The sequence below is a fragment of the Mesocricetus auratus genome, unplaced genomic scaffold (assembly GCF_017639785.1).
Source record: "Mesocricetus auratus isolate SY011 unplaced genomic scaffold, BCM_Maur_2.0 Super-Scaffold_6730, whole genome shotgun sequence".
NCBI lineage: Eukaryota > Metazoa > Chordata > Mammalia > Rodentia > Cricetidae > Mesocricetus > Mesocricetus auratus.
This window is the reverse complement of record NW_024429184.1, coordinates 100,698,365-100,770,453: the sequence shown is the minus strand read 5'-3', so window position 1 is coordinate 100,770,453 and position 72,089 is coordinate 100,698,365. Positions and strand designations below refer to the sequence as shown.

At 41.9% G+C, this 72,089-nt stretch overlaps 1 long non-coding RNA gene and 1 pseudogene across 1 annotated transcript; one reads left to right on the top strand and one right to left on the bottom strand.

Annotated features, from left to right (window-relative positions):
• Nucleotides 1–23,957: 23,957 nt before the first annotated feature.
• On the bottom strand, nucleotides 23,958–24,235 carry LOC101823892 (annotated as a pseudogene).
• A 5,589-nt stretch (nucleotides 24,236–29,824) lies between these two features.
• LOC121138994 lies at nucleotides 29,825–42,883 on the top strand. Its single transcript, XR_005875867.1, has 2 exons — nucleotides 29,825–29,984; nucleotides 41,993–42,883. It is a non-coding gene; the product is annotated as an uncharacterized LOC121138994 (long non-coding RNA).
• The last annotated feature ends 29,206 nt before the right edge of the window (nucleotides 42,884–72,089 follow it).

Below are 72,089 nucleotides of genomic sequence, written 5' to 3'. Positions count from 1 at the left end.
AACAATAACAACTATATGCTTGGGCTGGGGAGATGTTCAGTTGATAGAGTCTATGGACACTTAGGCTCCACTGCACAATCTAAGAGAAAACCCCAGTTGAGACAGTTTATACCTGCAATCCCAGGCAAGTAGACACAGGAGGATCCTTGGTGTTTGTGGCCCAGCCATTCTAGTTGATTCAGTGGGCTCAAAGCTAGTAAGTGACAGTGTCAAAGAGTAAAGAGTAATGGAGGAGGACACCTAATATAGACCTGGGGGTCTCAACATAAATTACACATATGAAAAGATACACGTAGACAGGAAAAACAAAACCATATCCTTTGCTCTAGTGTTTCTTGCTTTTAATTATTCCAGTTTTCTTGGAATCATGGGTATGTTGTCCCTACTGCATCTTCTCCTGTGAAAGGAGGCATGCTGTTCCCTCCACAGGATGATGCACACACACACACACACACACACACACACACACACACACACACACACACTCTTTGGTCTAACCCAGACATCAGGCTCTGCACAGTGTCTTGATAATTCTGTTATTGTCAATCAAGCATCTGAGCAGACACGCATTTTCTTCAGGGGGTAAAATACACTGCTCATTCCAATTTTTCTTCTCTTTTCCTTTTCACATATCACACAGTTGGAGTGGTTCATGTGAAATTGTGCAAGTTATTAAAAAGAACAAGAAGTCAGGAAAATCAGGCAGAAGCAAGATTTCTCCATCACCTCCATCTTGGCTGCCATTATCCACTCTTACTTTCCTTTGAAAGATGAATGTTCCTTATAATAAAAATGAAATGTAACTCTCTTACCTTCGCTTTTTAAGAAATGATCTCTGGCTAGGACTAAAGATTTTGCACATAACCACCAAATAGCAGCAGCTTAGAAGGTTTAAAAGGGGGAAGGGTAAATGGCAACACTTTCTAGTACAAGGTGCCACTACCCCAACCATAAACGCCCACCTACAGGCGCAGTTATCTTCAGTGTACAGACGTGAAACTGTTTCCAACGCTGTTGCATCAGCAAGGATCTCAGGCTTCTCAGCACGTAGAGTTTTCATATTTTACATTTGCTTTTAATTTTTATGGTGATGATTTTTATTATGACCACCCTAGCATTTTGTTGTTGTTGTTTTGTTTTGTTTTATTGTTTCCAGGTGGAAACCTTTGAAGTGAAGTGAGGCTGTAGTCATCAAACACCCCTTTAATCTTTTTCTTTTCTCTCTTGCTCACTCGACCGACTCACCGGCTGGCTTCCTTTTTCTTTCCATCACGCCCAAAGCTAGATAACACTTTCCTGCTGAGAAAATTTTCAAGTCACCACCCAGCTCTAGCAAATGAGGGCTGTCATGGTTTGGAGATGAGAAAATCTCTACTGCAGCTCTCACAGATCTGGAGTTGATAGTGGGTAATTGACAGCCGGAAGGACTTGGTCTCCTGGCAGAGTCAGAAGGAGGGTGAGCCCTGTGGGCTTCATTTGGGTGGAGATAAAACAGGTTTTCATTTGGTACTCACAGAGAGAGCATAATTAACCTTTTAGAAGTTTAAGGATGATCAAATTGTTATTCATTTTGCAAATGAGAAGAGAGAGCTTCCCTTCCTGCCAACAAAATGCCAGTGCAGATTTCAAGGTCACTGGATGAGTTCTTTGAGGAAAAGAAAGACACACACACACACACACACACACACACACACACACAGAGGATGTCACCATTAAAACATTCAGGATGAAAAGGAGCAAGTGTTCTTTTTTGCTTTTCTCCATGTTAAAAACCAATACTAATGTTTAGCACATAATCCACTGGGCATCTTAGAAGACAATAGCACTAGATTGTCTGCAAACAGAATACACATCTCTACCTGGTACTGGCAATGTGTCAGTATGTCTTGATGTCTGTTAGAGGTTAGAAGGAAGGCCGATTTGAGATGTAAATACATTTAATGATAGCCGGTGTAACATTGCTACCATGTGAGAACACTTCCCTGTCAGTGACAAACACTAGTGCTTTAACTACTGTTCTGTTTTGCTTTAAGTGTTTCACCAAGTCAGCACTGGGAAGGACGGGACTTTCACTAGCCATGGTGCTAGTGGTGTAGGTGGTTGCTGTGAGTGATATTCTTTTGTAGCTGTGTGCTGCGTCATATACACTTTATCTGCTGGTGTAGATTAGGGAAGGAACATCCTGGCTGTGTCTATTAAACCCCCCCCTTTCACTCTCACTCTCTGTCTCTCTCTCTCACACACACAAATTTATGATAATTTCAAAGGTAAAGAAAACTGCAGAGAACTTTTAATTCACAAAATTTCATTAGTTTTTTAAACACTTTGACTCATTTGTTTACTATTCGATGCATTCCTCTATCAATTTATCCATCCACCCACACATTCATGTATCCATCTATTCTTCATTTGTATCAGCATTTCCTCTGGTGCCCAGTGATCATGGGGTAAACACATATCTATGTTCCTATTATACAACATTATTTATACCGTTATGCATTTATTAAGCTATTAAGAATACAATGTGGGCACATTTTTTCCTAACTCCTGCATGTGTGTGTCCTAAGATACTGACACTCACTCATGACAAATAATACTATGTTAAAATGAAAAGGCTGAAATTTTCAAGCAATTCACAATCCATGCTGCAGACCATCATTCATATATTGCCAATGGTCCAAAATAATGTCCTTTAGAGTAAGACTTCTACAGTTTAGAGAGAATCTGAAAATTCTTTTAATTTTCTGTCTCCTTAGGAAAACTAAAGGTTAAGATTCAAAACCTTAATCTTTGTCTTTGGTGATGCTGTGTCCAAGAGTATATGCTATTTGTTCTGTAAGGTATTTCTCAGTTTGTGCTTATCTGACATTTCAAGATGCATGTTTCCCTCTCAAGGTAAGTAGCTTCTGTGTCTGTGTCACTGCGTGGCATCAGAGGTCTTGGGTTGGGGAGGGTAGAGATCTACATGGATAGTTACTAGCTGCTTCTTCATATTTAGTGAGTGCATTTCAGAGGGCTCTTGTATTATTTTATTTTCCACCTAAGGTCAGCATTTAGAAGCCTGGAAGGGAATTGTCAGAAGCTAGGAAACACTAAAGACTCTCCTTTGCTATTTTGTTTTGTTATTTTTTTTCCGTTCAATGCTGGGCATTGAGTTGAGGGTTCCACACATTCTAGGCAAATGCTCTACCCCTGAGCAATATTTTCATGCTCAAGATTCCTTAAATAGAACAAAGAAAGAAAGAAAGAAAGGAGGAAGAAAAGAAAGAAAAAAAAACTTGACTAAACATAGCTGAGTTACAGTTATTCCATACTATGTATTGTTCACTCCTGGGCAGAATCAAAGAGGCTTTTCCTTCTAACATCCTGTCCAAAGTCAAATTATTCATTGACCAGAGAAGCAAGGAATAGTCCACACACACGCGCACACACACACACACACACACACACACACGTGTGCGCACACACACACACACACGTGCGCGCACACACCACACACATGATTGTAAGAGAAGATGACAGGCAAGCAAAGGAACATTAAAGGGGTAGGGAATGAACTAATAGTGAGAACATGTGACTAGAAAGAACACCATATGACAGTCTACAGGATTTCAGTCTGTTAGGTTTGGATTTAAGTTTTCAACCTATATCGGGTCTCCAGGAGAGCATTAGTCTCCCCCCCCCCAGGTATTTCCTACCTCTGCCTAGTGGGAACAGTGGTATTTTCCTGCAGGAAACACGCTTAATTAAATTGAGATCGAGTTTATTATCTGTTTCCTTAAATTGTCTAGTTATGTCATGACTGAGAACTCGTTAAGAAGTCAATGTTAGTATGGAGATGCTGAGAGAAGACAAAAGAAGGTAAAACCGAGAGCTCCCTAGGCAGCTAGCAGAGGCTGGGCCTAGATATATGATTCATCCGTAAAATGAACTCCGGGCTCAGGGAAAACAGAATTCTCCTTGGCACTGAGTCAGGAGAGACGTTCTCCAGCACAGAAAAGGCTCTTTGCAACGAAGCAAATAGCATTCTTGACTACATCCTTACAGGAAAGCAGCAAATGTATTACATGGTTGACTCTTTGTCACCATGGCCCATTGCCTCACACCAAAGCATGGGGGGCTGAAAAAAGCCAGCCAGTTAGTGACAAATGCTTTTGAATGTCCTGTTTATTCTAAGATTGATTTGGAGAATACCAAAGGCGTTATTTTTAGATGTGCTTCTTTCTAATCTCCTCCAGCCACGTCTTCAGGTCTGTCAGATGGGAAGGACACAGCTTCCTCCCTGGTGTCAGGCAGGGTTGAATGAGGCGAACCCATGGAAACCACACACACAGCAGCACTGCAAGAAGAGCAGAGCAGGTGGGAGCTCTTGTCTTTTCATTTTCAGGGGAAATTATAATTGGATGTTTAGTCAAAGCTCCAAATAGATCATGTTCACAATAATTTACTCTGGAAACATTTTAAGCAGTTTTGCTAGGCTGCTACCAAGCATCACCTTGAAATGCCTGGCTTTGGAGAATTCTTGTGTGTGTGTGTGTGTGTGTGTGTGTGTGTGTGTGTGTGTGTGTGTGTTTTCTTTCTACTAAACTAGGCAAAGGAAGATGTGAAATGCACACCTGGGGATCTTAATGAGTTTCCCTTTTAAGGTTAGCTCTAACCCAGTTAATTGTTGGCATTGGTGATAGGGAACAGACCTCCTCAGAGACTGCCGAAGACTGGGCAATGAAGGCTCAGTACCATCTGGGAACTTGCTAGAAATACAAACCCTTGGTTCTACCCTAGACCAGTTGAGTGAAGAAGTCAGTCATCAGTGACTGCCCCTCTCAGTAGAAATATCCAGTGCTCATGGAGAGAAAGGAGGCACCACTATCCACTAGGTCATACTATTAAGTTATACATTAAGGAGAAATAAGATCAGCCTATCTTCATTCCTAATGTGTCTTAATTCCAACATTAGATTTGGCCAGTAGTCCCTAATCTGCCTCTATTATCAGTTTGGTGTAATATTGGCTTCAGTTGTACAGGGTTAAAGAAAGCTACAAATGATTCCATGAAACACCCTCCCTCTCTATTCAGCCACAGTGCTCAACCCCTCCTCTTTTCTGCTTCCCAGGGTCAAACATAGAAATTCTGGATGATTCATAAAGTGTATTTAAAAACTTCTTCATTTTTGAGAACTTTAATCATATGACACATAACATTTTCTATACCTATTTTCTACTTTCAACTCTCCCCATGTTCTCTCAACATATCAAATGCATGCCTACATATGATATATATTCTACTATAATACATAAATCTACAGTAGCACACACACACACACACACACACTCCATTAAATGCAAGTTAATGACGTCTATATGTGCATGGATGTAGGGCCATCCACTGTAGCAAAGGAAACATGCCAGTGTCTACCTCTTCAATAATGAATAATTCTCCCATCCCCAGCAGTTATCCACAGCCAATAGCTCTTCAGTGTTGGGTAGGGCCTGGACATCATCTACAACATCTGTACTGGGGTTTGCTCTGGCTTGATTTTGTATAGATATGGTGCAGGTAACCATAGGTGCTATGAGTTCATGGTTGCATTAGCCATGGCCTGTCCAGAGGACAGCATTTCACAGTACTCCTGCTCATCTTTAGGCTCTTATATTCTCTCTGCCTTTTCTTCTGCAGTATTTCCTGAGATTTGGTGGTGTAAAGGTTAATATAGATCTCCGATTAAGATGAACACTCAGTCTCAGTCTCGTTTTTTTTTTTTTTTTTTTTTTTTTTTGGTTTTACGAGACAGCGTTTCTCTGTATTGTTTCGGAGGCTGTCGGTCCAGCCTGGCCTCGAACTCACAGAGATCCGCCTGCCTCTGCCTCCTGAGTGCTGGGATTAAAGGCGTGTGCCACCATTGCCCGGCTAACACTCAGTCTCTTATTCTTGGACCATTAACTAGTTCATCAGGTATGGTTTTTTGTTTGTTTGTTTTTTGATACTTTTTTGCATTTTTTTTTTTTGGTTTTTTGAGACAGGGTTTCTCTGCGGCTTTGGAGACTGTCCTGGAACTAGCTCTTGTAGACCAGGCTGGTCTCAAACTCACCGAGATCACTTTATTGCTTGTAATTTGTTACATTTACATTTTCTTTTTTTTAAAAATTTAAATTAGAAACAAGCTTGCTTCACATGTCAATCCCAGCTCCTGCTCCCTCCCAGTCTCCCCCGCCCCCAGGTACATTTTTAAAAAGATGGATATTGACTCATAATCTTGTGTGAAGTGGTAAGGAGCAGAGAATTGTGGGGAGTGATGAGTACTGACTGATCTGGGCAAAGCCGTGTCAAGCACTCCAATGCTTCAGACCCATGGGCATGACAAGGTCTTACCTGGGTGAAGCTCAGATGAAACTGGCAAAGTCTTCCTCTAGTCTGAGTGTGAATGCTGACAGTGTGTGCAAACACCAGCAACTACAGCCTCCTCCTTGTAGATGGCTGCAACCTGAGCCTATTGCTCTACAACTGTGGTTCTCAGCCTTCCTAATGTTATGACCCTTTGAACCAGTTCCTTAAGTTGTGGTGATTTCCCCCCCCCCATCTCATTGCTACTTCATATCTGTAATTTTGTTACTGCCGTGAATTATAATGTAGATACCTAATTTATAGGATATCTGATCTACAACCTCTGTGGAAGGGTCTTTTGACCAGACAAAGTAGTTGCAACCCACAGGTTGAGAACCACTGCTCTACAGACATCTTCTGCCAACACTGTGAACTCCTTCCCCCCCTTCTGTATAAATTAAATGTGAGAAGGGTCTGGGTTATGACGTAGTCAGTACGGCTCCAGCAGAGAGGGTGCAGCCCACCTGACCTCAGCTTTTCCCTATGTGTTTCAGGCCTGCACAATCCCAATAAGGTTTCCAGGATCAAACCTAGCTGGAAAAGACAAAGAAAATACAGTTTCTTCTTGGTTAAGCATCTATATTCCATAGTAAATTTTTGGAAAAACAGATTCCTTTTAGTTTTAAATTTGCCTCATTTAGTCAAATGTCATATCCATTTCAAGAAGGAAGGATGAATGCACTGGTATCTTCCCGCCTGCAGCAAGCTTTTAAGTTTTTCCATTTTGAAAAACTTAGTTTTTACAATATGAAAATTATAGAGAGAGTGACATTTAAACCTTTGCTTTTCATAGCATTTCACACTTACACCATTTTAAAAGACAGCTATTAACATTTACAAAAATCTTTCAGAAACCAAATGTTCTAACATGCAGAATTCCAATTATACTGTGTAAGAGGGTTATCAACCATTCTTCTACAAGAATACTTTGAAGTGTCTGGTATTAAACCAAGAGCTAAAATGTCAGTTGCACATAGACAATAAATTAGGGTTTATAAAATCTTGTAAGATTTATTTAATATTACAATTTTGACCTTTAGTCCGCCTTCGCCATAGCTTACTTCTGTCTCCCTCCCAACCACCACCCTCTCTCTCTTCCCCTCTCTCTCCTCCCCACCCTCCTGTTTCTTTCTCATCTTGTGTGCACACTACACAAAATTATGTGACCTATTCATCCTGCCAGAATGCTGCCCCACTCTCTCACTCCTCCTATTTAGAGTAGCCAAGCCCTGGGATACGGTGGCCGTTTCTGTGCAGAGCACACTAGTGAAGTAATCGGCAAAATGTCACCCTTGGTAGCCTGTTTCTGGAGCGGGAAGCATCCTTCGGGAAGGCTCTTGAGGACAAACTACAGGCTATGCTGATGCCTTCTCAGAATCCGTAGCAAAGAAGATGGAGAAAGAGGCATCTCAAACTTATCGTCATTGCAATGTCAAATGAGATTGACTAGAAGCAAAAAAAAAAAAAAAAAAAAAAAAAAAGATATCAGACAAATTTCATTATCCTCATTGAGGAAAACAAAAGCCAGGAAATTTGCCTTAAAAAAATGGGTACCAATGAGGATGCCATTTCCCCCACATCTTGTAGGAGATGCCTGCAAACAATGCGTGTTCATTACTAGGAACTTTTCCAAGAAGGGTAATGATGTGGAAGGGAGAGAAGAGATACTGGAATGGAAGGGTAGGTAGCTGATTGTCTAGGTCTTTTCCGTTTGTTGACAACTGGGGATTGTGCTCTGCCTCCCACATATTGGAAAGTAGCTGGGGCCTGAGTAGTGTGTAAGAATGCTGTTAGTTCAACCAAATTATCTCATCTCTTCTCTCCTTCCTTTCTTGCTTCCTTCCCTCTCTTCCTCCCTTCCTCCCTCTCCCTCCCTTCCTTCCCCTCCCTCCCTTCCTCCCTCTTCCTCCCTTCCTCCCTCTTCCTCCCTTCCTCCCTCTCCCTCCCTTCCTTCCCCTCCCTCCCCTCCTCCCTCCCTCCCTCCCTTCCTTCTTTTCCTTTTCTTTCATGGAGATAAGCTCTCACACAGTCCAGGCCTCACACTTACCATGTGCCCAAGGCTGAGGCTGGTCTTGAACTCTTGATCGCTGCACCTTCACCTCCTGTGTGCCAGAGTGCCAATCTTATGACGTGAAGCACTATGTTCAGATTTGTTTTTCCTTATTTGTTTGCTTTGTTTTTAATTGTGTGTCCATGTCTATGTGTGGTATGTGCATGTGAGTGCTGATATCTGCAGAACTCCTGCTATATAGACCAGACTTCATTTTAAACATTCTATGTATCCACTACTCAGGAAGACCATGATTTACTGGTAACTAATATATGGGAAGGCCTATGGAATTTGCTTACAGTCAAACAGTGTGAAACTACAGAGTAATAATTTGTAGTGCAGCAGTGCGGCTTTGCGATCCTTGTATTATTAGTGTTTTCCTTCTGAGAGACACCCCAGTCAGGTAGATTGAGGAAACTAAGCAATTCTATTAACTTTGCAAAATGTTTTTTTTTAAAGAAACAGAAATCTGATGTTTACAAATGACCTGAAATAAGGCCTAACACTTGAACTTTTAGAGTGATCATTTTGTCACCTGCTTTTGAAGGCAGTTACGTGCTGGAGCCAAATCTAATAGTGAGGAATTGCTTCACTAAGTGCTTTTCTTCAGCCAACTGCCGAGTCAGAGCTTGTGAGTAACACACAGCTGGCTGATGCATTCATGACGCTTCTCATTTGTGGTAGATAGGACATTTTTTCTATAATTTTCTTAAACAACACATTGTGATGTGTGGTAAGAGCACATTTTTGGGTGTTAGTTTGTTATCGTCTAAGATAAATCTATACATATGTGACCTCAGTATTCATGAGCCCAAAGGAGGATGGCTTGGGCTCTTTAGAATATCGCTACAATTTTTTGTTTGTTTTGTTTTTTGAGGCAGAATTTCTCTGAGGTTTTGGAGGTTGTCCTGGAACTAGCTCTTGTAGACAGGCTGGTCTTCAACATACAGAGATCAGCCTGCTTTTGCCTCCCGAGTGCTGGGATTAAGGGTGTGTGCCACCACCTCCCAGCTAGAATATTGCTACAATTTTGGTACAAATTCATTTCTGTTTTGTAAAGAGAAGCCTTCCCGCTAGCCTGTTTCCAGAGCAGCATCAGTCCCAAATAAACACACAAGATGCTGTATTAATTATGAAGCTGTTGGCCTTGCTTGTTTCTTACTGGCTAGCTCTGACTTGAGTATTTATTCCATAATTGTTAATCTAAGTATTTCTCTTACAGGAGAAGTTTCCGGGCTTCTTATCCCTATGGCGGTTACATCTTGACTCCCTGTGTTTCTCTTTCCCAGAATACTCCTGGATTCCTAGTCCCACCTATCTTGGTTCCCTTTTGGCCAACAGTGCTTTATTGACATATACACAGGACTTCCCCTATCATCTCCTCTTTTCTGTCTAAACAAAAAGAAAGGTCTTAACTTTTTTTTTTTTTTTTTTTTTTTGGTTTTTCGAGACAGGGTTTCTCTGTGGCTTTGGAGGCTGTCCTGGAACTAGCTCTTGTATTCCAGGCTGGCCTCGAACTCACAGAGATCCGCCTGCCTCTGCCTCCCAAGTGCTGGGATTAAAGGCGTGTGCCACCAACGCCCGGCCAAAAGGTCTTAACTTTAACATAGTCAAATTATATATAACAGAACAGTTATCAAGTAAGAATACAGTTACAACATTTTGTCTATCAACATTTAGCAAGATTTAAAGAAAATATCATCTATCCCATCCTTGTGAGTCCAAAGTTCTATATGTAGCTTATCTTTTATCATAACTAAGTAAAACTATAATTATAACTGTGTTCAACTCCATCAAAGACCACAGAAGGATAATACATAAACACTAGTATTGACAGAGACATCTTACTGCCTGGACAGTCACCCGAAGTTCCTCTGTAATGTCGGGGCACTGTTTCACTGGAACAACTGCAATATAGAAAGACTTCTTACTTTCAGTGGGCAGCCACCTTACTTTACGCAACATCCCATATGCTCAGAATCAAGTATAACTAAAGAATCAGGCCGTGTTCTTGCAGTTCATCAGAGAACACTTGGCATGCCACCTTAAGATGTGCATAACACACATAGTTGCCATCCGTCTGTTGTACTCACTGAGATCTACACAGAAGATCTGCTGTCACTGTGGTCTCATGGACCCTTCCACCTGGGTCCCCTATACATTTCACACACTGGCAACAAATACTTCATGCATGAATGGGCCAGCTTTGTGAAAGCCTCCCATTGTATGTTGTCATGGTAGCTGAAGGGGATCAGATGTACTACTCTAAGATATGTCTCTTTAAACAAAGATTCTTTTCAACGAAAGACACTTAATAAATTGAAGCAAATGCAGGAATTCTTGGTGTGCATAAAAGCATTACATAGATTCCCCTTTTATTGCAGGAAGTCTGATTTGTGCAAGGAATGTTCATTTCTGAAAGCATCCTCCATGCTACAAGGGAAGACTGACTGGGAGGTAACTCATCACTTAAGAGGATGCGATTCTATGTCACAAGGCTTATTAAGCAACTTGTTTACCACATGTGTCCTTGTCACCATCCTACAACCTAGTCCTCACAGAAGCCCAGCCCCCTTTCCCTTCCTTTGTCTTTCCCCCACGTGTTATTGCTCTGTGTTAGCATAGTTGAGAGCCTCTTTGGGGTTCTCCACTTTGGCCTCACACTGCTTATGAAACCAACCTTTTCTTAGCTAATCTGACACTTGTCAATTTAATTCACAATCTTCAGTCACTGAATAGAAGAAGATGGAAGAGAGTTTTGCTTCTCTGAAGTCCCTTTAAGGGTAAATTCCATCATGTTTGGGAGATTTACTTTTACAGCCAACTACCATCCATCCTGTGATTGTAGGAACAGCAGTTAGCCATTGTATTCTGGAACTTTTCCCTTAAGAAGCCATTTACAAAGAAACAAAGATGAAATGTAAGTATATATGTATATATATTTATTTTACCATAAATATAAATATTAGTAAAAGTTAAATGAGTTAATTCCTTAATGAGAAAACTGGAGTGATGTTTCAACTGGTTTGAAGGAGATTCTTTTAAAAGCTTTGTGTATATTTTAGAAACACTGAAATGAATGAGAAAATGGCAGCAAAGGTGGTCTTTTTCACAATGGGAGACAGTCATGGAGCCTCTCTCTGCTCTACTGAGCCACACGCCAAACAGACAGATCCGTTTTCTACTGTTACCACTTCCCTGGCCTGTTCAGAGCTATACAAAGACAATGAGAAATGAGAATCGGATATCCCAGAGAGCTATTTCTGTCTAACTCCCACCTTAGGAGTTACCAATCCCCTGCCTCCACCCCACTTTTATATTACTTTCTCCTGTGCTGGTACAAATGCTGCCTCCCTGGTCTGCCTGCTTCTGGAACCATCTTACTCCAGTTGAAGCTCCACACCTTTCCCAGTTTAATCTTTGTTCAGTTCTGAGATTGGCACAATCCCTTTAAAAACCACTAATGGCTTCCTGATGCCTGTGAATAATATTTGAAAGCTCTAATCTGGTCCACTAGGATTTATCCACAGACTGTCAGGGTTTTCAGCTGCAAATCCAAAACTCAAAACAAAACAGATAATATCAACAACAATGAAACCTCTTGTTGATTTAAAGGAAAAATGGACTTGAGAAAATAATAATATATGAATCACAGATTTGCCAGGAGGGCAGCAGAAGCAGGTTTAGGAGCTTGTCAATAGAGCTGGTACTCAAAACCAGGCCACTCAACTGGTTAGACAAGGACTGTGCTGCTCCCACTGCTCCTGCCACAGATGGATTAGCAATTGCCATGGCTACAGTCTTCTGCTGCAGGTGTGGTGGTGCTCAGTTCTCAACTGCTGCCGGTACCACAGTTCAGGGGATGCTTTCTGGCCTAGCTTCTTGCATCAGAGGCTTCCTATTAAAAATCAAGGGAATGTTGGGAAAGTAGTTGGCGTTCCCTTTAATGGTTTAACTTGATATTTTCACGCATCCATCATTTCACTTGTTCTTACTTGACCCCCTCACTACCCTCCTTTATCCCCCCATCCCCTGTTGCCAGTACTTTTCCTCCCACACAAGTACTCCCCCTTCTCCTTTCACAACTCTTAACTTTACTTTCTCTTGTTCCTCCCTGACTCAACAGCGAAAGGAACCTGAGAATTCCTCAAAGGAAAAGGGAAGACATTGGAAATGCAGGATACGTGATAAATATTCATGAGTCTTCCCAACTTAATGTTCTGCTGCTTACAGTCCTCTACCACACATACCAAAAAAAAAAAGCCATTTAGTCTTTGTCTAATTTAGCAAATGTGTAACAGCACCCATATGCTAAGTAATATACTAAGTAATAAAAACAAAGCAAGAATTGGTATTTGTATGGGATTTTTGTCTGGGCAAAAGACATATGCAAGACAGCAGGAGTCCCAAAGCCTGTGTTACAGCAGTGTAAACCTGGTTAGCTTTGGGAATGCCCACAAAGGATGCGAACGTGGTGATGTTGATGATTCTGCCATCATAAAGGAGCAGGTTCCAGTTCTGGCTGTATTTTCCATTCTGCTCATCCACAAAGCCACGCTGTGCATGCTTTCTATCCCCACTGCAGTATGTACACCCTTTACTATCATGTTCACTGGCTACCCTGCTCGTACTGATTAGCTAAAGCTACCTCTAGACTTTGCCTGGATCTTTCTTTGCGGCTTTGTACAAGTGAGTGTTCGCTTCCTGGAAACCATCTCTGCTGCCAAGACGTCTGTTGACTTACTGCTCTACCATAGCCCTGACTGGTACCAAGGCAGCTGCCTGCACTCCCTAGCCTCATCTCCGACGTGCAGCACAAGCTACCTGTAGAGTGGCATTGACCTGTCCCTGTCTTCTACACACCAGCTGACCTTTCTGCTTGCTTCCTGCAGGTTTTGGTAGTTTTATTTGACTGGATCAGTGTATCAATGGATGACTTTCAGTGATTCCAGTTACATCTTAACTATGGTTTTTTCTGGACACAAGTGCCTGTGTGTGTGTGTGTGTGTGTGTGTGTGTGTGTGTGTGTGTGTGTGCACGCACAGCATTTCAAGATCTTAAAGCATGATATGTGTGACACCTAAACTACACATACTGTCATGGACCAGCAGAGCATCTAAGTGCAGGCCCGGTAATAGATTTTTCTTTCCCTGTCTACCTCTGAACTTTGCTGCCAACGGGGAACCCAGAAAGCATGGATGTTTGAGCTGTGAAGTTGTGGAATTGGTGCTGCATGACACAGGGTATGCTAGCCTTTGTGTCTTTCTTTCCTGTAGCCTGTGGGTCCCCAGAGGCAAGTAAGTGTCTCTGATTCATTATGGAATGACTCAAAATCTCCATCAAACTGTCTCCAATTCGAAAAACAGATGTCGAATACATAAATAATTGAAATAAATGGTCTTCTTACTAAAAAAGCAGTTGGCAGCCTGGGTTTCACAGGATGACTTGACCCACTTAATATTTTCAAATGACATGCATTGTCTCAACAGCCATCTGACTGGCTTCCAAGAGCGGAAGTAGGTGGCAGGTGTGGGGTCTGGCTGGTTTAGTTTGCTGGATCTTTGACTTTCTAGCAGGTGAGGGCAAAGAGTGTTGGTGTTGAGAGAATGGAGTCAAAAGAATGTGCTGTATTCCATACTTTATGTCTGTGACTTCCATGAAGCCAGACATCAGGAATAAACCTATGACTTCATAATGGCTGGTTCTGGAAACAGTGTCCTTATTGCCTCAATTCATAGAAAGATGGCACCTTTGACCAACTGCTTAACTATTAAATATTTAATACTTTTCACAGACTCATGGTCTTAGAGTAAGCCTGTTAGTTGTAGTAGAGAACTGATTTATCTGGTCACCCTCAGTATCTGTAAGGGATTTGTTCCAAGAACCCATGCTGATAACTGAAATCAGAGAATATCTTAAGGCCTTGTAGAAAATGGTGTTATATTTATATGAACTTATACATGCCTTTTGTAAACCATCTGCAACCACTTAAATATGATATGCAATGTAAATGCTAACTGGTGGTGTTTGTACAGTATTGTCTGAGGAATGATGAGCAAGAAAATACTATGCTTGCTAAGTAAAATAATTATCAGGTACCCAATATTTTCAGTCTGCATGTGGTGGAAGTAGAAACCAGAGACAGACCTAGAAAATGGGGCAGAAGTGGTGGGGACTTGACTTACTAGCAACTACAGCAATGGTGGGGCGCAAGCGTTCATGCTTGAACAAATTGAACTTTCCTGTCTCAACAGAGCCCTGCTGGCCTTGTCTCTCCTTTGCCTAGTGCGGTGGTTTGAATTGGAAGAGCCCTCAGAGGCCAATGTCTTTGAATACTTGGTCCCCAGTTGGTGGCCCCATTTAGGAAGGGATTAGGAGGTGTTGCCTTGTTGGAGGAGGTGTGTCACCTGGGGCTGGCTTTGAGGTTTCCAAAGGCTGGCATCATTCCCTGTGTGCTCTGTGCCTCCTGCCTGAGGGTAGAAGTGTGAGCTCTTGGCTACAGCTCAGCTGCCCAGCTCCAGCCACCCGCTGCCTGCTATTTTTGCCTCACCATCATGGACTCTGACCCTCTGGAACTGTAAGTCAAATTAAGTGCTTTCTTTTAAAACTTGCCTTGGTTTTGGTGTTTTATCACAGCAATAGAAGAGGAACTAACACACTTATAGTATCAGTTTCCTGCCTCATTCTGCATGGAACTTTCTGCCTTAAACATGTATCTAAGACTGCTATTAGCTTGACTGCTAGAATCTTTCATTGGTCCTTAGTCTTTGACACCAACATTGCCTAGGTCATAGGAAGTATTCAATAAACTGTCACTGAATCAGTCAAATTAAAAAAAAAAGAACAATATGTTGGTGTCACAATACAACCAGGAAGCCAAATGTCCCCGCAGTTCTGCTCTTTAACCCCCTTTCCTTGATGACCCTAGCTGTTTTCTTCTTCATTTCTACATAGAAGATGTCTGGAGTGTGTAATTTTTTTATTCTGACACAGGGTCTCACGTTGTGGCCCAGGGTGGTCTCAGACTCACAGTCTTCCAGCGTTAACCCCCCAAGACCAGGGTTACAGACACGCACCAGCACAACCAGAATCAAACTCCTCCCCCAACAGCTCCTTCACAAATCGGCTCCCTTTTACATTAGGAAGCCTTCACAAACCAGCTCCCTTTTACGTTAGGAAGCCTTTTTGCTTTGCTTCCCTTTCTCTCATCTTTACACACGTGAGCCTGTCTCCCACATGAGATTCCAAGCCCATTTCTTATCTGGGAGAGACATTGCCGCTTACACTGTCCCTTCTGCTGTATCTGCAGCTTCCAGCAGGCCCGCATCCTCTCCATCTACAGCACCTTCTGTTTCCTTCCTCTCATTGCCGCGTTTGTTGATGAATGTCTGCCCTCTCTTGCCTTGTGCTGGTTTGCAACTTTTTATGCTAGGGACTGCATCTGTTCTTGCCAATGCCGCATCACAGTTAAACCTTGCAGACATCTCAAGCTTATCTTAATTCCATTTTCTGACACATTTCAGCCTGTGTGTAACTCAGGCTTAAGTCTTTGGTTCTCAGCACCGATGTCTCTGCTATCCTGTCACTTTTCTAGTCTCTCCAAATCTCTGCCTTTGTCTCATTATTTTTTCTCTAACTGCACACCAGTTAATATCTTTCATCTTTCTGCTCCTCTCCTGTTTTCCCCATAACATTCACTGCCTGGAAAATCACATCCTCACTGATGAGCTCCGCACCTCTGAGCAAAATGTCTGTGTTTCCCAAGCTCTCACAGTGCATCTTACCTCTCTTTCCTGATTCAGTCCAAGAACCTTCTCTCCATGCTATAGCCCAGCTGCCAAAATGACAACTCACCCTTAGGTTTCCAGTCCTGTTTTTTTTCTGCTCCCCAAGAGCATATTTCTTACTGCCTTCAGCATCAACTTCCATTAACTTCCCTTTACCCCAAATGAAAGCTTTTGTGGTTCTTATGCCTAATCGCTGGCCAAGTGTCTGATACAGAGGCGGTACTACAGTGCTGTTGAAAGAAGGGACCTATAGATCGCTACTTGAGCCAGTCTGGAGCTGGGTAGTAGGTTCTGATGAGCCAGCTTTTGTGCTGTTTTGAGCTTCTGAGTCTTCTCTTTCATCCCACCAGCTCTGTTCTGCTAGCTCAGGCTGTCCTAGCTCTCAAGAACACTGATGCTGACTTTCATAGCTGCTCGCCCTGACGCATCTTCTTCCGGCCCTTCATCAAACACAGGTACAAATGCCACTAACTATATCTTGTGAGGCATAAGACTTTCTTTACTTATGTCTGTACTCTGTTGCTCAAAGACCAGATGCAATTATAACATGAACCACATACTCAGAGATGCATGGATCTCAATGTGAACACATCTAACGTGACAGTTGTTATGCTTAGACACAGAGATGGCTTATATGTCCCCAACTCTCTTGTATGTCTCCACATTGTAAGAGGATTGATATCTGTAACCAGAATAGGGTAGAAGCAATGATTTGCTGCTGCCAGCGCCACATCATGAAGACAAGACAGATTTTCTTTCTCTCTCTCCGTATCCCGACCTCAGCTGTACTAAAGTCATCGGCCATGGAGAGACCCACGGGGAAGTGAACTGAGGTCTTTGACTGTCAGTCCTTTGAGTTTAGAAGTGGATACTCAGCCACAGACACATCTCAGACCCTCGCAGACAAGACTCAGGAAACCTTCATTACAACCTTATGGGAAACCTGAAGGCCAACAGAAGTGTATCAGGATGGCTGACCCTCAGAGACTACTGTGGAAAGTTGGTTGTTGTCTGAAGCTGTGAGGCTGTGGGTGATTTTTTTTATACAACAGTAGGCAGCATATACTGTTGGTCTTGGTGCTCAGAGCCTGCATGCTTATCCACATTCCCTCACATCCTGCTATATGTCCTGCTAATTGGTCCTCACACAACACCAGAGCACACAGACATTGACACCCCCATTTTCCCTCAGGCTGTCCTCCCATCCTGACTACCCTTTCTGCCTATGGTCACACCTACTAGTTGAGGCGGGCTCTGCCCTCCAAAGAAGAACAACTACAACTACTTTGCTCTTGTCCTGCATGTAACCGCTCTTGTCTATGATGTCTCCATTTGAACATTTTTTTCTTGCTTTATGAACTGTTTTGCCCTGTGTAGAGCACGTATAAATGTCTGTTGAAAGAGAACATTATTCTTAGAACCTGAAATACAAATTCCTAGCAGGTTGGCTTTAGTCATTTCCATTTACACAGTGTCCTCTGGATCATGCTGAACAAGTGATTTCGCCACCCGTGCCTACTCTTTGGCCTTTTCATCTGCTTCAGGGACCCGTCTTCACTGGTGAGGCTTTCAAAGACAACATTATTTCCCAGACAGTAGTGGTTTCCATAGTTCTTTGATTTCCTCGAACACCCCGAAGAAGCGGAAGACCTCGTATTTGTGTGTGTCTCAGCATTTCTGCCGACACACCTGGCAAGCAGAGCATCCCACCGGGCCTCCAACTCAGGCTTTAACTTTTCAAGCCATTTGAAAGTCTAAATAAATTTCCTCCTGGGAGCTTCCTTTTCATCAACTTCCATGACTCACTTCTTAGCACATAAGATGCTAATACTCGAAAATGATTATCCGAATGAGCAAATGAATTCGCTTTGCTGTTGGCACCAGCACTGTATTTGATGTGAAAGCAACTGCATCCAATTCTTTTTCCACCTCGGTTGTGAAATTAAGGTGCACATTTTATTTTATAGTTCTGCAGGGAATGGAGAAACTGCTGGAGCAAATGGGAAACAGGATCAGGAATAGGACATTAAAAAAGAGCATATACATTGGGAGAAAGTAAGGAGATTTCTTTAGTGTTTCTATCAAGCATTCAAGGTTCAAAGGGTGGCATATAACAGGGCTATTTTTCAAGAGAAATCTAGTTACCCAGACTTGTACAGGGGTGAGTGTAAAATCACTCTCAATACTTTGAAGGAGTTAAATTTGATGTACCAGATGGTAGCAGGGACTCATATGGTTTCAATTAATATGTAGAGGATAAAGTACATTTTACTGCAAAATATTTAAATTCTCCAATTTGTATGTCATGTCAGTGAACTAATACTTCAAGCTTAAAAAAGTGAGGAGGTACAAAGAGAAAGAGAAGAAGAAACATAGATTGAGACGTCATGTTTTCAAAAGACAAATCCGATAAATGACATCACAATCTCACTTATAATCACTAACCTATCAAGACTGCTTAGAATTCAACAACAAGAAAACAAAACACAACACATACAGCAAAATTGGCAATAGATCTGAACATAGGGCATCCCATAATTCATGTATTGAGAGTGTGTATATGAAATGGACATCCACTGTCAAGTATACAGAAGAATTACCATTTAAACCAACAATAAGATATTAATATATATCCATGAGAGTGGTCAAAACCCAAACTCCTGAGAGTACCAAAAAAGGAGACCATGGAGTTACAGGAGCTCTCATGCTGATGGAAAGGAAAATTGGTACATCCCTTTGAGAATACAGTACTTGGAGGGTAGCTTGGTCATTTTTTCCAAGCTAGGCATGCTTTAGTTGTACCAGTCAGCAATCATGATCTTTGCTATTTAATGAAATGGATTAAAAACTCTGAGTCTATTAACAAGCTTGCCCACAAGTATTACAGCAGCTCATAACTGTCAAAACTTGGAAGAAACTAAAAGGCCCTTCGGTAGGTAAATAAGTGGTTGTATCTTCAAATTATGAGATATTTTTGGCATGAAAGGGAAAGATTTAGTTAACAGAAGGTAAGAGTATTAGCCTCTCCTAGGGATGAGCTGTCTTATTGGTTATTCAGGGCAGACCACATACAAAATGGACTCCACTGGTTGTATTCAGATATTTTTATGCACACACATGCACGTATACATTTGTATAGCAACAGTAATCAAAGAAAAAGAGGCTATCAACTTGAGAGTAGATGGACGTAGGAGGGGCTCAAGGGATGGTAGCTGGGACAGGAGGGGCAGGGGCAAGCAATGTAATTATTTCAATTAAAAACATATTTTTTAAAGTTTCTGGAAGAAAAGAAGATAGAGCAGTGTTAATTACTAATCTAAAAAAGTTGGATACTGTATGAGTCCAACAACATGGCTTTCTGGAGGAGGGAAAATTACAGAGACTGGAAAAACATAAAAAACAAAAACCCTGCAAGTGGTTGCCAGAGGCTAGGGTGAGGTATATCCCATTGGTGGAGGACAGAGGATTTTTAGGGGAAGCAGAGTACTCTGAGTGACAATGAAAGAGTTGTTGGACACTTACCAAACCTCACAGAAAAGTCTGGGTAGGCAATGGTGGTGTAATGTCAGCACGTGGTAGGCTGACGCAGGAATACCTGGAATTTGAAGCCTACCTTGACTACATAACAAGTCTCAGGTCGGTGTCCCTTCAAGGAGAGACTTTCTCTATAAGCCCCCAAATCCAGACCTAAATAATAGCCTACAATATTCAATATCAATGAGTCAATGCGGCTTCTGGTACATTAAGTTCATCAGGATAAGGAAAGTGCTACTTTGGATAGGACACTGATAGTAAGGGAGGCTCCTGAGTATATATGGTAACCATGCGTTTTCTAACTCAGTTCTGCTGTGTACCTAAAAGTGCTCTGAAACAAACAAACAAATACTGCTAAAAGGAAAAGAAAGGGTTGATGAGATGCCTCAATAGCTGGTGAGATGTCTATCTGTGGGTAAAAGGACTTTCCACCAAGGTTAACAACATGAGTTCAATCCCTTGGATTCTCACGGTGAAAGAGGAGAAATGACTACCTCAAATTGACTAATGGAGGCATCATGCAAACTGTGGTATGCATGCACCCTACTCTGATTGCCACAAAATAAACAGATAGATAGACAGACAAATAAATAAGTGAAAAATGATTAAAGCAAGGAGAAAAAGTAGAGCTGAGCATATAGGCTAATTGTCGATGGAATGCTTGCCTAGCATATACAAGGTTCTGAATTTGATCCCTAACATGGTCACCTGCTCCCTTCAAGAAAATAAATAACCAAAGGAACTCACCAGAAAACAGGTTAAAGAACTGGTTTATCATCAGGTTGAAAATTGTCAGAATACGGGGCTGGAGAGAGGACTTGACACTTAAGAGCACATAATGCTCTTGTGGAGGACCCCAGTAATGGGAATGCCCTTCTGTGTACTGTGAATGTATATTTCTCTTATTGGTTGATGAAAAAAGATGTTTTGTCCAATAGACATGCAGGATGAGCCAGGCAGGCAGTATAGTTAGAGCTACCAGACTAGGAGAATTCTTAGAAGAGGAACACAGAGAAATGCCATGTAGCTGTCGAGGAAGAAAAAGACCTAGGCTTTACTGGTAAGCCAAGAACATGTGAAGATACACAGATTAATAGAAATGGGTTAATAATTAAGAGAGAGCTAGCCAATAAGAAGCCTGAGCCATCAGCCAAACAGTTTATAATTAATATCATAAGCCTCTGTGTGTTTTTTGGAACTGAAGGGCAACAGGATCAGGCTGGACAGAAACCTCTGTCTACACCCCAGTTTGGTTCCTGTAACTCCAACTCCAGGGAATCCAACATCCTCTTCTAAATGCTTTGGACACCCTATTCACATGCATATGCTGTCTCTCATTTCTCTCTGTCTCTCTCTTTCTCTCTCTGTCTCTCTCACACACACAATTTAAAAATTATGTCATTGTGGTAGTCACATCTTTAATCCCAACACTCAGAAGTCAGAGTCAGGAGGATCTCTGTGATTTTGAGGCCAGCCTGGTCTTCATAGAAAGTTCCATGCCAGTCAGGCCTTCATAGTGAGCTCCTGTCTCAAATGAAATAGCAAACATTTTTCTTCTTTCTTTATTTTATTTTTTGATGAGAGACATATAATCCATTCTTGTTTACTGTGATAACAAGTATGTTTGGTCATGTACTTTCCATGGCGTTTTGTTACATTTGGAGCTTCTGCTTTGCTTGTTTCCTTTTCAACCATCTCTGCATTTATCATCTTCACCCCACCTGGCCCTTTGCCCAAGTTATTTGCCTCGCTGAATATATTCCAATTATGTATCAGTTACATCCTTATTTTGTTTTGTTTATTATCATCATCATCATCATATTTATTTATTTGCTTGTTTGTTTTCCGAGACAGGTATTCTCACAGAACTCCACTTGCCTCTGCCTCCTGAGTGCTGGGATTAAAGGCATGCACCACCAAATCTGACTATGTCATTGATTATTAATTTTTATTATTGTTACTTTGGCTTTCTCGAGACAGAGTTTCTCTGTGTAACCCTGGCTATCCTGGAACTTGCTTTATAGATCAGGCTGACTTCTAATTCAGAGAGCTACCTGCCTCCGACTCTCGAGTGCTGGGATTAAAGGGGAATAGTACCATGCCTAGCTATTATTATTTTTAAATTTAAATATTGAGAATTTCATACATGAGTACTGTATTTTCATCATTTGTACTTCTACCTCCCCCTTGTGCTCTCCATCTCTCACAAATTCATGACCCCTTCTTTTTTAACATATATATTAGCAAAAGAAGATTTTTTATATATATAAGAAGTCAATATAATATAAAATATTTGAGTTTATTTAGTATTACTCATATGTATATGTGTCTAGGGCTGACCACTTGGTATTGGATAATCTATCAAGGGGCTCATGCCTGGAGAAGACTATTACTTCTTCTCTCAACAACTGTCAATTGCCCTTTCCCATTAACCTCAGACTGGGGCCCCCATGAGATCTCCTTCATCCACTGTGGCTTTTCCACTGATGTTATTATTGTTTGAGTCTTGTCTAAATACATCCATATTTTTGAGATTTCATGAATGCAGCTTCTCTGTTATGTTTAGAAGACATAATCTATCAGCAGTTCTCTTGGTCCTTTGGCTTTTACAATCTCTCTGTCCCCTTTGCTGTGATTTTCCTTGAGACTTTGGTGAATAGGTTGTGTTGTGGATGCATCAATTGCCGTTGAATACTACTCCACTATCAGTTGTTCTTGGCATCTTGATCAGTTATGGTTTTCTGTTATTACTCTATTGCAAAGAGAAGCATCTTTGCCAAAGAGTGAGTGCTATACTCATCTGTAGATAGAAGGATAAGTATTTAGAATGAAGTTGGGCATTACACTGATTAGGGAGAGTAACAATAGTCGGTATTTCTCTAGAGTCCATGACCTCTCCAGCCACAGTTATTGGTTTTGTTTACTATACCAGGCACATATTCTCTTGTACTGAGTGGATCTTAAGTCCAATTATATAGCTGTTGGTTACTGCCAAGATATAAATGCCACTATTGTCCCCCTGACTATATCTTGATTCAAGGCTTTAACTCCTGAGTAGGACTATTGATTGCTTATCTCCCTTGGCAGTGATTTTCTATTTCTTTTGGAATAGACATTTTTCAAGTGTGTATTTATTGTGACATAATTTTGGGTATAATTTACCATCGCAATTTGATCTTTCCTCCATTGTTTTTTAAAAGAGATTTATTTATTTATTTTTAATTTCATGTTTTCAAGTATTTAGTCTACACATATGGAAGTGCACCATGTGGGTACCTGGTACTTGAAGAGACCAGAAGAGGATATCAGAGGCACTGGAAGCAGAGTTACAGATAGCCCTCAACTACCATATGGATGCTGGGAACTGAACCTGGTTCCTCTGCCACAACACCTACTGCTCTTTTTTTTTCCCAAGCCAAAACCGATCCAGCTTTATTAAAGATATTTTCCATAAACAATCATGGTATTTTCAGTCAGGACATGGACAGACAATCATTAACAGTTTACAAGAACTTCCAAACTCACTTCTTGTATGGAATACCAAAATCAGAAAGCCACTATAAAACTCGGTCTTCATTCAATGTTTTGAAAAGGGGAAGAGCTTAGAGTGAGGGTTGACATTTCACATTAAGGATGTTGTTTAACAACTTTTCACAAGCCGACCCTGACTTTCAGGAAACAAAATGAAAATGGCAGAAATATCAATCTGAAGATCCACAATCTTGTATATAAAAGGAACGCTGCTCTTTTGAGGTTATTATTTTCACCGCAAAGTCCAGATTGCCCAATAGACCAGCAAAACCAATTTTAGGGGGTCAGATTCCAACAGGTCTCTGGTTTTAAGGGAGTTAAGTCTATGTTGATGGTACAGGGGGAAGAAGTTATAAAAATGAATTTAGAGTTTTCCCACACAAGGTATTCTGTGCCATGGTGGCCACATATGTCAACACCAGGACATCTCTCCTAGGCCTAGAGGAGACTTTCTAAATTGTCAGGGAAAGATGTTTTCTATCACTATTATCAATCCAGCTTAGGAGACATTTTGTTAGTGACACATGTTCCTTTCTCCCCAAAACAATGAAGTGTTCTGTGTGCTAACAACATAGCTTAAAAAAAAGTAAAACACAATTCTGCATTTTTATAAAACTTGATAAAAATAGTATTTCAAACTGTACAGTCACCAGAAGTACACAGATGCACACACTTTCACTTGGCGTCTCCAGCACCTTCAGCTTTTTGTGCCTGGTCTGTTTTGGCGTCTTCATTTTCTGCAGGATTATTTGCATCCTTGCCAGCATCTGCTTTCCCCTTCTTCCCCTTGGGTACCTTCTCTCCCTTCTTTGCAGGGGCCTTTTTAGGCTTGGGCTCTGGCTTTGGAGGAACAGGTTTAGCAGACAACCTTGCAGATCTTCTCTGTGGTTCGTCCGTCCTTCACCTTGGCTTTATCTCCTTTAGTATCCCCTTCAGCCTTTCTTTTGGGCATCCCAGCGCTGAACGCTGGGATGCAGCGGTGCACAGGATTGGTCCGTCCGGGGGTCGTTCTCGCTGCTTCTTCCCACTGCTCCCCTACTACTCTTAAAACCTGAGCCATCTCTGCACTCCTGTCTTCTATTCTTCTGCTCCAGCCCCCAACCATAGGAAGTATCTCAGTAAAGGATGACTACATGTGTTGAGTGATCTAGTTCATCCTGACACCTTTGCTCTTGCTTTGGTCCAGATTCTCATCACTTCCTCTCCTGCTCACCTGTGTCTTAGTCATGACACAGCAGGAGGTATCCTCTTGAACAGAAATCATAGCTGGTGTGCTTTTTCTGTGACTCCTCTAACTAGCATCTCATCTCACTCCAGATGAAACATAAAGTTCTACCCGCGGGATCTGGCGTCTCATGCTTGTAATCCCAGCACTTGAGAGGCAGACATGGGAAAATGAGAAGTTCAATGACAGTATCAATACCACAGTAAGATGAAAATCATCCAGGTCTGCACAAGAACCTGACCTGAGAAGAAAGAAAAGAAAAGCAACAAAAGACAAGACTACCCGAGGTCCTTATGACATTCCATAAACTGTATGATGGATTCAATTCAGCTTCGTACAAACACCCTCACTGACCGTGTTATGGAGCAGTCTCCTACTGTAGTCTCTCCTTGCCACCTTCTTGCCTTGGAGTTTTCTTTACAGCACCCACCTCCACCTGATATATTAGACCTCTTCTGGAAAGTAAGCACTATGAGAACAGGAACTATGTATAGCTATTTAAAAGAAAAAAACGAAAAGAAAAAACACTTTATGATATAAATCATATGTCAGAACTCCGTTAAAATGCCCTATGGAATGAATTATAGTATATTTATTTAGTTGTGTAGCCATGGGCACAATATAACTTTATAACACTGTCATTGTGTACAAGGGGCTAATGCAGGACTATCATGAGGTAGAGGATGGCCTGGACTACATAGCTAGACAGTACACACACACACACACACACACACACACACACACACACACACACACAGAGAGAGAGAGAGAGAGAGACAGAGAGAGAAAGCAGAGAGATAAGAGAGTTAGAGAGACAGCTAGAAGACAGAGAGAGATAGATACAGAAAGACACGCAGAGAGAAACCCCTCTTCTTAACCATTACCTCCCATTGTCCATGTTCTCTGCAGTGTTAGGTAACACTTGTTTCTATGTCTGTTTACTTGCTTATCACCGCCATTTACACATTTACTGTAAATGAAACAATGCAGTATGTGGTCATTTGTCACCTTCCATTTGTTATTATGTTTCAGGGTTCCTCTATGCTGTAGTGTGCATTGGTATTTTGTCACCTGGTAATATCTCTTAATAGCTTCTACCATACTTTGTTTATTCATCACTTTATAGACTTTGCATTGTTTTCCTTTTTTAAACTGTTATGAATCATAGTGCCATGAACATTTTGTACAAGTGACCGTGTGGGTAACTTTTTTCGATTCTCATAAGTAGATGTGCAATTTCTGGGTTATATAGTCATCCTACTGTTTATCATCTCAGAAACCAAAAGATCATTTTCTGCACTGGCTATGAAGATTTATGTTCCCAGTCTGGGGTATAGCTGAGTGGTGGACTCTTTATCTACCATGCATGAGACCCTGAGATGGCTTCCACGATAACATACACATTTCTTTTTCATTCCCAGTGACAGGATGAGGGTTTCAGTTTCTCTATATCCCTGCCAACATTTTGGAAAATTCTAGTAGCCATAATGTGCACATCTAATTGTTCAGTACCCTTTGCTGAAAAGACCGTTCTTCCATCACAGAATAGTTCAGTTGCTTATTTGGAAATAATTTGATGGGGGATGTCCTTCTGTATGCTGTAAATAAATGCTTTTCTTATTGGTTGATGAATAAAGCTGTTTCAGCCAATGGACAGGAAGTATAGGTGGGATAACCAAACCAAGGATGGTGGGATGAAGAAGAGCAGAGTCAGAGCAGATGCCAAAAGACACAGAGGAAGCATCATGTGCAGACAATAAGGTAACAAGCCATGAACCACGTGGCAGAGGATAGGTAAGAAATACGGGTTAATATAAAGTGTAAGAGTTAGCTACTAACAAGCCTGAGCTATTGGCTGAGAAATTATAGTTGATATTAAGTTTCTGTGTTAGTTATTTGGGAACCAGAAAGCAGGAAAGAAATGTCTGCCTACAATAATTGGCTGTAGCTATGAGGGTTAGCCTCCTCAGCACCTCCACACATATGCCCATGCAAGCCCCATTTTGGCCGTTTAAAAAATACCTATTTATGTGTCTATGTGAGCTTCGGTGTGTATTTTGTGTACTACGTGAGGGCAGGTTGCCTGTGGAGGCCTGAAGAGGGCATGTTTGCCTGGAACTGGAATTACAGGTGGTTGATAGCTTCCCAGTGTGGGTGCTGGGAACTGAACCTGGGTCCCTGCAAGAGCCAGACATGCTCTCAACTGCTGAGCCATCTCTTCAGCCTTCCTATTTTGTTTTGATGGCTGAAGCTTTGTCGGACCTTTGCCCTCCCTCCCTCCCTCAGGACTGGGGTTACAGGTGTGTGTGAGCACATATACCTTTCTTCACATACGTGTTGGGGATTCACACTCAGGTGCTCATGTTTGTGCAGCAGGCGGTCTTACACCTGAGCCATCTCCCCAGTCTAGGTTATCTAATAAGCTGTATGATAATCAGGAGAGCTTGAAATGGGTGCCTACCCGCACCACATTTGCTCATCCACTTCTGGCTTTGTTGGGTCCGAAGCTCCCCACTCAATTCCCCTTAGGAAGGAGCAAGAGATAGTTAATAGAGGGAGGAGGGCGGGCTTCAAGATGGCATCCTCTGGGGTCAAGGCTCAACTCTGTTTCCTGACTCTGTAGGTTTTGTGATGACCTTGAGCACAGGGATAAGTTTTAAGAGTGGTCTGTTCATGGTGTGTGTAAAGTGTCTAGAATGGCTGCAGCACTATACTTTTGTCTAAAGCAAAATAAGAAAAAATCCAGCAAAAAACAAATGTGACTTGTTACCCAAACGCTTACTTACCTAACTCCATCTGCTTGCTCCAGCTCTTCGAGTGTCATCTTGTACCATGTTGTAACTGTGTCTCCAGCACTCACAAATGCCAACAAATTTCAGTTCATATTCTCAAATACTCAAGGCAAATAAAGCCTGAAGAAAGAGAGTTCACTTAGTTCACAGGGTTAGACCATGTTTCCAGTATCTGGCTCTTGTGAGGGTCACCTTGGCTGCACAACACTCATGTAGGATAACATGACAGCAGAGAGACATATGTGGATAAGAACTCAGTGAGCAGGAATGGATCAGGTTTGCTCTTTTATAACTGCTGGGGTCCCATGAGAACTACATTAGTCCCTTCCAAAGTAACACTCCCAGTACCTAATGATGTCCCACTGGATCCCACATCTTAAAGGTCTTAACACATTGTTAATATCACCGCACTGGGTACCAATCTTCCATCTTCCAGTCCATGAACCCTCTGTAAGGGTCCTTGGTTCAGTACAGAACACACCCAGACACCGACTTCGTGGCACAAAGGAGACTTGTTACACTGGAGGGACAAGTGCAGGGAGGGGGTGGGTATTGGACAAAAGCACATGGCAGGTGTTTTTACAAGAGTATGTTTGTGTTTAAGGAGAAAAAAGGGGAAGTCTGGGTTAGGATGAGTTGGTAAGTCCTGATTGGACAGGTTGGCCGGTGTAGCCAAATAATGAATTTTTATTGCTGGACATTGGTGTTTTGATAGTTGGACTCCAATGATCAGTCTCAGGAATGAGTCAGTGGCCATATAAGTGAATGGACCTTGAGGGATCGCTTTAGGATTACAATCTAACAGTTCAGCAAAGGAGAGGGAAGGAGAAAGGGCAAAACCTTCTGGCTCCTTCCCGTGTTGAAACAATATTAAAAGTACTAAATAGGTTACTGTAGAAAAATTGGTAGAATAGTGGCAGTATATGTCCTTTTGAATATGTCTGTAATCAAGAAAGATTTTAAGAAACCACAATCCAGTGTGCCTCAGTCTGGTGTCATTTTCTTTGAACAAACCACCACCACCAACAACAACAACAACAGCAAAATCAGGAGATTGGGGTGATGTGGTTAAAAACACTTGCTGCTCTCACAATGGTCCCAGGTTCAATACACAGCTCCCACACAATGGTTTCCATCAGTTCATAACTCCATTTCCAGGGGCTCTGAAATCTTCTTCTGGTCTCCCTGGGCACAAGGTGCACATACATGCATGCAGGCAAAGGACACCCACACATTTAAATTAAATTGTAAGAAAATATCCGAAGCTCTTTGCTTTGACTGCAATTTGCAGAGCCTGGTGAATCTGCTGACTCAATGAGCTACAACTGACAGCAAACGCTCAAGGAACATGAAGTGCTAAAAAGTTCGGAGAATTTGATTCTTTTCAGTCCAGTAACCAGAAGCATTTGATCTTTTATTACTGAATATGGTTGCTGTAAAAAGAAATGAAATGTCCTAAGTATTCAGGGTTGAATGACCACCGGAGCTTTCTATTTTCCCTGTTCAGACAGCCTTAACTTTATGTTGTGTATAATAATATCTTAGCACAATCAGGCTTTATGAAGAAAATGCGTATTTTTCCCCTTACTGTGTTAAAATGGTCCCTTTAAAGTGCATATTTCAACAGAATGAACTTCTCTTCACATCGTAGCTCTTTTTTATTAACAATTATTTTTCCAGATTGGTCTTCAGTTTTTGCCTAGGTAAAACAAGTCAAGCAAAAGCAGTACAGAGGGATGTTTTTATTTGAAAGGACAGAAAATGTGGTTTTCTTCCAAACTCTGATTCCCATTGACAGATGCCCTTAAACCAGATATTGCAGGTTCCCCAGAGCACCCTTGGGATCAGCGCTTAGCCATGCCCTGGAAACAGTCCCACTGGGCTCCATAATTCAGCAGAGTGAGCCCACCCCTCCCGATTAGTATAGTCTGGAGGTTAAACTAGGTGTCTCCTCCTACTTCCCTTCTTCACCAGATTCCTTAAACTATCACTGAATCAAGGGCACTAAGTTATGAAAACAATACTTCCTCAGAAGTAAGATTACATTAGAGAGAAGGTTCCAGGAGGAAGGCTATCTGTGGCAGGACACCATTACCTTACACTCATGAAAAATTCGTCCCATTTTAATTTTCAAATGTCTTGGAATGCGTTCGCTGGGGGGAAAAGCAGCTTCATAAAACATAAACGAATGCCTTGAAAAATACTTCCATTTGCTCTATCATGGTTATGGGAGCATGCGTTGGAAAATGTGTGACTATCATCTCTTGGGCTAGAAGGAGAAAAATAAGCAGAGGTATGTCTGGTGCTGTGTTGAGTAAGGCTGAATGGTCTTGAAATTCATAGGGGGTAATGATATTTCTTTCATTTTTAAAAGAGAAGTCATAAGAGAAATTTAGAGCAGACACTCTGCTTTTAAAAATCTTTTTTTATTTAAGAAAGGGTTTCTCAGTAACTTTGGAAGCTGTCCTGGAGCTAGCTCTGTAGACCAGGCTGGCCTTGATCTTTAAAGGCATGTGCCACCACTGCCCAGTTTGAGACTCTGTTTTTCGTCTTCAGTTCCAGAGAACCAGATCCCAGTATGGCTGATCTTTCACCAGGAACGTGTTCCCAAGGGAGGCAATGCAGCAACATGATTGATTCTATGTCTTAACTACAAGTGGAGATTCAGCAGACCAACTTACATGGTAAGCTTGGGACCTGGAAACAGTTTAGCCTGGGTATAGACCTGCCATGAGTCTTTGGTGTTGAGTGACTGCTCCATGCACCTCTGAGTTTATTATCCTGAACAGTGTTTGGAGAAATGAAGTGAGAGCCAATGCCTGAGACCAGTATACTTGAAAGGGAGGCAGAATGACATTCTTAACAGTGACAGGAACAGTATGACAAGCCTGGATTTGGAGAAAATTGTGTTTGAAAGGCTTGTAGCTATGAGGTCACTTATCTAGTCTTAGTAGGAAATGGATGGCTTACTTTACATGATCTTTTCAAAATCTCTCCCGACCACCAGATCATGGTTGATCCCAGAGACACTGACGTTCTTGGCAAGTGCTCCCCAACTGGGTTATGTTTCTAGTCGCTTAAGAATGAGTCAGAGTGCAGCACAGTCTCTATCCTTCCCTAGCTGTCTTAGTCACTGTTCTGTTGCTGTGAAGAAATATCATGACTAAGGCAACTTATGAAAGTAAGCATTCAGTTAGGGGTCTGCTTACACTTTCAGAAAGTTACCCATGATCTCCATGGCAGGGATCATGGCAATGCATGGAGCTATAGCTGCAGCTAACAGCTGACATCCCAAGTTACAGACAGGAGGCAGAAAGAGAGCAAGACAAGGCCTGACCTGGGCTCTTGATGCCTCAAAGGTCACTCCCAATGACACACCTCCACCGATAAGGCTATGACTCTATCCTTCCCCAACAGTCCACCAACTGAGAATCAAACATTCTAATTCATGAGCCCATGGGGGTCATTCTCCTCTAACCACCACACTAACAGTACAGACCATCAGCTGGAGAGACACACGCTAGAGTACATGCATGTACACATATGCATATAAAGGCTGAGCTGCTGAAAAAACTGAAGTTGCCAAATTGAATCCCAAGATAGCCCATGGAAGAGAAGACTCTGGGCTAATTGGACATCAAAGTCACCACCCTCCAGGGCTCCCTGGTTGTTTACAATAAGAATAAATCTTTGAATTTATTTTTAAAATTTTTGTCATAAGATTCCTGAGTTTTATGGCCCTCCAACTACCTACTTTCTCCAATGATGAATGCTAAGACAGTTTCAAATCCAAAGGGTCAGAGTCAATCCCTGAATTTGGGCAAGGGGCCATCTCCTTGCTTTGCATTTCAAGTCAGCCAAGTGATTCTCTGGCTCATTCGAAAGTGTCTTGGGAGTTACACAAATGTATGCAAGGCATCTCTGATTCATCTTTGGCATCTCTGCTATCTATTTAGATGCTGCACACAAACAAAGTCTGTCTTATCCCATGTAGCCCTTCCATGGCACTATGAATGTGCTACGGTGCTTGTGTTTAACATGCAGGCTGAGCGCAAGTACCAATCTGATGCAGTTCGACTTTCATAACCTCCAGTTTACAGTTGAGCACTGCCTTTTTAGTGCTGACAAGGAAATCAGATTGGACGACCCTGCGCATACAGCTTCACAATGTGTGTAATCCTGGCTTTGCAACTGAGGAAAATCAATGAGGGAGCATTGATCTCCTTGCAAATGCAGTTAGCTCAGAAACTCTCTGCCAGGGATTTGGGTATTCAAGTCACTCAGCGGCACATGCTTTCCAACCTGCCTCTTGTGGGATAGCAGTTTTCTAGATCTCCCCTTAGCTGCACTGACATATGCATACAAAACCATGACTTCTAGATGAAAAAAGCACCCTGTGCATCCACAGCTCAGCCTCTATGCTTGCTCAAGGCTAAGGGAAATAGACTGTATGTCAACGACATTACACCATGTCACCGGGTGAAGAAAACTCCTGCAGAAGGGTGGGAGTATGTGAGGGAAAATATTGCCTTCAGCAAGATGGATTGGATCCCCGTCTGAGCTCTTTGGGGCATTTTGTTCTCTAATCAAGAAAGCAAATGGGATGAAGAAATTACCTGAAAACCCCACAATAGATAAAGATGTTAGTGCAGATACAAATGAAGATGAAAAATATTACATGGCCAAATATAGTATGTACAAAAATGTGTATTGCAATATTTCATGCTTGTTAGTGGAAATATTTTTACAACATGTCTCCCATGTGCAGAAAATAAATCAAGCCTTTAAAAAGAGACCGCGGATGATTCATTTAGTGCTGTCATAATATGGTGTTTTCTTTAATGAAAATTTATATCATTTTTCCTGGACTCAGTGGAATAAATTTATACTGAAAGGTGGGAGAGAGTGATAAGTTCAGAATGAAACACAGCCAACACTTGGCAGTAAACAGGAGTGAGGAATGGTCCGACGCCCGTTTTCTTTTCCTTTTTTTTTTTTTTAGGAGATTTCATATTCAAGCCTTCATTAATGCATTAATGAAATAGAAATCTAACTGGCAGCATTTTGTAGAAATGTAGCACTTTCAGACAACTCTCATGAATACCACAGTCACAATGAGTCACAACCAGATACTGACCAGGTGCTTTAGAGAGCTCAGCCATGAGCATCTTCCGGAGGAGGGAACCATGCTAAGAGTTCTGGCTCCTTAGCGGCTTTTATTATTTGTAAAGAGAAGTCTTTTCCTTGCCAGCAGCTTTGGTTTATCCCCTGCTAGTCTCCTGGGCTCTGCCACATTGTAGTCCCCAAATAACACACAAGATGCTATATTAATTATGAAGCTGTTGGTCTTGCTTGTTTCTTACTGACTAGCTATGACTTAAGTATAATTGCTAATCTAAGTATTTCTCTTACTGGAGAATTTTCCGGGCTTTCTACCCCATGGCGGTTACATCTTGACTTCCTGTTTTTCTCCATCCCAGAGTCCTCCTCGACTCCTAGTCCCACCTATCTTGCTTCCCTATTGGCCAACAGTGCTTTATTGACATACACACAGGGCTTCCCCCATCAATTATTATTTATTTATTTGTTTGTTTTTGGTTTTCTGAGATAAGGTTTCTCTGTGTAACAGCCCTGGTTGTCCTGGAAATTGCTTTGTAGGCCAAGCTGGCCTCAAACAAACAGAGATCTACCTACCTCTGTCTCCCCAGTGCTGGCAAGAACAGTGTTCTCTCTGGAAAGTCAAGCTATCATAGCAGTGAACATAGCTGTGAACATAGCTTAGGAGACAACCTTTTAAATGGTTAATGAGCAGGGCAGTGGTGGCACATGCTTTTAAATCCAGCACTAAGGAAGCCAAGGCAGGTTAATCTCTGTGAGTTCTAGGCCAGCTTGGTCTACAGAGCGAGTTTCAGGACAGGCTCCAAAGCAATACAGAGATACCCTATTCTGAAAAACCATAAAAGGGGACCTCCTGGCCTGGGGACTGTGGGCAGTTCAACTCACACCCCTTGCAGACACAGTGCTAGTCCTGCCTCCACCCTTCGGGAGAGGAAGTGTCTCAAACCCACCTGCACCCATCATGAGACCCATAAGAGTATTGGACCTGCTTGCACCCACCGGAAGACAACTTTGGACCAGTACCGATCAGGAGAGGCAGAGATCCCACCAGCACCCACTGGAAGAAAGGAGGCATGACAATATAAGACCACATTTAACAACAGAAAAATCAATATGACATCCTCCCCCCAGAGTCAAGGGACTCTATACTAGCAAGACCTGAACATCCCTACACAGATGAAGCAGAAGAGAACAACCTTAAAAACAACTTCATGAAGATGATAGAGACCCTAAAAGAGGAAATGAGAAAATTCTTTAAAGAAATGGAAGAAAAAACAAACAAATAAATTCAAGAAATGTGGGAAAAGACAAACTAAAAATTGCAAGAAACAATTCAAACAGTACAAGGTTTGAAAGCTGAAATAGAGACAATTAAAAAAGCACAGTCTGAGTGAATGGTTGAATTAGAAAAGCTGGGTAAATGATAAGGAACTACAGATACAAGTATAACCAACAGAATACAAGAGATGAAAGAGAGAATCTCAGGTGTTGAAGATACACTAGCAGAAATAGATTCATTGACCAAAGAAAATCTTAAGTCCAACAAATGCCTAACACAAAATATCAAGAAAATATGGGACACCATGAAAAGACCAGACCTAAGAGTAATAGTTATAAAAGGAGGTGAAGAAGCCAAACTCAAAGGTACAGGAAACATATCCAACAAAATCATAGAAGAAAATTTTCCCAACCTAAAGAAATACATGCCAATGAAAGTACAAGAAGCTTACAGAACACTAAATAGAGTGGGCCACAAAACGTCCCCTCCCCACATAATAATCAAAACACCTACCATACAGAATAAAGACACAATATTAAGAGCAGCAAAGGAAAACAGCCAAATAACAAATAAAAGCAAACCTACAAGAATTATACCTGAATTCTCCATAGGAACTCTGAAAACCAGAAGGTCATGGATAGATATTCTACAAACACTAAGAGACCACAGATGCCAGCCCAGACTGCTATACCCAGCAAAGACTTCAATCACTATAGACGGAGAAAACAAGATATTTCATGACAAAACTAGATTTAAGCAATAGGTGTCCACTTATCCAGTCCTACAGAAAGTACTGGAAGGAAAACTCCAACCTAAGAGAGTAAACTAGACTCAAAAAACATAGGCAATAGATAATTCCACTTTACCAAAAGTCAAAAGAAAAAGCAGGGTAAATCCACACACAATACCACCACCACCACCAAATCAAAAACAAACAAGAATTAACACTCAATGGTCCTTAATTTTCCTCAGTATTAATACTCTTAATTTGCCTACAAAAAGATGCGGGCTCACAGAATAGTTACTAAGACAGAGTGTACACTTCTGCTGCATATAAGAAACACATCCCAACTTCAAAAACAGAGGTTACCTCAGTATAAAGGGATGGAATAAGATTTTCCAATCAAATGGACACAAGAAGCAAGCTTTTGTAGCTATCCTAATATTTAACAACTTAGACTTCAAACTAAAATCAATCAAAAGAGATGAAGAAGGTCATTTCAAATTCATCACAGGAAAAATACATCAGGATGAAGTCTCAATTCTGAACATCTATGCCCCAAATATAAAGGCACCCACGTTTGTAAAAGAAACATAAGTAAAACTCAAATCATTCATAAAACCTCACACACTTATAGTGGGAGATTTCAACACCCCACTCTCATCACTCGACAGGACTACCAGACAGAAACTTAACAAAGAAGCAAAGGAACTATCAGAAGTTATGACACAATTGGGATTAACAGACATCTATAGAGCATTCCATCCAAACACAAAAGAATGTACCTTCTTTTCAATGACACATGAAACCTTCTATTAAATTGGCCACATACTTGGCAATATAGCAAACCTTAACAAATACAAAAACATTGGAATAACCCCCTGTATCCTATTGGATCACCATGGTTTAAATTTAGAATTCAACAACACAAATTGCAGAAACCCTACAACTCATGAAAATTGAACAATGCGCAATCATACCATTCCTCTGTCAAGGAAGGAATAAAGAAAGAACGTGAAGGCTTCCTAGAATTCAATGAGAATAAGATACAACATACCCAAACTTATGGGACACTTTGAAAATAAGAGGAAAGTTCATAGCACTAAGTGCCCACATGAAGAAACTGGAGAATAGTCACACTAGAAAATTAACAGCACAACTGAAAGCTCTAGAACAAAAAGAAGCAAACTCACCCCAGAGGAATAGATGCCAGGAAATAATCAAACTGAGGGCTGAAATCAATAAAGTAGAAACGAAGAAAACAATATACAGAATCAATGTAATGAAGAGTTGGTTCTTCAAGAAAATCAACAAGGTAGACAAACCTTTATCCAAACAAACCAAAAGGCAGAGAGAGAACAAGGAAATTAAAAGAATCAGAAATGAAAAATGGGGATATAACAATGGACACTGAGAAAATCCAGAGAATCTTCAGGTCATACTTTGAAAACTTGTACTCCACAAAATTAAAAAATGTAAAGAGATGAACAATTTTCTGGATAGATATCACTTACCAAAATTAAATCAAGAACAGATAAGTAATTTAAACAGAATTATAACCCCTAATGAGATAGAAGCAGTCATTAAAAGTCTGCAAATCAAAAACAGCCTAGGTCCAGATGGTTTCAGTGCACATTTCTACTAGAAATTCAAAGAAGAGATAATACCAATACTCCTCAAATTGTTCCACACAATAGAAGCACAAGGTTCATTGCCAAACTCTTTTTATAAGGTTACAATTACTTTGATACTCAAGCCACACAAAGATGCAATTAAGAAAGAGAACTACAGACCAATATCCTTCATGAACATTGATGCAAAAATACTCAATAAAATACTGGCAAATCGTATCCAAGAACACATCAGAAAAATCATCCACCATTATCAAGTAAGCTTTATCCCAGGGATGCAAGAATGGTTTAACATACAGAAATCCTTCAATGTAATCCACCACATAAACAAATTGCAGAAGAAAAAATCACATGATCATATCACTAGATACTGAAAAAATTCTTTGACAAAATCCAACACTCTTTCATGATAAAGTTCTTGGAGAGATCAGGGATAACAGGAACATACCTAAACATAATAAAAGCTATATATAGCAAACCAACAGCCAACATCAAACGAAATGGAGAGAAACTAAAGGCAATTCCTCTAAAATCAGGAACAAGACAAGGATGTCCACTCTCTTCATATCTCTTCAATATTGTACTTGAAGTTGTAGCTAGAGCAATAAGACGACAAAAGGAGATCAAATTAGAAAAAAGTCAAACTTTCACTACTTGCAGATGATATGACAGTTTACATAAGTGACCCAAAAAACTCTGCCAGGGAACTCCTACAGCTGGTAAACACCTTCAGCAAAGTGGCAGGATACAAGATTAACTCTAAAAATCAGTATTCCTAATATATACAGATGATAAATGGGCTGAGAAAGAAATCAGAGAGACATCACCCTTTACAATTGCTACAAACAACATAAAATATCTTGAGGTAATGATAACCAACAAGTGAAAGACATGTATAACAAGAACTTTGAGTCTTGAAAGAAAGACATTAGAGAAGATACCAGAAAATGTAAGATCTCCCATGCTCTTGGATAGGTAGGATCAACATAGTAGAAATGGCAATCTTGTCAAAAGCAATCTACAGATTCAATGCAATCCCCATCAAAATACAGCACAATTCTTCACAGACCGTGAAAGAATAATATTCAACTTTATATGAAAAAAACAAAAGGCCCAGGGTAGCCAAACATCCCTGTACAATAAAGGAACTTCCAGAGACATCACCATCCCTGACTTCAAGCTCTATTATCTGAAAACAGCTTGGTACTGGCACAAAAACAGACAGGTAGATCAGTGGAATCAAATTGAAAACCCTGATATTAAGCCACACACCTATGAACACCTGATTTTTGACAAAGAAGCTAAAATTATACAATGGAAAAAAGAAAGTATCTTCAACAAATGGTGCTGCCATAACTGGATGCCGGTGTGCAGAACACTGCAGACAAATCAATATCTATCGCCATGTACAAAACTTAAGTCCACATGAATCAAAGACCTCAACATAAATTTTGCCACATTTAACCTCTTAGAAGAGAAAGTGGGAAGTACTCTTGAATGAATTGGCACAGGAGACTGCTTCCTGAACATAACACAGATACTGAGATCAACAAGTAATAAATGGGACCTCCTGAAACTGAGAAGCTTCTGTATGTGCCTTACTAGCAAAGTCCTTGTCTACCATGCATTTGATCTTTGGTTTGATTCCAGCATCATATTAGAAGAAGATACAAAGAATAGAATATGCCATGCCCGATAGTCACTACCCTAAGATTAGCTGAGGAACCAAGATTGATGGACAACTCAAAAGTCCCTAAACCACAGAAAAGCTGCTAGTGGAACTTCCTAGGAATCCACACATCCAGGGAAAGCTGCCTTACTGGGGAATAGTTGTATACATAATATCCGGAAATAAGTTTTGCCAAGTTGCAGGAGCCTTGCCCTGGAGAATCTGTCATTACTGGGATTGGAGAAGCTGCCCTTGCTGTAGTTGATAAAGCAATGGGCCTGCTCAGAAGCTGGGAAGACTCCTAACCTGGAACCCTTGGGCTGTGCCTTCTCCTGTCAAAGTTATTCACCATGCTTCTTAGCAGAAGGATGATATTTAAATGTCTCAGATCCATTTTCAATGAGCAGGCAAAATGCTGAATTTGGAATTGAAAGGCCAGTTCATTAACTGACCAAAATATAGATGTAAAGCCAATATAATTCTTGAGTTGAACTTTCAACATCTGAATTATGGTTTGTGTTCAACATGTATATACTCCTGACTGTGTGTGTGTGTGTGTGTGTGTGTGTGTGTAGGGGGTGTGTATGTATGTATGTGTGTTGGGGTGCATTTTAATTTCTGTAAGATCTTTGCGGGAAACTACTTGGAACAATTTAAACAGCCCCTGTGTGAGAAGCACACAAGTGATTTAAAAATTCTGGATCGGTCCAAGACCGTAGTGCACACCTATAACTCTGCCTTGTGGGGAGGTTGAGGCAAGATACAATCAAGGGCAGCCTGGCTACGCAGTGAGTTCCTGTCTTAAATCAGAACCAAAAACAATTACCATAAAACATCTCAGAACACATGATTGTATTCAGAGAATACGGAGAAGGAAGACATTTGGGGGTGAATAATTCAGCTTATAACCAGTGGTTGCTTGTCATTGGGTACCACAAGGTCTCGGTTCAAATTCCAGGCCAGCCAGTTGTATCTTTGGGCTACGAAATCCCATTCGCTTCAACTCCCACCTTGAACTTTGTTTTTCTCATCTACTCCCTGAGACCATTGTGCAGATTAGGCCCCCTGACGTTGCAAAGCATTTGGAACAAGTCTGTGGAATGTGCTAAGAGCAGGAGATGTCAGCTGTTAATGATGGTCTTGCAACTGTCATTTGTACACTTTATTATAAATACATAATTACTACTTCTCATGTGACACAGTATCTTTCAGCATAAGGGAAACAGCCTACAAAGAGACAATTACCAAAATAAAAAACAGTTTTTTTCCTGAAGACCTTCACTTATGCTGCTTCTGCCTCAAGGACGGCATTGCTGGCTTCTGAATCCTTTGCCTACACGGCACCCACTCAAAGGCCTTCTTTGGACCTCCATGTAAAGTTAATGCTAAGTTTTGCTGCGAGCCTCATGGACTTATCTTTTCTTTTCTTGTCCTAAAACTCTTGTCTGAAGCTCTTATATTTTGATTTGTTCTGTCTCCTCCATCATAACATAAACTGTGTTTCTCACTGCTACTGCTCTGGTACCTAGTTTCTCAAAACCTGGCACACAGAAGGTAGCTAATTGTAAAGATTAGAACGGCTCACACACAAATCACTGCAGCACACTGTTTTGAGGGCAGTGTAGGTTGCACAAAAATGTGTTGCATCTACACAATGCAATGTCACAAATAGAAGACCTTGAAATGCAGAGGGGAGTATATTCACACATTTCGGAATAATATTTTTATCATTCATTTGTTTTTGTTTTGTTTTTTTCAAGTCAGTGGAAAGCTTTTTTCTCAGGACATTGGTACCCATGTTACTAGAACAATACGTGGATATCTAAAAATATTAGCATCTGTATCTATGAGTGGAGATTTGGAACTCCCTTGGCAATCATTGTGACTCACTGAAAATGGTCTGGAACTGAGCAGTTAATGACCTCTCTCTCCTTTCTTACCCAACCCACTCTGCCGCATCTGATCAGATCCAGGGCAATCACAGACTTCAAAAGAGGTTAGGGTCAGCTCTACAGGGCACAGAGAAAGGAGAGCAAAAGCTCAGTGAGTACAAAGGCCATCAAATCTGAATACACATCTCTCTGACTGAATCCACAGAGCATAAGAATTGAGACAGTGATTAGTTTTGGCTTAGGATTGTTCTGTTAGGCCTGGACGGTCAGGCAGGCATTTCAATGGTCAGACCTTGTTTTGCTTGCAGCAAAGAGCAATCAAGTAAAAACACACATGCACCTTTCTCCCAGGAGAGTTTAAGTGCAACTGTTCAAAAATTCTAGTTATCAGATGATTTGGAATAGGGAGGGCTCTGCCTGTTTAACTTGTTTTTGGTAAGTACCTTGTCTATTGTAGTTTGATGTTGAATCACTATTTAATCACACTGAAGGGAATTTCAGTTTAAACCTGAATTCCAGACCACACCTTTCTAGTACTTTCCAAACAGAAACTGAGATAATAGGTATATGCTAATACAGTAAATAAAACCCAGATCCTTAAGAATCAACTTTAAAGTAAATAACACAAAGTATCTGCAGTTAGTAATCCAACCTTGGTTCAACAAAGTTGACAGTCGAGCATGAATTGACCTTCAAAGGGATCAGTGGACAGCCAGTGGTGACAGTCCCTAACCTGTAATAACAGCCAAAGAATACCTGAACTTCCCTTTTTCTGTTTCCAAACAAGGCTACATTTGGAGTGTCCAGAAGTCATAACAGTCCATTCTTTAAAGTCTATTTCTACAATAGAATAGAACATGGAAACATGGTATCAGCCTTCCTAATGCTTTTTTCAGTGTGAGATGTAACATTTCTAACTGGACCCATATTGCAATGTACAAGAGATCTCTAGGACTGAACTTGTACAACTGGATGTTTTCACTAATTACAATTCCTCCAGTCTTTCAAGAGTTTAAGTGTTGGACAACACTGCTCAAAACCATTTCTAGCAATATTTGTCATTTGTGGTAGAATGACAACAGAATCCGTGGTGAGGCTGGAAACTTTACTTAATCGTTGGCCATCTTTTGGCAAATGTTGAATAGTGTTCTTCAAATGTCAGCGGCTAGGGGAGTTTGAGTGTAAAATTAACAAATTCTTCTGAAATCTTGGACCTTGGTTTTATTAGCTGTAAATCCTATGAGAAAAATACTTTGATATGACACGTTAAGTTTACTAGGGAAAAATTATTAAAAAGCCCCACAATGCTCATCTTGGTTTTCTCTCACAGGGAATGTAAAAAGTGGACAACCAGAGTGTGAGGCCATTCTATGGCAGGAAGATAAAATTGATGAGTAGGAAAACATACATATGTATAACCCACTTCCTGCCCATCTGTGCTGGAGAGTGAACCCAGGGACTGGCATATACCAGGCACGCTCTGTCACTGACTAACTCCCACCGCTGAATGCATTTTTTTTTCATGCAAACTGATATCCATCTGCAGTGAGAGCATTGCTCCGTCTGACCCCTGAGCAAGCACATATACAGGCACTGTACTTAGATCACCTGCAGTGATTTTGACCAACTTACAAAGTGCAGTCAGTACACAGTCATTAAGAGCAGTGAATTGGTTTCTTTTATTTCTCCCTTTTAGTACACACCAGAGTGTGTTTTAACCTTTCATTATTGCTCACTTCATTAGGAAAAATGACCCCGTGTTTCTTTTACATACTGTACTATTCATCAGCAAATGTAAGAGGTCCTTGGCATACAAGGGTTGGGGTTTGCTTTTCATGAATCTTGCCTGAGCAAAGCTATATGAATCCCAATTATTTTATCCACTGAGAAGTTTAAATTAGTGCTTTTCTGTGTAGGGCAACGTGAGGTTTTTCAGATCCTTAAAAGAAACCGAATGTGCTATTTAAATAACTGACCTTAGAGATGCAGCCAGAATATTACTGCTATCATTTCTATCAGCTGCTGCTGTTTGCAGTCTTTAAAATAACACCAGCTTCTAATGAGGGGGAAGAAAGCCTTCCTAGACTTGAGTCAACGTCCAGTGTCTAACTTTCTCTTAGCTTCTTGTGTGGTCACCTATAATTGCTATCCAAAGGCCCACAGGGCTGTTTTCCAAGACCTGAAGTCATGTCTTTTACGGTTTGACCCTACAAGGTACTATAAAAACAAAGCTCCTTATTGGTGGGGAGAAAAACCCTCTGGTACAGCATGGTCCCTTGAAACCATCCAATTTGATCTGTGATTCCTGTTGAGATATGTATTACATCACGCTCTATTTTTGGCTTCTCTCATTAATCAAAACCTATCCCATTTATTAAACAGCTTCCTGGGGCTCAGGCATTTGGAATGAACAGGGCCAGCAAGCAGCTGCCAAACGCCATGAAGGTGGACTACATGTGAGTCATTTCAAGAGGGATTTCAAGTGACTGAGAGGCCTCTTTATCTCTTGGTGACTTAAGCAGAGAATGGAGTTGTCATCTTAAGGCAATGGAACCTGGAGCTGTGGATCAGCCATGGGGAGGATACGGGTCCCAGCCCAGCAGTCTTTCCGGGGCTGCTGATGAGCGTGACCTTTGCAAGAAATGCACGGAGCCTTGATTTCTACAGTTAACCTTTGCAAGTCGGAACCCCTCTGTGAAACTTACCCCCAGCCCAGGGAAGCTCAAATCCAGACACATACACATTTCATGAAAAAGCAGCTTGGAGCAGGCACAGGCGCGGAGCATACATTATCAGAGGATGAGGACCTACTTTAAAGTATTCTCCCAACTGTGTTTTTTTCATGCATCTATATACATCTTCCTCTGGAGCAGGAAAAGTGAGAGTCCTCATTGCTGTCACCTCTATATTTAAATGTATGTGCTACTCCTCAGTATGCCCTTTATAGAAACGGGTGGTAGGAATGGAAAATATGTGTGTTCGGCATTCCCATTTTCTTAATGTTAAGTAACAATCAAGACTATGTGTTGAGGGGTGAGGGTGGATGGAACATTAATAGCCTCAGTTTCTGCCCGTAATCAGAAAAGAAAGCCATTTTTATGTGGCAGTGTCTCAAATGTGTTCTTTACCCCTAACCTTCTGAATAGTCACTACAAATGTAGAGATCTTAGAACATTATGAAGTGACTCTGGTGGTATCCTTTTAAATGTTATTGGCACATATTTGCTGTACACAGTGATGGGTTTCTTTCTTTAAAAAATATTTATTACTTTATGTCTATGTGTGTGTACCTGAGTGTATGTATGCACTCCACATGTGTACAGGCACCTGGGGAGGCCAAAAGAGGGCGTGAGATCTCATGGAAGTGAAGTTATAAACAGTTGTGAGCTCCCAGAGTGGGCACTGGGAACCAAACCCGGATCCTCTGCAAGAGCAACGAATGCTCTTAACGCCCCCCCCAGCCATCTTCCCAGCCCCTTGACCAAGTTCTTTGCGCACCTCATCTCATGGGCTTACCATGCCTTTGCTCCTGCTAGGGTGAGTTCAAGCGTCATTATGGATAGAAAAGTCAAGTTCAAAGAGGTTAAAGAGGATGTCAAAGGTAATCACTAATAATTCCGGCATGTTGACCCCTCTTCTTTCCGTGACTACAGTGAGGGGTATGACAACGGGGGTATGGAGAAGCAGTGCCGTGCAAAGGCATTTGATGTGTCTTTACAGCCCCTCATCCTGTAGCTGCCTGTTCATTGTATTCATTCTCAACCCTTGTCAACATGCAGGAAAACCCCGAAGAACAGCGCCCGTCTAGAAATCATCTGGCCATTGAGAAACATGCTTGCCTGTCAACTGATCCCATATGGGGAGACGGCCATGAGGAGTGGGGAGTGGCACTTGGAGATATGTATTCCCATTAGCGGTGGGATGCTGGGAAGGGGGGATGCACTACAAAATATTAAACAAAGAACAGATGACTGCCAAGGCCATTCATGAACTCCTCTGCTCACCCCCTACGGATGAGGCAGAGAAACTACACACGAGTGGTTTGTGAAATACACAAATCTGGTTCAGCACTTGCACTGGGGATACAGCGGCAAGTGCTGAGAATACAAATTCCAGATCTGGCTACAAATAACTCCGAGCAAAGACTAGGTGTGAAGAACTGCATGAGAAATGTGTAAGGCAAATGAGAATTCGGGAGTGGGATGGGTTATTTCTGGCTGAGGCAACAGGGAAAGCTTTGTGTCCAGTGATGGGGCCGTGATGGATGAGCGGGACTCAGGCAAAGTTCCAGTTCTCAGAAGTGAGGCTAATATATCACTGCCTCTGCGAGTCCAGCTTTAGGATGGTAAGGTTTTGGTGAGATGTTTAAGATTCCAGTCACGTTTATAAAATGAGGTCAAATGTACAAAGCACTGCCATCCAGTACAGCTGCCTCACATCAGTGTGTCCTAAGTCTTTACTTCTCCAGATTTACATCATGGCTCCTTATAAAAAATAACTGTTCTACAAAAGCGATATACAATATCACTTTCTATTTGAGGAAACACATTCAGAAAGACAGTCTCTTGCTCTCACTAGTAAATGAGAAACTAACATGGTGTCTTTCAGCAAACAAAATGCTAAAAAGAATGCTCAGCCTGGATTGGATAGATGGCTCAGTGGTTAAGAACACTGACTGCTCTTTCAAGGTCCTGAGTTTGATTCCCAGCATTCACATGGTGGCTCATAACCATCTACAGTGGAATTGAATACCCTCTTTGGGAATAAAGGAATAACTCATCTACATAATGAATAAATAAAATTTTAAAACCTACAAGAAGATACTTAGAGAACTCCATTGGTTAGTTGGGTAGGCAAATGTGGACTCTTCCAGGACAAGAAGCTATTCTGAGAATGTGAATGTGAGCTAATCGGTCAGTGTATTTACCCCTCCCCCATTTACCCCTCCCTCCCAACTGCACACTTAAAGCTTTCATACATAACAAAATACTTGGGGGAGTTTAAGGGGACTCTCTCTTTAGTTTCAGCTAACTACGGTTTTTCCCTTTCTGTTTTCAAATAGGGGAGCAGCTGTGGAAAAGACAGAAAGTAGCATAGCTTGGAAAAAAGGGGGGGGTACATGTAGACGTTGAGGACTGAGCTTGCTAGAATAAGACGTGATCCACCTCAGAGGGAGGAAGGGGATTGTCCCCTCTGTGTTTCCAAGTCTAGCTCTGCAGAGATATCTAGGTCCTTAGTGTGCTAATTGTTCAGATTTCTGATATTAGAGAGAGTTATTCCTTAAACCTCACCCATTGGACTGGAAAGATGCCTCAAGGGTTAAGAGCACTGGCTGCTGCTCTTCCAGAGGACCTGGGTTCAAGTTGCAGCAACCACATGGCAGTTCACAGATCTAGGGACCCTGCCACCCATCCATGGCAAAACCAATGCAAAGAAAAAAAAAAGCCTGATGAATTTTTTTCTCTGTGCCACCTTCAGTGTGGACCTGGAAGAAATCAGTATGGTAACATGTTTTGAGCCTTCAAAGCTAATGCTTGGTTCTCAGCGGGGAAAGTGACTTTAATTAATTCGAGAAGACCTTTCCATTGAGAAGCAAAAACACTGCCCTAGGCTCTTTAGAAAGCTTAGCTTGCACCTTTCCCCTCTGCTGTTATGAGGGAGGAGTAAGTGTAGCCTATGTCCTTGCCAGTGAGTGCGCTCTATTAGCAAAGAAGAAAATAAACAAATAAGCAAGCAAAAAAAAAAAACCTGTTGGTAGTCAATTATCTTCTCTATTCTAATGAGGTCTAAGGCAGAATATAGAATCTTCCATCACAATAAAATATGACTAAAGACCTCATCAATACTCATTTAGCAAATGCTTTGGAGTAGACCATCATTTTCTAATGCTTAGGAATTTCATTATTTCTTATTTCAGTGACCATGTTACAAAAAATATTAAGTGAAATGGGATTAGGTTTGCCATTTGTCATTCACTGGGAGTAGGCTTCTGCTCTGACATGTGGGCACTCATACCCAGGGCTTAATGCTTTCACTAATTGTAAGGATCACAGAGGCTATGTTGATTGGTGGGAGAAAAAACATTCTTTATTAACTGCTCAGAAATAGTTAATTCTTCATTAGTCTGAGTCCTACACTAGAGGCTGCTGCGGTGAACCGTGGATTAGAGTTTATGATAGTAATAACCTTTCTGAAAAAACATTCGTTACTATACTTAATGGCCAGATTTTAGCACATTAACCTTCCAGGGGAGGTCAACTAACAAAATGGATGTTAACTGCTTGTAACAACCAATTCCTCTGAAATTAATATTTAGATGCCTTTGGTGTCAAAAAACCTTCCTTCCATATCAGGGCATTAAAAACACTTCTGAATTATTAATAGCAGGCAGAACTCAATGCCTGAAAGATTTCCATTCCAGCGCTCTTTTTCCCCCCTCAGCCTCCTCCTATTTAGAGTTCTTTGCTGCAGGAACAAGGAAGGCATTCAGGGAAATGAGGTCTCAAAAATGCATGTGGGTCAACAATGCAGGGCAGTTTGGAAAAGGTCACTCTTTAAGTTCAACAGAAATAAACATAATAGGAGTGTGAAAGGCAGCAGAGAGCACCCTGGGAGCCTGGCAGAGACAAACTCCCCGCCAGCCCCAGGCTTCACAGCGACAGCCCTACCACCACCTGTCAGGAGCTCCTTAACGACGTTTTTGCATCCCTTCTGCAACTGACCTCCTGACTGGGCTCTCGGCCCCTCCCCCTCCTTCAATTGGAAACAAACCACATTTATGTCAAAACAACTTCTGAACTATTTCCTTCCCCAGCAACCCCAGAATATAAAACATGTTCTGAATGGCTGCCCCATTCCCTGGAGGAATTTTATGATTTCGTTACTGCCGCACAGCATGTACGGCTGCTTGGCCGAGGTAGCCTTGAGTCCCTGCCAAACAATGAAGCAACACTATTATTAGCCTTCCCATTCAACAGTAACAAAACAGCCCATGTTTCTATTTTCAGATGGCTTTCTTCTGGTGCAATAGATATGCAGAAACTTGAACCTCAGGCCAGGACTGGACCAGCAGGGCTAGGCAGCGATCTATTGCCAAAACGCAGTGGCCTGAAGGAGAAAATATTTAATGGTAGTATTTTTAGGCAGAGGTCAAATGCAGATAAGCTGCCAAAGTGCTGTCTGCCAAAGCCTTGACTGGTTTATACCAACTCTGTTGGGGTTGGGCTAGCACCCCTGACATGTCTGCCCCAAGAAATCTGCAATGCTTGAAAATTTTGTCAGACAATGCAGTTACATGTGGGATTTGATTATCAACTAGCCCCCACTTGGATGGAGAGTGGAGCTTGCAAAAATCACACAGTGAGGGAGTAGAGAGATGGTTCGGCAGTTAAGAGCACTGGATGCTCTTTAAGGAGTTTCGATCCCAGCACCCACGTCCTGTAACTCCAGTTTCAAGGAATTCAATGGCTCCTTGGTCTTCTGTGGGCACCTGTATGCTCACTCATGTACCCTACCCTCCCCATCCTCAATAAATTCTTACAAAAAAGTGCATACATAAGAATGTTGAAGCTGAAAGGTTCAGGCATTACTCTGGCCTGCCCTGTTACCTGGCAGGATGCACTCAGGCAACACTCTGGCCAGCCCAGAGTTCCGTGAGAACCAGGCAGGTGCAAAGGACCCCTTTAAAGGACTGACCCCTGCCCGTTTATGCTCTCTTACTCTCTTGCTCTTGCTCTTACTCTCTTTCCCTCTTACACTCTTACTCTCATCTTACTCTGTCTCTCTCTGTCTCATATCTTATCTCTCTCTCTGCTCCACACGGGTTGGTTACCTCTCACCCCCCTTCTCCCTCCCCGTCCACCAATAAACTCCACGTGGGATCGTTGAGTCGCGGTTTGTGTCTCCTTACTGGATAAACCTAAACATTTTAACAACAGCAGCACTCTGACATGCTCAGTGACAAGCCACCAGTGATGACTCCAGAAGGCCTGGGCCATAAATGCACATTCTAGGTTGGCCTTTTTCTAATGGGGTTGTATGATATAGGAATTCCATGTAGACAGATCATTACAATGTTGGGACTGTTTTCATTTGTAAATAAGATTTTCTATCTGACCATTCATCCAAAGCAAATTCTGTAAAAGAATTATTTTTATTTAACTAGATTTTTTCATTATTTTGGGCATAGTTGCCACTACACCATTATGTATCTAAATAATTCTTCCTGTTATAGTTGTAAGAATTATTATGAGAGAGTTATAAAGGAAATTGTCAAATTGCTTTCCCAAAAGTTTCCTGCAATTTATAGCTCCCCTGGAAGATATATGTAAATGCTCATTTTTTTTCAGAAAATTTTAAAATAATTTATTTATTTGTATTTCATGTACATTTATGCTTTGCCTGCATGTACAGCTGCGTAAAGGTTTAGGATCCTCTGTAACTGGAATTGCGAACAGTTGTGAGCTGCCATGTGGATGCTGAGAATTGAATCTGGGTTCTCTAGACAGACACAGTACTCTTAACCAATGACCCATCTCTCTAGCTTGAATGCTCATTTCTTTATTGCCTCAATGGTAGACACATATTTTGTTTTAACCACTGAATATCAAAAAGTAAATATGTCATATTAGTTGGTCAGTTTTAATTAGCAATGGAATATCATTTACCTTGTTTATTGAACACATAGAATGACTTTGTGAATAAATATGTTTATACAGTTTTTAAAGTTTAGGATATAGTGTTTAATTTCTGCCATTATATCTGAGAGAGAGAGAGAGAGAGAGAGAGAGAGAGAGAGAGAGAGAGAGAGAGGAGAGAGAGAGAGAGAGAGGGAGAGAGAGAGAAAGCTAGGCCTGGTAGTGTATTCCTGTAACTCCAGCCTTCATGGAGCTGACTGAGGCAGGAAGATGATTTTGAGTTTGATGCGGACTTGGCCTACAGAGTGAAACGCTGTCTCAAAAACAAAACAAAAACACACACCTGACAATAAACAATAGGACAAATAGGAAAAATGCATAAATTGAAAGGAAAAAAAGGGACACTACTTTGCTTTTTCAGATGTCTTTTTTTTTCCCTAGAAAAACGACTTAGACCAAGCACAGAGAGAAAGATCTCTTCCCAAATATAAAACTGAAATCTGAACTGTTGACATTCCCACTCCCTCCATCCCTATTCTTTACAGAAATATCAGTGATCGGCTGCTGGGAGCAAAGTTAAGGAATAAATAACATACAGTTATTGCCTTGTCTGTTTTATCTCCAAAGCGATAAGAGTTCTGGAAGCTATTTAACTGTCCTGTGAATCATTAACTTCATTATGTTTGTAGAGAATTTGTTATTTCCTCTGCGTCTTGGGACTGCGGGTCCTCCTTCAACAACTGGGTTAGGTGCTGAGAGTGATGAGGGTATTGTACCTGAACCATGTGTTAGTGGTGAGTAGAGCTGAAGTCAGCATGTGAGTGGGGCACTATGGACTTAATGAACTCCCATGAACCATTCCCCGAAAAGCCTTTTATGGTCTCTGTTGGCTCCATATGGCATTCTGATGAGCTTACACTCCTCTTTAAGTGCTTCTATATCAGAAAACAAGAGCAAAGCTGAAACAAAGTGAGTCATCTGGTTTTGTCTTTGCTTTCCCGGCATGAGATAATGTGGAGGTGTTAATTGCAAGACTTCACCGAGTCTTGGCTAATAACAGTGTGCAAACAAATGCATGTCAGGCTCAGCCACAGAAAAGCCTCTACTAATAAGGTAAAACTAGCAATTAGCGCTGACAATGAAGTAATACTTTCCGTTGAATATTCATTAATGGAGTTCTTGTTTAGAATAAGGGAGGCTTCGGATTGTCCAGATGGAAACCCAGACTAGGAAGCCTGGCCATTCCCTTTCAGTGAATTCAGCCCTATTTGGTGAGCAGGCACATGGAATTCATCCCCCTTTGTACTAATGCACTGACCCCCTGCTTCAAAGGCAGAGGCTTGATGGCCACTAAGACGCCTCAGTTGGTGACCATAGCATAATGCGGAGCAAATTGAATTCCCAGAAAAGGAAAACCATATAAGCTGACAACGTGCTGCAAACACCATGGGTTTTTGTTTGGTTTGGTTTGGTTGTTGCTGTTGTTGTTGTTGTCATTTAAAACTTTCCACATTAATCTTACGGTTTCTAAAATAAGGAATTTGACGAGCTCACTAGCCTGCTCTGTCTGTCTTCTCTTTTCTAGATGGCAGCTTGACAAGTGTGAGAAAGCAGGATTTGTCTTTGTCCCTGGTTCCTGTCATAGAGCACCTAAAGAGTATTGGTTTCCTCAGTGTCAGAAATACCCATTGATGTGTGTAAGGAGCATCTTTGATAACTCCTGAGTAGATACTTAACGACATGACTGAGAGTAGATTCCAAGGCCGAGTCAGGATGGGGCCAGTCTACAGTAGAGCCAGCGACTACAGCACTGAGCCCTGGGGCTTCCAGCACCACCCAGGAAGGGGAGAGCAGGACAGATATTATGACACTAAAACCTCTTCCTGAACAGCAAGATTTGATGATTTTCTAAACAGGAGACATGGAAAGAGTGGTCCTCCCAAAGAGGGCACGAAAGCTCACCCACATCACATGCTATGTCTCACTCTCCATCTCTTCACGTGGCTTGATCTGTATCCAATGTGATAGACTTGATTATAACCTGGTAAACGTGCTTTCCCTCAGCTATGTGCCGTCCTATCAGAAGTATGGTAGGAAGACCCTCAGCACACACACACATACACACACACACACACACACACACACTCACACACACACACACACACACACACACACACACACACACACGGAGGGGGGGTGTTAGACAAAGAAAGGCAGAGAGAGAGAGAGAGAGAAAGAAGCCAGAGGAAGACATGGGGTGTCCTGTTTTGACAATCTCTGCTTTCTTCCCATGAGACAGGATCTCTCCCTGTACCTGGAGCTAGGCTGGCAGTCACTAAGCCCAGTACTCCTAGCTGTGCTCCCCACAAGTGCTGGCCTTACTGGTGAATGGGCTCCCGTAGCTTTTTGTACAGGTGCCGATGATTGAAACTCAGGCTCTTGTTTGTTCAGGAAGCACTCTTACCCGGTGAGCAGTCTCCTAGACAAACCCACCCCATCTTTGGCTTTAACTGTTTTGACTTTCAAAAACATGGTTTGGTGAAAGTGGTTTGGGGTACAGATTAAAAAAAAACCCACAGCCTCAGACATCTTTGCCGTTAATATGGTCACATAACACACTTCTGGTCAATGACACCTAAGAGGAAGCTACTTAAAGCTACTAAAAATAGGAGAGATGTGGTTAGTGGCTCATTTTACTCTCATGTCTAGTCTGTCCTTATAGTCACTGGTATCATCTAGCCATTTTATAATGGACCGTGAAAAGTGAAGAGATTAACAGAGCCTCTAGTGCCCCGCCCCCCCCCAGGTACTATTCACACCATTGCTTTTTCTCTCTCTGTTTTGCACAACCAAATGTAATTCTTTTTCTTTTCCCTTCTTATCTCTTTTCCTTTCCTTTCCAGTTCTCTTCTTCCTTTCTTATCTTCTTCCTTCCCTTCTGTTCATTTGTCTGTTTTGAGACAAACAGGCTGGTCTTGAATTCACAAAGCTCTTCTTGCCCCTCTCACCTGAGTGCTGGGATTAAAGGCGTGTGCACCAGCGTGCCCAGTGCCCAATGTAATTCTTAATAGAATATATCAGAATCGGAATTAATCAGCAAGGGACAGAGGCTTTCAGGAACGATATTAAAAGTGAATTTGCTTAATGGAAGAGACGGGAGAGTAAAGGCAGATAATCCTGACTGTATTAAACAGAGAAAATCATTGTTGCATTCTAGGAAAGCATTCCACTGACTTTCAGATATGGAGTGTTGGTGTTTGCTGAATTTCTTGCTATTCTAAGAAGAAAGCTGTAAAGGGGGGGGGGGATGAACCTATTCAAGAAATGTACAAAGCTGACAAATAGATGTGAAAGAAAACATTGTACTGTGAAACATTTATCTAATATTCTTTATCAATAAAAACTCAGGAGTCAGATATCAGCCTAAGAACCTAAATGAACATAGAAGCAGAAAAGTAGCCTCCAATCTCTCTCTTCTTCCTCCATCCAAAAGGGCTAAGAATCTTTTTAAGCCCCACCTTACTACTTCCTGTGTCTCTCTATGTGTCCTTTGTCATCCAAAACTCTATGGGTAATTTTGGTCTCTGATTTAAAGTAAATTTTATTGGCAGTCTTGGGAGTGTCAGAGTATGATCAAAATATCCCACAACAGTACTGCTACAAGAGAAACTTTTGCCCAACTCCTATATTGAAAGGCTCCCCAAATTTGGAGCCTTTTGTAAGCTGAAATGTGTTTGAATATAGAACAATATTCAATATACAGAGTTTGAGAGCAGATAGCTTGTTTTCTCTTTAAGTGATATTCTAGACCCAGGTATAGGATGGACAAGCCCAGCATGTTGGCTTTGTATTTTATTGCTTCTTAATCTCCAAGGCACTCTCCATGCTGCCATGAGCAAAGATGACTTTTATTACTTAGGCATTATAGCTAGTAGGAGGGGGAAGAGGAAGAGAGGGGTACACTCTTTTACTGGCTTTATGTTCTAGAAGCTGAATATATTATTTCTACATACATCTCATGTGAGTCACCATATTGTTAATGATATCAGAGCTTCTAGCCCTGTGGTAGGTGGGAAGGCATGGACACCATGTCGTCTGTGTTAAAAGCTGACTACTCTGGCAAGTTTAGGATTTTTGGGTCTTCAGAAATGACATCATCAAGTATGTCACCACCAAATGTCAGTTCTTGACCTCCACCAGACCCTCTGCCTTCCCTTATTTTATCCCTCCTAAAGCATTTTCTCTGAGGTCCTTTATCTTTCTCAGGGAACTGCTTCTAGAAGGAATCCAATTCCATCAAACAGGAAAGATTCACCTGTAGGAAAAAAAGACTGTAGTTGGTCCAAACCCAGAGCTCAGATGAGTTTTATTTTAAACTTCTGTCTTCCTCTAAAACCATCCCCTTCCCCTGTGAAGAAGATATTCTCCATTCTTGTGATGGCCCTATACATAAACCTGTGTGTCTTTTCTCAGGGCATCCATTATTAGTTTATTCCAGAGACCTCACTGATCCTTTCCAGGAAAAGTTACCTTTGCTTTTAGATAATCACAACTTGCTCTCCTTCTCTGTTCTAAAGATGCAAGCTTGTAAAAAACCATTCTTGAATTATTTTTGACTTCGTATGCTTAAATACATAAACAGAGCAACATTAATAAGATCATAATATGTTACATTCATGCTTACACAACTAAAGCAAAGAGAGTGATGGTGTGGGGAACCTCAAATCTTGGTTGTCTGTGAAAGCAATGTTGGGAGGGGCAGAACCTTGTAGAGATGGAACCCTGAAGAAGGTGATTGACGGTATGAAAACGAGATGGAAACTGGCCAGCCTTTTTAGGGCAGGGAGACCTTGAGAGTAAACAGGTTTCCCTGATTAAAAGCAGGGAATAACCTCGGTTATGTTAACACATCTATCCTTAATCAAGGTCAGAAATGGCAGAAGTGTTTAAGCCAAAATGTCTTTGAGTCTGCCCTAGCTAGAAGCCCAGGAAACCTCTCTCTCCCTCTCTCTCTCTCTCTCTCTCTCTCTCTCTCTCTCTCTCTCTCTCTCTCTCTTTCTTTCTTTCTTTCTTTCTTTCTTTCTTTCTCTCTCTCTCTCTCTCTCTCTCTCTCTCTCTCTCTCTCTCTCTCTCTCTCTCCCTTTTTCTTTCTTTCTTTCTTTCTTTCTTTCTTTCTTTCTCTCTCTCTCTCTCTCTCTCTCTCTCTCTCTCTCTCTCTCTCTCTCTCTCTCTCTCTCTCTCTCTCTCTCTCTCTCTCTCTCTCTCTCTCTCTCTCTCCCTCTCTCTCTCCCTCTCTCTCTCTCTCTTTCTGTGTGTGTGTGTGTGTGTGTGTCTGTGTGCCTGTGTGTGTGTATGAGTCTGTGTGCCTGTGTGTCTGTGGGAGGTTTCTCATTATCTCTCTTCCCTTAAATGAACACCCTTGCCTGGAATCTATATGGGTTGAGGATTAGGCTGGAACTGAGAGGCCAACTGGACTGACCAGTTTACCTCCCTCTGTTCCTCCACCCGAAAGCCTTATTGACTCCAAGATCGGGTGCTCAATCCAGCTTCCAGGGACCTGTTGCTGATACACAGGAGCTCTGTCTATTGTCTCTGAGGCTCCCACCTATGAAGCTCCAGTAACACTCCTTTCTTCAGGTGTCCCCCCACTGTCTGAATTTTATTCTTTGGATTCATGAGACAAAAACCCAGAGACCACAGACTTAGTGGAAGTTTATGTCACCATGAGTGTCTGACACCCTAACTCCTGAATTAAGGCCTACCTGAACATAGAGAGAAAATCTCCCTAGAATTCAAAGACATCCTGCTTATTCTGTACCAGCATCAGTAGGGGTTCTGCCTTTGAGTTAGAGAACTCCACTTCTCATTGGACTTCAGCTACTTTCTGTGGCAGTGGGCTGTTATCTGGGTGTCTAGTTTCCTGTCTTGCCATGCAATCTCCTCCCCATGTTCTGCTATTTTTATGATCAAGCCATGTGGCTAGACATCCCAAGTTCCATGCAAGACTTGGCGTCATGTTCTTGGACTGCAACAACTGTGAGCTAAATAAATCTTTTTGAATAAATAAGTAAACAAATAAAGTATTCAACTTCAGGTGCTTTATTTTAGAAGAAAAAATAAAGGTAGGCTGAAACTATGGAAATGATTTCCAGCAGACACCATTGTACTGACTTATCTAAGAGGCAGCATTGTGAGAGATTTTATTATTTTAGTTTTTTTCATTTAGGTTGTGGTTTATCTAAAGTATATGAGTGTTTTGTCTGCATGTATATTACAGATGGTTGTGAACTGCCATATGGGTGCTGGGAATTGAACCCGGATCCCCTAGAAGGGCAGCCAGTACTCCTAACCACTGAGTCATCTCTCTAACTCCTTTATTCTTTATTGAAAGGGGTGTTTTGCTAATTCCATAATCAAGGAGTGAACATGACATTTGTCAAATGACTATAATTTACAGTTGATTATTAAAAAGGAATATTTGGTAGATTTTAATTACATTTCTTAGTTATAGAAGTAATCTGAGTAGAGGTAACTCTAAGTGGGAAATCCTTTTCTTAATCTATATTTTGAGAAGAAGATAGACAATAACTATTTTTTCTTTAAAAACTATACACTGTACCAAAAAAGCTCATTCAATTGCTACATGGACACGAATATTTATTGGTAACATTAATATTTCATATCAATTATGCCATATTAAAATATTGATTACTTTCCTGGTTACTTTGACCAAACGTCAAACAAGCAACTTGAAGGTAGGAGGGGTTTACATTGGCTCACAGTTTGAAGACACAGTCTGTGATGATGGGGAAGGCATTGTAGAAGGAGCATGAATCATCTGGTCACAGCTGACTTGCAGTTAGAAGGCAGTGATGAATGCTTTTCTCCAGCTTAATTTCCTTGTTTATTTAGTCCAGGACCCCACCCCCCACAATGGTACTGCCCACATTTAAGGTGAATCTTTCCATCTCAAATCACCAAGTCTGAAAACTCTCCCATAGACATACCAAGAAATCTGTTTCCATAACAATTTGAAATGCAGCCAGGTGAGAAAACTATCTTAACCATCATGCTAGAGAAATGGTTAAATGTGAAATATCAAAATTCTTTTTTTTTAAAAAAAATCCATTAAAAGATAGATGTTGAAAAATACCCAAGACATAATATTAAGTTGAAAATGACTATAACAATATATATGGTTCAAGTTCATTTGTGTAAATGGAAATGGACAGATCCCTATAATTTCATGAACTTGAAAGTTTCTATAACAAGCCATTGGTAATGATTATCATGAGATAGTAGGATTGATGACCCTGGTATGAAGAAAGAAGAATAATTTATCTTCTACTTTATAACCTCTGTTCCCAATGGCCTTCTACTTTATAACCTCTGTTCCCATTGGCCTTCTGCTTTGTAACCTCTGTTCCCATTGGACCTGCTTCCCAATCATAGATTTGTCTTAAGTTTGTACTAGTTTTGAATAGAAAAAGACTAAAGTTTACAAAAGACTAGGGGCTGGAGAGATAGCTCAGCAGTTAAGAGCACTGGCTGATCTTGCAGGGGACCTGGGTTCAATTTTCAGCATCCACATGGTGGCTCACCATGGTGATCTGATGCCCTCTTCTAAACTCTGCATCAGGCACACACATGATGCACATATGTACATGTAGGCAAAATGCTCACCTGTAAAGTAATAAGAAAAACAAAGGTTAAAAAGGGTATCTACAAAAGCAGTTTAGTTGCAATGTATATTGCCTTTAAGAACCCTCATTTGGGAAGCATATAGTGTGAGGAATTATTGAAGGACTTTCTAAATTGAGTCCTGCGTCCTAGTTTATTTTTATTGATTAAGAATCCACTGTAGAAAAATATCCATTTGATTATTTATTTAAAGAACATGTAACCTGATGCTTATTTTCAAAATCTGTTTTCTTGATGTGCCCACCCAGAGCTGTAAAGCACAGCCCCACCAGCAAACTTCTGATTGGTTCCTTGCCACAAGGAGGGCATCTGACCTCCTAGTGACCAGGACAGGAGGGGGCAAGGTCAGGTGAGCACATGGTAGCCTGTCATGGCTGCTAAAACAGAGGGGGGTGTGGGGAGCTGGTTCCTCCAGAAGGAAGCCAAAGAATATCAAAAGATCTCTTAGTAATCTAATCCCTCAGGAATTGTTTTTCTTTTCTATAAACTTAACTTGAAGGAAGCATATTAAAGTTGATGCTTCTCAACAATGTTAGAAGCAGGCTGAAGGACAATGAGAGGTGCTTTTTCTCTCTAGCCAAGTCCAATACTGTTTCTGTGAATGATACAGTGTCTGCCAGATCATGTCAGAGAAGAAATCAGCAGTGGTACCACACCTTCCCTGCAAGGCCTACAGTGGATTAAGGCGCTGGAAGCTTATTCTGGCAACCCAGGGGAAAAAATGCAAATTTTCATTTCATGAGGGGAAAGGTATTAAATCAACCAGATTTGGGTGTGAAATGAGTGTGCGGGAAATAGAATTTCTGCAGATGTTCAGGAAGCCCATTCCTCTTATGAGACTGTGGCCACCGCCTGGAGAGACAACACTTGCAATTGGTTGGTTCTGTAAGATGCTGTAGGCGAGAGGGTGCGACTTCTGTGGCCTCTATATGTTTCCCTGCCAGGGCACCATGAGAAGTGTTTATTTCACAGGAAGTTAAATAGACACCGTCTGACAGGCAAGTAGAGGTACGTTCTGCCAGTGTGTCCCAGGCCCAGGGCAGGGGAGCCAGAAGAGCAAACCCAGATATCCCCCCCATGTGAGTCCCAGGCCCCCTGCAGGTGGCCAGAAGACAGAAAAACCTTGGTTGGGTGTTTGAGCTTCTAGCTGGGGAGGCAGGTCTTTTGTTATGGAGATCATTCACAATGAACAAGCTTTATGTTGACATAACACCCCATTATTCACTTCAGTCCTTCAGGGATTGAGTGCTGGCTGTGTTATATAGACTTCTCCATGCTAATGTGATCAAATGATTTTTAAAATCTAATTTGCAAACAGGGAAAGAGTGAGATTTGCTGGCTAATAATAGCACTTGTCACTGATGAAGAACCCACTACAAATCCCCCCACTGTACAGCCATTCTCCCTAAACTGCATGTGAACCCTGAACACATGGAATTACTAATTCTAGCTTATACCAGAAGAAACTGAGGCTGTAGACAGTTATGGATTGAGCCGGGAATGAAGCCTGCCTCAGCCAGACCCCAAGGCCTTTGACTATCTGAGCCATAAGGCTTTGTGATCCCAGTGAAGAGACAAAAGAATGTGTGTTCTGTAAGGAAGCGGTTCTGCATCCCTCTGAGGAAGTACCTCACAAGCTAACTCTCATCGATCCTGCCTGGCAAGCTGGGATCAGCAGAGCAGACTGGCAGAGTGAATGGTTTAAAAGGAACAGCATCAGCCAAAGAACTCCTTATGCAAAGACACCCGAAATCTAGGGCAAAGGCCTCCTGTTCGTTTTATCTAACAGAAGGTAGGTACTGTTGTCTGGAACCGTAATGCATGGCTACACTATTTGGGAAAATCACAGTTCTAATTAGATGAGCAAATAAATGTTCGTTTCAATTTATTAATATAGCTGTAGGCCTTGTTACAATTTATCTCTGGGTTCTGAGACCAATCCATCTGGGGTTGGGAATCATTGTGGGGAAGTCACGGGTTTTAATAATGGATAAAGGCGGTGAATTATTCAAGCTGAAGGGAGCAAGCCTTGATGCCTTCACTCACTTCTTTAATTAACTGTGAGATGCTGGGCTGTCTCCGGTTTCCAAGTTTATCTGCATCAGAGCTGTGGAATTTTCCTGGGCCATGGATATGTCACGTTCAGGCCCCTGCTGATCCGAAAAGAGGGAGCTAAATGTATCACACTGCCATTCTGTCCTTTTATATTCGGAGTTCTGTGCCTGCTCAAGCCTTACTTTTATGCAATGATTCTTGAGCAATGAACACCTTTCTTGATAAAAATCAACACTTTTATCCCACTGCACCTCTGAATAAGATTTCAACACATTCAAAATATTTCAATCCTTATATAAAGTTGGGGATTTCTTGGTAAACCAGAAATCCAGTTCTGGTTTCTTCAGCTCTCTGAGTTTGGTTGAAAACAGCTTTTATTTTAGCTTCTTGAAATAAAATGACACTCTAAAGAGGAATTTTCAGTCTTCAATTGATAGGGCCTCAAACAGACTAAATCCAGAGTGTGGCTTGCATCATCTCCGTGGAGCAAGTATGGTATTCATGGACTTTGCCAGATGCCCAAGGAATTCCAGTGGCTTAGAGCTGCTCAGGACTGCCCACTAAGTCAGCATGGTTGCATTGGTAGGGTCTTCTTCTTTGCCTAACTTTGACCTTCAGAACGGGAAATGTGAGTTAATAGACTTTGCCTCAGAGTGAATCAGTAGTTTTGCTCTGAACACATTAATAACGTGCTTAGATAATTGATTCTCCTTCTCTGGATGATCTATTTTGCTATTACCTGCTACCATGAAAGTTTAAAAAAAAAGTGCCCATGGACAGTAATACAGCAATTTAGGCTGTGACAAGAGAATTTTTCTTTCAATTTTGTCACACTAGAGAGAAGGGAAGGATCTGGAGGAGGTGTGAGCTCACCACTTCTGGGTAGAAATTGAATCACTATTTCTATAAATCAAAAGTCATGTTGAAAGCTTTGTGAAGCAAACAATGATGTATATGAATTAGCAGCGAGGCAGAAGTCAATATGAATCAAAGTGGCTTTACAAAGGTATTGATGTGTTCAGCTCCTCCTAAGGTTGAATACATTTAAACCTTTATCCCCTGGGCATAGTTGACCCAAATGAATCTATTCACTTTGAAATGAGACCTTAGTTGTGGCTAGAAATAAAACTGTATACACTGACCCAAATAGAGTTCTTCCCTGAACTGAGTAACACTAGCTGTGGCCTAAACAGAACATTTTTCCATAGTTTGGAATCTCTTGACCTATAGTCAAAGTAAATGTAATTTCTAAGAATTGGCCCCATTGTGTTGTTTGGATATATGACAAGTCATTTGCATGTTTTGTATTGTGTCTTGCTTTAAACAGGAGACTGATTTCAGGGGAAGAAAGTATTTGTTAATTTGAGACAGTTTTACAAGGTTTCCCAGGTTGGCCTTGAACTGGAGATCCTCCTGCCTCAGCTTCTTGAGTGTTGCTGGGACTATGAGATTGCAGCAAAGTGACTGATTCTGTATATGTCAGTTTCAGGAAACCACTTGGGCATTGATTACATCACCAGATGCCACGAGCATGCTTGTGTGTTTGAACATTGACTTTAGTGATCATCCAGGCATCCTGCAAGAATTTAGTAGAATAGTTAAAGTACACAAAACATCCGATCATAATAAAGTGACTGCAGAAAACACTCAGGATCCATATTTCTACAATACACCAGGCATCATTGAACATGAAGAGAAGTCATTTGATAAGATTTTGGCCATTCGGTAACTCAGAGAGTTCTTTGTACACTGGGTTCATTTATCTTCCTTCTCTTCGAAGGGTATCACAGCATCTGACTACATGCTCCAAAGGACCAATTGCAAATGCCCTGGTCATGGACACTTAACACAGGGACTAGTACTTACTAAAAAGAGCACTGAGAATGTGGAAGTTATTTATCTCTTAAACCCATGAAAAGAGAATTGTAAATTAAAATGTCTACATAGGTTCAACACCTCTCTTTCAGCCCTCCCTTCCCTTTGTCGTGGAACAGCATTCAAGTGTGGGAATGTTTCTCTCAAACATGTGTAAATCACACATTTCACCATGCTGTATCCAAGAGCACCAAGCCAAGAGGACTAGACAGAGGAGGCAAAGGGCATTCAACAGTGCTCCAGCAGTTTGTTAATGAAACATTTACTCAAGCAGTTTATATGGTTGTAATAAAAGGGGGGCCCTCTTTCATGGCACCCTTTCATTTCCTAGCATAATCTTTGAGAGGATTAATAGGGGGGTGAGCTTATCGCTTGAGTCTCAGGATTGGTAATGCAGGGTTCTTAATAGATTGCCTCTGGATTTAGGATTACTGTGGTGCAAATTCTTGCAGGCTTTCAATAGAATAGAAAGCAGTTTGTTTGCCCTCCTTCCAGGAGAAGGGTTATTGACTTGGAGATGAAATGACCTAAGACTCAGAATTCATTCCTACTACTCCCTCCCATTTCTGACATTTCAAATACTTGTGTATTTTGGACTAATGTGCAACAAATTCTACCACTGCTGTGATGAAGATGAACTACCCAGTGCAAGTTTAATCATAACCAACAAATGATTCCAGTGCTTATGCCACAGATCTGGTCTACATAAAAGGAAGCTCCCCAGAAGACAGGTGTAGTTTTTAGAAGCCGTGCATTCTCTCTGTGTCATTCAGAAAGATCTCCTAACAGCTCAGTTAAACTACGTACGCTCTGGGACCCAGAAATGAACAAGCTGCCCTTTTCTTTTTCCAGGGAACTTGGAGGCAGCCTTTGTTACCTATGTTCTGAAAGAGTACAGTACGGATGGATCATACTGCGTTGGTCCCGTGACTTCACACTATTTTTAGCACAAGGAAGATGTTAGTTGTAACAGTGTACAATGGGCTAATCAGCCATAATAGAGCTCACACTGTTTCCCCCTTCACATGGTGCTTATTATGTGCCTTGAATGTAAACAGCTTTCTGCTCTGACAAAGATGGCAGTTTGCCATGGTGGGATTCAGCCTTCCCTACAGCTCAGCAAACATTGAATAGAAACAAGCCTGGAGACTCTGGAAAAAAAAAGCCACCATTGTTTGAATTTATGTCAGTTGCAGCCTTAGACAAAATTATTTTTTGCTGTTTCTACCCGTTCCTTCCTGTCTCCCTCCTCAAATTAGTGAGCATTCATACACGCCAGTTATCTGTGTATGAGAAATTATTTCTATTATTTTCCACCCACAGTTAAAGAACCAACAAATCACATTTATGTAAAGTCTTGAATGGTGACATCCCTCCACATTTTACAGCCATTGTGAAATATGTGGAACTTAATGTAATGTCATGATGCTTGATCGCAGAGAACTGAAGTCACTTGAAACCATGACAGAGACAGTCCTATTGAAAATTACAACTAACACCAGAGACAAGCTTATTGTTTTATATCATCTGTATGTGCCATTAACAGATTCAATAGCTCACTCTCAAAACAGATTTAGACCCATTTACTATAAAGCAAATTATGGATGGCACAGATTCCAGTATTTGTTGTCTCATGATTTTTCCAGCTACAGGGTTTATTTAAAAGTTTTAAAATTTTGTATCACAGTGATCCATCCACATGGTAAAAAATAAGCTACTAGTGTAAGACTGCTTATAAAGAAAAACTGGCTTCTTCATAGATAGCTTCTCTATCCCCCAAGTCAAAGGCCTTTCCTGGCATGTGGATTTTAACTTTTATGTTTCATGTTCTTCTCTGGATACTGCATTCTGAATTCCAAGTAATAAGCTTATAATTACATTTCTTCTTGGATTTATTCAACACCTATTTATTGAATGCCTACTGTCATTCCACACTGCTCTCAGACTAGGCAACAGTAACCAAATCAGACAAAAGTCCCTATCCCTGGAGCGCCAAATCTATTGTGGTGGTAAGGAGGAGAGACAGATAGTAAACAACATTTATGAATAATTTATGTTATATGAAAAAGTGAACGTGAATGTTGAAGAAAAGAAAAATGTGGAAAGGGAGCTTGTTCATGGGGAGTTAGCAGTTTAACATAAGGTGGTAGCTGGGGATGTAGTTCACTTGATAGAGTGCTTGCCCAGCATACCATGAAGGCCTGAGTGGGATCTCAAAATGGCATAAAACAAGAATGTTGGCACACATGTGTAATTCCAGGACTTAGGAGAAGAATGCAGGAGGATCAGAAGAACAAGGACGTCCTTAGCTACACAGAGAATTTGAGGTCAACCTGAGATGGATCTTACCAACAATGAAAAAAAAATAGAAATAACAAGAAAATAAGGTGGCAGTTAGACACGGCCTAAGAACGTAGGTAGCATTTGAGCACCACCATGAAAGAACAACAGAGGAATCCATGTGAGTGTTGCAGGGAAGAGTGGTCCAGGCAGAAGAAGCAGTGAACATCAAGGGCCGAGGCAGAAGCAGGCTGGGCTGGGCTAAAGAACAGAAGGAGACCAACACGGAGGAGGTAGAACCAGCCATGGAGTGGACCATGAGTCTTACTAGACAGGAAATTGAAACCACTCAAGACATTTCAGGGACCAGCCTCCAAAATGAGCAACTCTGATTCTCATCCCTGACTAAAAGCCAGAAACATCCCTGGTTCTGTTCTAGACGGAAGTCAGAGAAAGTAGGGGGTGCTTGGAGGGCATCTCTTTCCTGCTCTAGATTTCCATTAACTTTCTTCTCGTTTTACACCACTGAATGAACACCACTGCCTGGAAGACATACGTGAGAATGTGACCAAAACTGACAGGCCCCTGGACACTTTTGGGTGGTCAACTGGACTGACAATCCCATTACCAACATCTCAAACAAGAAACAACTTGTTAGTCCCGAAATGAGACTTCTGGAAACCCTCTATGACAACTGTCTTTGGGATCCACTCTTGTTATATAGAAACTCTGCCTACTTCCTTCCCCTTAATGTTACTTGTGAGTCTATAATAAAATCCTCTATAACTATTCATTCTTCTGTTGCCTTGGATAATTTATTCTTTACCTTTGTAAGACAGGATCAAGTCACTGGCCTGGGGTGGTCTCAGTGGCAGTTGGCTGTTTATCATCTTGATAGTCGCCCCCCCCCCACTTACTGAGGTCGTATGTTCAACCAAGGCAAGAAAGCCTCAGATGCTCACAAGGACACCCTCCCTCTTTCCTCCCCATATCAAAATGAGAGCTGCAATGGGTTGGGATGCCTAACATCTAAGGCACTTCTTGAATTGCAGTCTGCAGTCAAAGGAAAGGAGCTCAATGGAAAAGATTTGAGCAGATGATATACAAATTCATATTGAAGGTTTGCTGTATGAAAGGAAGGTGTGTAGTCAGGGATGGAAGCAGGTCATCTTAATGTTTATTGCGATTCTGGAGGGAAAAGAAGAAACTCAAAACAGAACAGTGGTCACAGAAGGAGGGGAACTAGTGAAACTCTGCAGGGAAGCTTGTGTGATTTCCTGATACACTACAGTTGTTTAAAGAAAATGGGAGAATGTTTTTGTTTCTTAGCGTACTACTAATGTGATAAAAGAGGGTATGAAGACAGTGAGACTTACAGCAAAGATCTGGCTACAATCATGTTAAATTCAGTAAGACTTTTAGACACTGAGGTGATAAATTGAGCTACTGTTTAGGGACAGAAGAAGTATAAATTCCATGTTTACATTTTGATCTTTAGGCCAGGCATAGTGGCACACACCTTTAATCTCAGCACCCAGGAGCCAGAGGCAAGCAGTATCAAAGCCAACCTAGTCTGTGGAATCAGTTCCAGAGAAAGTGAGTGTAGAGAGAACCTGCTTCAAAACAAACAAACAAACATAAAACAACATTTTGGTCATTAAAATTTGGCATTAAATGCCATTATATATGGCATTTAAAGTCATGATTTAGACAAATTCCATCAGGATAAGAAGAGAAGTCCAAAGACTCAGTCATGAAATGTTCCCACATTATGAGTCTATGATGGAGAACCCTACCAAAGTTACTGGAAAAGAGAGTGGCAGAACAAAAGGAAGGTTATATACTAGTCTTGCATGACTTCCAGAAATAAAGCTGTACTGGTTGGTTTTGTGTGTTAACTTGACACAAACTAGAGTGATCAGAGAGGAAGGAGCCTCAGTTGAGGAAATGGTTCCATGAGATCCAGCTGTAAGTTGTTTTCTTAATTAATGATCAATGAGGGAGGGCCCACATCATGGCGGCTGATGCCATCCTTGGGCTGGTGGTTATGGGTTCTGTAAGAAAGCAAGCAGAGCAAGTCATAGGGAGCATGCCAATAGGCAGCATCCTTCCATGGCCTCTGCACCAGTTCCTGCCTCCAGGTTCTTGCCCTGTTTGAGTTCTCCTGACTTCCTTCGGTGATAAGCAGCAATGTGGGAGTATAAGCCAAATAAACTCTTTTCTCCCCATCTTGCTTTTTGGTCATGGTGTTTCACCACAGAAATAGAAACACTAAGACAATAGGCCCTGTTGGAGAAGAATTATGAATGAAAATGGAGATCCTACTGCGAAGTTTAAGTGCTAACAACAGAAGGATCACTCATGTAGAGAAATCCAAAACAAGGTCAACACAAACGCCATACATCAATGAACAGCTTTAACAAAAAGTATGGCAGATGCAGCTGAAGGTGTGTGTGACTACACACAGTAAGACTCTGGGAAGAAAAGCATTTTAAATGATTTAGAGCAGATCTGTACGGTAGCGCTGAGCTTGAATGTAAACTGTAAGAGAAGTGAAGTTGAATTTATTTTAACAAGGAGGCAAACAAACTAAATAAGTGAACGTGCATCTGCTGTTAGCTCTTTGGCAAATACATCTTTTTATCTGCTGACCCTGTGCTAGTTAGTTTTTTGTCAGCTTGACAGAAGCTAGAGTCATTTGGGAAAGAACCTCAACGGAGGAAATGCCTCCATCTAGATTGCTTGAAGGCAAACCTATGGGGCATTTTCTTGATTGATGTGGGAAGACCCAGCTCACTATGGATAGTGCCAACCGTGGGAAGGTAGTTCTGTGTTGTATAAGAAAGCAGGTAGAATAAGCTATGAGGGACAAATCAATAAGCAATATCCCTCCAAGCTCTCTGTTTCAGTGCCTGCCTTTGGGTTCCTGCCCTGAGTTCCTGCCCTGACCACCTTCAGTGATAGAATATGACCTGAGAGTTGTAAGAAGAAATAAGCCTTTCACCCACTAGTTGCTTTGGGCCATGGTGTTGTATCACAGCAATACAATCCCCAAGTAAGACAGCCTTGTAACCAATTACCCCACAATGGAGTAAATGAAAATTACAAACGGCATCATAATCCCAGTTCATTTGACTCAGGAAACTGGGAATCAGCATAGCAAGTCTATAGGCAGACTTTTCTTTTCTGCCAGACAGTTCCCAAATAACCACATAAAGAGTTCTTATTAATTATAAAAGCTCGACTGATAGTTTAGGCTGGGTATTTTGTAACTTAAATTAACTCACTTCTATTAATCTATGTGTTGCCCTGAGGCTCATTTACCTCAATGTATGTACTTTCCATCCTGGTCTCTCTGTGTCTCTCAGCACCTCCCCTGACTCCTCCCATTGTCTCCCCAGAGTCCTCTGTGTCTGGCTGTCCTACCTATACCTCCTGTCTAGCTAATGGCCATTTAGCTTTTCATTAAACCAGTTTGAGTCACAACTCTTCACAGTGTACAGAGGTATTACTCCACAGCAAATGCCTTTGCCCCAGACTTCTTAAACTTTCAGTCTGTTGACTAGGATTGCTGTCATCAGGTCTCAACTGGAACATTTACTCGCAGGCCCAGTCCTGTGGTTGCTAAAAGACTTCACTTCCTAGCAGGCTGCGGACCTGAGAGATCTGGCCCTTCTGACCTCAACTCCTTCCTGTAGTACGTGATCCTAACTGTCATGCTGCCAACAGGAAAGCATCTGTGAATATTTTTAGCATCAGAAGAGGAAGAATGTTCGAGCCTGAAAATAAGGAAACCTTGTGATGGGCTCCGTTTTCCAGGAAATGCTATTAGAATGTGGAAATCTTACTGCCTGAACATATAACTGGGAGAGGAAAAGTCAGGAAACTGGAATAAAGCTGGAAATGAGAATTGAAAAAGTCTTAAAACCCTGGGCCATCAAGAAGGCTCAGCAAGCAAAGACACCAAGTCTGAGGTCCCGAATTTGATTCCCAGGACTCCTATGGTAGAAAGGGGGAAACAGCTCTCTCAAATTGTCTTTTGATCTTCACAAGCACACCTGGAACTGAAAGTATGGACAATTGTGAGCAGTCACATGGGTGCTCAGAATTGAATCCAGGTCTTCTGCAAGAGCATCCAGGGCTCTTAACTGTTGAGCCATCCCTCCATCCCCGACCCTAAGAATTGTTAACAACCTTAGTTTGAAAGATGAAGAAGGGCCTGAAAATATTCCTCAGCGCTGAGAAGATGGCTTAGTTGGTAAAATCTTGACATACAAGTCATGAGAACATGAGCTCAAACCTTAGCACCCATACAAGAGAGCCAGGCCCAGCAGCATGCACCTGTAACCTCAAACATTATAATGAAATGTGGAATCCCTTCTTCCTACTTCGTTAGTAGATATATTCAGGAGGACTTAGCTTTCTGACCTAGTACATAGTCACTGTGGTGTTATGTGCTCAAATACTTTTGTCTTCAATTGTAACCAGCAATATGCCTAAAACTATTTTCACTGAGATATTATTATTGTTGTTGTTGACACATCTTACTATATGGCCTTGGTGGATCTGGAATCAGATAAGGCTGGTGTGAAACAAAGAGATCTCTGTCTTCTTCTGCCTCCCAAGTGCTAGTATTAAAGGCATGTACCACCATTCTAGGCTGAGACAATTATTTTTTATAAAACAGATAGTGCAGGGTCTTATCCCAACCATGGAAGGCTGAGCTGGGTCCAAGGAAGGGTAAGTGCGCTCCTCACCCATTTCCCTGCCTCCCAGGATCCCGGAGACAATCAGAGGCAGCAGAGAGTCTAGTCAGGCAGGAACTTGTTTATTGTCCCACAGCAAGCATCTTTTAAAGGAAAAAGCCGCAGAGCAGGAAAACAGCTAGTCAATGGTTTTAAAAGTCATCCTATCATGCACCTAGGCAGCCTAGGTTTTGCCTAGTGAACCTGAGCTGTTCATGCAGTGACCTCATCTGGTTCCATCTAGGTCACCAATCATCTTTTTTTGTAAACAACTCAGTACTCACGTATCTGACTTCCCCTCAGCGCCATCCTTGACTGCTCTTGTACCCTACAGATTCCCCCTTTTTGTTTTAGACTATGGCCCACCTCATTTCGAAGTACGGAGCTCTTGGCACCTCGGCAGAGGTTCACCTCTAATAACACCTTTTGTCAAGGCCCACTCAAAAAGGAGATAACCTCACAATGTACGTGAGGGAACATCAGTTGGGTCTCTTGAGTCTTTATTCTGACTAGTCTGAACAGCCTATTGAAAAGTCAAGGCCCAAAGACACAAATTAAGGTTATTACTATAAAGGAAAACAACAGGGTGGAGATTGCCTTATCCAGCAGTCTGTCCCCATTTTCTCACACCTCCATTGTGCATAGTAGAAGGCGTCCACCCCAGCGTATTTGGATATGTCTATTGCTGTTAGATTGCTCCCTGAGCTCATGTGAAAGTCAGTGTCCTTTAAGGCTGCCCTATTGGGAACATGTGAGCAGCCCGGGGATTAGGGTTCTGGTAAGTGGAGCAGGTGGCATATTCATACCATCCTTGATGAAGAGAGGTCCAATCTCCCATGTCCCAAGATTCTCAGGCCAGGTCACAGGGGACAAAGAAGAACATGGGTCATTAGGTCTGAGGGACTGCCTCATTCATGGTGCTGTTGAGGACATCTCCATTGGTGACATCGATCACCATCCATAACATCTTTTGGAGACAATGAGGGTTCTGCTGGGTGGTCAGTAGAGTAGTCAGCAGCAGCAGCAGGAGCGTCAGAGCAGTCAGGAAGCAGGATATCATCTGTAATTTTTAAAGAACACAAGAGGTACTCAAGGGTTCAGCATGCTTGCACATGGTTAGGTATCATTGTATTGGCCTTCTTATTTCAGAAGACAAGCCTTAACCACCATTGTGGCTTGTTGGTCAACCTGTTCTTGGTCATCTTCCTGCATTGTGGGAACAGGCAGGAATTTTAGATTTCTGGCCAGAAGCCAGATGAGTGCTTCCTCCCCTATGGGGAAGACACATCCTTTCCTATTGTAATTAATGGATCTGGGCCCCTCCATTTGACCTTAACTTGGGGTTGGGATTTACGTGGTCCCAAAGTTTTTGGAACTTAGATTCAGTTGCTCCCTTAGAAAAATTCAAAATAATAATAGTAAATAAAGCCATTCCTAGTTGTAAATGGAGGCTGATTCCCCCTTTTTGTTTTAAAAGTTGTTCTTTAAGACATTGATGGTTTCTTTCTTCAATTGCTTGTCCCTGAGGGTTGTAAGGGATTCCTATAGTACGTTTGATGTGCCAACTATTGAAAAATTCTGCATTGGAATTACTGGCAAAGCAAGGGCCATTATCAGTCTTAACCTATGTGAGTAATCCTAGGGTTGTGAAACATTGGAGGAAATGTGCTTGAGTATGTTTGGTCTTTTCTTCTGTATGTCCAGTGGCCCAACAGGCCCCTGAATAAGTGTCTATGGAGACAAAAACATACTTCTGTTTGCCAAAAACTGGAAAATGAGCAACATCAGTTTGCCAGAGGGTATTGGGCCGTATAGGCGTCTGGGGTTAACTCCTGGCACCTGTAGAGGGGGAACTCAGATATGGTTCACATGATTTGCAGGTGTGAACTATCTTTCTTAGTTCTTTTAGTTCATTGGTAATCTATTATGTAGTCCCCTTAAATTGACATGGGTCATATCATGCCATTGAGTGACTTCCTGTAGGGTTAGTGCCTCTGGGGCTGTCCCCAGTCTACCCTCCCATTCATTGCCCTTAGTCAGGAACTCTGGGAGGCCTGAGTGTCCCCGAAGGTGTTGAAGGTAAATTGGTGCCTCTTGTCCCTCTAAAAGGGTCTTAAGAGCCATCATGGGGGAGGATATAGGGTTATTATCAAGCCGAATGTGTGCTTGTGGGATATGGGGAAGTAAGTTAGCCACATAGAGACTGTCTGAAAAAAGATTGCAGGGTTCAGAGATGTCAAGTCATGCCAGTGTCACAGCCAGTATTTCCTTATATTGGGCAGAACCCTGGCAGGGTTGAAATCATTGGTGGCTTGGTGTTGCTTGGTATCCCCTAAAGGCAATGTAGGCAGAGCCTGCTCAGCCCCCATCAGTGAAGATGCAAATGACTTTCAGGATGGGCTCAGATGGAAACAAGGAAGGTATCTTAAGGGGGAGCCTCTGTAAAAGAGGAGCCCATTTGGACGGCCGATAGTGGCAATCAATACTCCCCATAAATCCTTCAAAGATGAGAGCAAGGAGGGTGTTAACCTAAGTAAGCTATTCAACATCTGCCACCTAGACGGGGAAGACAATAGTATGGGGGGGGTTAGCCTATAGGGTTGCTGGGCCTGGGTCCTGCCCTTCATGATGGTGTCTGCGAGCTGATCTGCCTGAGAGTATTCCTCCCATTCCAATCGCTACCCATTCTGGGTTAGAAGCCCTGTAATCAGGGAGGCTCTGGCAAATAGCCAGAGGGACAAGGTCCCAGGCACTGAATACCTCCTTAAAGAGCATTTGCCCAAGGCCTTCTTAAAGACAAGGAGCATCTCACGGTGTTCCTTTTTCATAGTTATACTATCGTGAGGTGCCTTGTCCTTTAGCAGGGCATACAGGGGTATAAGGTCTTCTGTGGGGATTGACACCCCCGGTCTCAGCTAATTAATCTCCCCTGGTTAGCACTAGAGTTGGGTCAGAGATTCAGGCACCTCTAGAACAGGCATAAATAGGCTAACCTGTGTCATCATGAGGTGTGACCCAAGTACTTTGAAGGGGGGCACCTTTTGGACTTTTTCTGGGGCAACAGTAGAGCCCCCCTTTTTTAAGCAATTGGAGCACCTGTGTCAAAAAGCCCTCCGGATATGCTGGATCCCAATGTCCCAAAATGAAACCATCCATATAAGCACATATATTATTGAATCCTTCGACTTTAGCATAGGCCTTAAGAGAGTAGCAAGATACTGTGGACAGAAGGCCAGGCTATTAGCCATTCCCTGTGGCAGCACTGCCCATTCAAAACGTTGATCATGTTTGGAATAATTAAGTGAAGGAACAGAGAAGGCAAATTTATCACAATCCTCTGGATATAGTGCTATAGAAAAGAAGCAATCCATAATATCAGTTACCATAAATGTATGTTCTGTGGGAATAGGGGTCCAGGGCATGCCCCTTAAGGGGGTGCCCACAACTTCCATCCTTTTATTTATCTTGTGCATATCCTGGAGTATGCACCAAGCCCTGGATGCCTTTTGAATTACAAACACAAGGGTGTTCCATGGGCTCATAGAAGGGCAGATATGTCCAAGCCTTAATTTTTCATCCACTAAGCTGATGGAGTGCTAGCAATTTAGGACTAGTCAGCAGCCACTGCTCCACCCATATGGGTTTTCCCGGTGCCCATCTGACAGGCTGCACTGGGGGAGGGCAGTAACCCTTATGATTGGGGGTATGCCCCGATAGACCTCTCAGGCTATCCCCTGTAGTTGTGGAGGTTGAAAAAAATCCTTCTCTGTGACCTCCCCTAGGTCCTTTCCCACCCTTTGTACCTTTCTTTTCCAGAATGTCCTTATAAAAAGCACAATGATCTGTGGTCACAATAGGGTCCATTTGGCCTAGCATGTCCTGTCTCAGCAAATTGACAGTAAGGCCCTTGACTACTAAGGGGTGTATCTTTCCTTGGTCCCCATCTGGGCTGGTCTAGCGCATTAAGGTCATTGTTTCTCTTTATTGGGAGTTACCTCCCACCCCAAAACCGAGGGCCCAGGTACAAGCTCCCAGGTGAAAGGCACTTCCTCCTCCCGGAGTACTGTTCTGTCTGCCACTGTGTCTACCAAACCCTGAAACTTTTTGGCGCCTATAAAAACTCTCATTTTTGGATGAAGTCCTTCAATCAAGCGGACAGTCTAGTAGGCTTGTGTTGCCAGGGTATGAGACCTTCCAATCCTGCCTTTTGAGAGGCTTCCTCCCTTTTTTTTAATGGGGCTGGAGGCTGCCCCTCCTTTAGTTTAAAGACTTCCCCTTCAGGTCAAATTTTGATCCACAATCCTTCTTCCAATGGTATCCCTTCCTGCACTGAGGGTATCATGGGGTAGAGGGAGGCTTAGTCCCTCCTGGCATGTTAGTGGGGGTGGGTGTTGAGGACAGTCTCTTAAAATGTCCCTCCTTCCCACATTTAAAGCATGTCCCTTTTCTTGGCAGCCTCGATCACCCTTGACCCTGGGTTGCCAGGACCTGGGTGATGGCCTCTGTCATGGTGGTTGTCTGTGCCTTTAAGACCAGGGTCAGAGACTGGGACTGGTGTTCTTGGGTACCAACATCTTGAGAGACTACCACCTGTCTGCTCAGGGAACTGTCTTTTAATCCCATGCAGGCCATTCTATGGTCCCCATTCATCCCTTCCCATATCAGCAATCTGATAAATTGTTCTCTGAGGTCTCCGGGCGGCAGTTTGTGTCAAATGCTCTGTTGGACCCGGTCTATAAACACTGACAAAGGCTCACCCTAGCTATGGGGGACTCAGTATGCCCATTATCCTGTTTACCCCAGGCATTCAACCCAGCCTGCCTTACCTGATTCTGATAGGCCCAGGGATCCCTGCTTGCTGAACCCGAGTAGAGTAACCGTGTCTCCCGTTCCTGACAGCACAGCGTAGGCAATAGGGACGGTGAAATTATCAGCTCGTACCCTACGTTCCTCCTTATAAAAGGCACACCATTTGGTAAACTGAGAACTAGCGAGGACTGCCTTGGCCACATCCAGCCAGTCCTTGGGGATGCATGGACGATAGGCAATGTCTTGTAACAGGGTCTGTGCCCAAGGGGAATTGGGCCTTTCGGAGCTCTTTTCAGGTCCTTGGCCTCCCAAGGATACCAGTCTAGAGGCCTGTCCGGCCCAGGGGCCAAGTTTACTGGGATGGCTTGGGGGACCCTA